At 36.1% G+C, this 52070-nt stretch overlaps 1 protein-coding gene across 1 annotated transcript; it reads left to right on the top strand.

Annotated features, from left to right (window-relative positions):
* Positions 1 to 21553: 21553 nt before the first annotated feature.
* On the top strand, positions 21554 to 46146 carry LOC126979315 (inactive ubiquitin carboxyl-terminal hydrolase MINDY-4B). The gene is made up of 12 exons (XM_050828561.1): positions 21554 to 21557; positions 25731 to 25819; positions 26852 to 26948; positions 30630 to 30762; positions 32142 to 32319; positions 35775 to 35840; positions 38786 to 38856; positions 39588 to 39735; positions 40710 to 40853; positions 43063 to 43142; positions 45470 to 45604; positions 46006 to 46146. The coding sequence occupies exons 1-12, from the start codon at positions 21554 to 21556 to the stop codon at positions 46067 to 46069; spliced, it is 1209 nt and encodes a 402-aa protein (XP_050684518.1). The 3' UTR covers positions 46070 to 46146.
* The last annotated feature ends 5924 nt before the right edge of the window (positions 46147 to 52070 follow it).

Genomic DNA, 52070 nt, shown 5'->3' with positions numbered 1-52070 from the left:
CCCATTGTAATTTGGTCCAGATCTCACAATGGCATCCACGAGAAAACCATAGAAGTCTTAAATTTGCTATACATACGCAAAGTGGATGATAAATTTACGAATAACTCAATATCGCGCCAACTGTACCTTCAAAGGTATTTTGATGAGAGTTTGGTTGAGTTCTAATAAAGGTTAATTATGGTGATTAAGTGAACAACAAGCATTCCGAACCCCGCGCCAGCACAACTCAGTTGGTTGACTGATTTTTTTACATAGCCAATACATTGGATACGTATTAAAAGTCCATTTAGATATTTTTTGAGAAAAACAATAAAGAATACTTATTTGATAGTACTACTTGTTAGTGCAAATACACAAATAAAATTTGAAAACAAAATTGTATGAACGATGCGGAACTCGAACCCACGGCCTATTGCATTCCGTGCGAGTGCTTTCCCAACTGAACTAACCGTTCGAGTGACGTATCGTCATAAAATCATGTATGCTTTGTTCAACTCTCAGGTTGTGGCTACATCTACAGGATCTACTTTACAGTTGATAACCTGCTCAACCCCAATATTTCCATATTAGGAAATTGACTTGAGATGTCGCTCTTGCTAATCTAAACAATTTGTTATGTTTTTAAAGTGATAACCCCCACTTCTAGGATTAATACACAAATAAAATTTGAAAACAAAATTTTTGATTTCTGTGCTTTATTCAACTCTCAAATTGTGGCTTCATTTACATCTGAAAACAAAAAAAAATTATTGTCAAATTTTATTTGTGTATTAATCCCAGAAGTGAGGGTCAACAGCAATATATTAAAAGTATCGTATCGTCAAACACTCGTCCCGTAATAAATAACAAAACACAACACCTAAAACTGAGTGCATTTCACAGTGATATCAAGACAAAATGATAGTTCGGTTTTAGATTATGCAATTACCATGTCACCTTTATGGAAACCAAATTTCCAATTTCCATACGTTCCACGCCACGTTCAGCTAACAGAATTGTTTCTATATTAGTTGTGTTCGCACATGAAAGCCTTTTTGACGGGTGCATTGTAGCCTAAATTTATTTATGCTATTTTATTGCGCTTTAGATTTTACCAGTACTATCACATTCAAAATTATATAAGTATTGTAAACGCCTTATTTTTTATTTTGAAATTTTATGGAGCAATAAATCTTTTTTAACTATTTTTTTGTAAATCAGAGTCAGTGAAAAAAATAACAAAAATTATTAGTGATTAATGATTTAAAAGTGGTCCACCAGTGGGAGGCTCTTTTGCACAGGATGCCGGCTAGATTATGTAAACCACAAAGGCACCTTTATCTGCCGGGAAGTAGCAATGTGTAAACGTTACTGTATTTCAGTCTGAAGGCCACCGTAGCTGGTGAAATAACTGGGCAAATGAGACTTAACATCGTATGTCTCAAGGTAACGAGCGCAATTGTAGCGCCGCTCAGAACTTTTAGGCTTTTCAAGATTCCTGAGAGGCACTGCATTGTATTTGGCAGGGCGTATCAATTACCATTAGCTGAACGTCCTGTTCGTCTCGTCCCGTATTTTTATAAAAGAAAAAGAAAACATTAAAAAAACACAAGATACAAAAGTAGTTTATGAGCATTGCATAATAAATTGGTTTGAAAAAGTACCAGTTTAGATGATTTAAATCTGTTGATTTATGTGATGCTTTTATTCATGTTATCAAAGTATTTAATTAGAAGCCAATAGTAATTATGGAATCATACGCAACTAATTATCATTCTATAATTAAAGTTCACTCATCATTCATCAAATTCATTTTCATTATTGAAATAATAAGTCCAGTTTTCTCTTGCATTGCAAATGGTAATATGACTGCAAAATATTGTTATTAAGTTTTCCGATACATCGATATATTGACATATTTAACGCACTATCGATAAGGCAAATATTTTCTTAGGTTTCTATCGTCTAATATGAAAAGAAGCCCTTAAAAGATGATTGGTTAAATTGAATAAACGTGGGTGATAATATTATTATGACTCGGTGGGACCGATGTAAAGAGCTCAGAGGCCAGTATATAAAAAAATGGCTCTGTCGTAAATCCTATTAATCCACAGCTGAATATCTAAGTGATTGGACAGACCGGGAATAGGTTATGATTATTTTATAGCGATAGAAATAGAATTTTTTCGCTAAATTTAATTTGTAGTTTCGTTTGTTACAAGTAGCCACGCTGTATATATTATATCACTTGTAGTAAGATGGACCATTTAACAAACTTTCTTGTCTATAACAAAACTCCTATATCCCGCGATGATGTAAAGTTTGATTCAAGAAAGAAAAAAAAAGAAAACGGCGAATTAGACAAGAGATATCTACTTCTATCTCCAAATTTGAAAAACATGAGCGACGGTAAGTGGATTTTCTTTATTTTTTTATTTATATTTATATTACACGAGTTTTATTTATTTAATTCATGAACTATTTCATTTCTTTCAGTAAACTACAAAATTTTACTGGTATGTTTACTTAAGATTAAAAAAAACACAATTTATACGTTAAACAATTTTTTATCAACATCTCTAATTTAATTAGTGTATTGATTATTTTATGATGGGCTTTTAAGTTCAATTGACATCAATAAAAATTTAATAACTTAAGTATTGTCGGTCGTAAGTCATTAATAAATTAATTTAAATTAAAAAAGTCTCAAATATATTATCACATATTTTCTTTAAGGATTTTGTAATCGATTTATATATAATTGATTTATAGTAGGGCTATATGATTTAAGACTGTTACTATTATGATGGCTTAGTGATTTTTTTTCAATAATAAATTCTAAGTTCAGTTTAAATACTTTTACCTTTTTACCAACATAAAATTCTCCATGTAATTTCACTGTGAAATTATTATATTTGTATGTGTTCAATGTATGCAGATGAGACCACGGGAAGAAAGTTACACTATACTAAATTCTATTTGGAGATTACATTGAAATAACTTTACAGGCATAATAATGTAGTTAAGCCGGGCCTTATCATTTAATAGCTACGGGCTTTAAGCCAAATGAAAATCGTGACAGTAATTGTCGTGGCACTCTTACAGTATATTCTGTATGTAAAACGGGAGAAAATAATGGACAATGGCCTTAAATGGCTTCTTAAATGTGGCTCTAGGAAGTTTAAGCTGTATTTACCTTCACAACATATTCATGTTAAGATGTCTTCTATAACGAGTGCGAGGCAGCAGTGGGAGGCTCCTTTGTACAGGATGCCGGCTAGATTATGGGTACCACAACGGCGCCTATTTCTGCCGTGAAGCAGTAATGTATATCAGTGTTTTGGTCTGAAGGGCGCCGCAGCTAGTGAAATTACTGGAAAAATGAGACTTAACATCTAACGTCTCAAGGTGACGAGCGCAATTGTAGTGTTGCTCAGACTTTTTCGATTTTTCAAGAATCCTGAGTGGCATTGTAATTGGCAGGTTGTATCAATTACCATCAGCTGAACGTGCTTATTATATTTGACTTATTATCATAAAAAAACGAGTTTTTATGATACTTTCAATGTCAAAGTCTTCTTGTCCATCTGACAATCTCTCACGGCTTATTTTCCTTAAGAAATGTAATATGCTTGCATCATTTATACGTCTAGATAGACTATGAAAATGTTGAAAAAAATTGAATGTGACAGTTAACCTCTATTTTTAGCAATGCACGCACACTAACACAAAGAGACACACAAATCGCGAGTGTAACCCGTAGCTTGTCACGCACACAAAAATAATAATCCTGGCCTGCTTTCATCGGTTTGACACATAAATTATTTATGGTAAGTAGTTATGTATGCTTTAGTTAGAATGATAATTTGAGTGTTATAGAAGAAAAGAGATAAAATTAGGTGAATATTACGTGGGATGAACTCGTAGCCAAAATTTTCATTAAATATATTTTTATTTTGGGCTTAAACTTAGTCGTCTGGTTGGTATTTATAATATACCTTCTTATTTCTACTACTTTAGTGTGCGTGACAAGCTACGTCGTATACTCGCGATTTGTATGTCTATATCTATATAAATAGAGGTTAACTATCAACCTCAATTTTTTTCGACATTTTCACAGCTATACAATAATGACTTATAAATTATCACATTCACAAAATATTTAGTTTGCTGCAAGTATTAATACTTAAAGCTGGGGACCGAGCCAATGGCCTTGAGAAATCGAGCGGATCAAGGTTACTTCTCTCGCACAAGATCGCCATAGTTTTAATTCAGAATTAGAAGCATTTATAATTAATTACAAATATACCACAATTTTCGTAACAAAAGTGACAAAACCATGTCTTGTTAAATAGTTTTGGTGTTTTATTGAATAATTAGCATGGCTCCAATTAACTGTAAAAGTTAGGGGTATTATGGTGTTTTAAACTATCTATAAAAAAATTAATGCAAAACAAATTTAACTTTCTTCTTATATATTATTATTATTATTATTTGAAGAGGGTGGCTATTTCCTGGTCCTAAAAGGTTCCTAGTAACACCGCGTCCAGAATTGGACTATTGTGTTCGCCACTCATACTAAAGCTCATCGTCAAGCCCTACCGCCTTTACGAACCGCAGTAGTTCCTTGACGCGAGTGTTGCAAACACTATCTGGTGGTACGAAGTAGTTGCCAAAGATTGTGTTACGCTTATGCATTAGTGGGCCGCAGTCGCAGAGTAGATGAATAGGTGTTTCATCATCCTCAAGGCAGAACCTGCAAGCCTTGTCGCTTCTGATGCCGACCACACTGAGGTGCTTGTTTAGGCGACAGTGCCCGGTTAGCATCCTAGTGAGTATGCATAGATTTTTCCTGTTCAATGATAGGGCTTCATTCGCATAGCTGCTGTTGAATGCCCTTATCAGTGCTTTAGAGTGGTTTAAACCTGAAGAGTTGTTCCAGCGTTTAAGTGCTTCTTGTTTACATTGGTTACTCAGGGTGTGTCGGATGGCGCTCTTTGGCAGTCCACAAATGGGTTCCGGACCATATCGGACTGCTTTAGCCCCAGCTCTTGCGAGCTCATCGGCCATTTCATTGCCTATGATTCCGGCGTGCCCTGGGACCCATCTGAGAATCACTCTGTTTTTCATGCCTAATGAATTCAGGCATTCGACGCAATTATTGACTAACTTAGACGACGTCAAGTCAGCGTCTAAAGCCAACAATGCTGCCTGACTATCAGAGTGAATGTATATGTTATGATTGAAGTAGCCTTTTTGGATATTGGTATCCGCGCATTCCAGGATGGCGTACACCTCTGCTTGAAATATGGAGGTAAAGCTTCCCAGGTTTGTGCTGGATTTAAACCTGGGGCGTTCTCCATAGACCCCACAGCCGACTTCATTTTCCATTTTGGACCCATCGGTGAACCACATGAGGCTCCCGTCCTTCCACGTGACTTTGTTGTTCATCCAGCCGTCCCTGGAAGGTAGTTCCACGATATAGTGTTTAACAGAGATTAATTGTGGAATCATCTGATCAGGTAACATGCCTAATATGTGGTCTCGCAGAACTGAGTCCTCTAAGGTCCTAAGCGTTTGCGACATCCAGTTACATGAACCCCCCTGGGCGATTGCCCTCAGCATGCTTGCCTTCGCCTCTTGCTGTATGAACAGTGGAAGAGGCGGTAGGTTCAGCATTGCTTCAATGGCCGCACCAGGAGAAGACGTCATGGCTCCGGTTACCAACATACAGGCAAGTCTCTGCAGGCTATTTAGTCTGTCTGCAGTTGTTTTCTGGTTGGCTTTGTTCCACCACACAATGGAGGCGTATGTGATTGTTGGTCTCACAATTGCTTTGAATAGCCATAGGAGGATCTTGGGGCGCATTCCCCAATGTCTCCCTACCAGACGTCGACATACACCCAAGGTTGTTTTAGCCTTTTTCACGGCTTTGTCGATGTGAGAATTCCATGTGAGTTTCTGGTCGAATGTGACTCCCAGATACTTAACCTCAGCTGAGAATTCCAAAGTAGAGCCGTTCAAGGTGGGAGACTTCAGTTTGTTAAGTCTCCGTTTCCTCGTGAATGGCACAATAACAGTCTTTCCTGCGTTGACTGACAGTTTGTTGGCTGTACACCACTGTGAGATGGTGTTTAGCGCCTTTTGCAGTATAGAGCTTAGTAAGCTTTGGCAGAAACCTCTGACGATAATAACTAGGTCGTCTGCGTACCCTAGTGCATCAATTCTGAGTTCTGCCAGCTTACTAAGTAGTTCGTCTACTGCTAGTGTCCATAGAAGTGGCGAAAGAACGCCACCTTGTGGGCAACCTCGCGTAGTGTATAGCTCCAGTGATGTCCCATGGAGGGAGATTAGAGCTTTGCGATTTGAGAGCATTGACCTTACCCATTTGACAGTGGTGGAGTCTACATTTTTGTTAATTAGTCCCTTCACTAGCGTGTCTGTCGGGGTATTGTCAAAGGCGCCCTCAATGTCTAGAAACGCACAAAGTGCAATCTGTTTGTCTTGTAACGCCTTCTCGACTCTATCCACAAGTTGTAGAAGGGCCGTTTCTGTAGACCTGCCTCTACAGTAGGCGTGTTGAGAACTATGAATGGGCTTTAGGCTTAGAGCATGCTCTCTTATGTGTCTGTCCAAGACTTTCTCAATAACCTTCAGGAGAAAGGAGGTTAGGCTAATGGGTCTGAAGGAGCTTGGCAGGGAGTAGTCCTTTCTGCCTGCCTTAGGTATAAATAGTACTTTAGCCCTAGTCCATTGCTCTGGAAGATAGCCCCAGGCAAAGCTTACCCGGTATATCTTGACTAGTAGCGGTACTAGGATATCCAGGCCTTTTTGAAGAAGCGCTGGAAAAATGTTGTCTAGACCGCTTGACTTGTAGGGTTTCAGAGTCTTGATGGCGCACCTTATATCCCGGGGTCTGATTATCTTTGCCGCTCTACGCCAGTCCTCGTCAAGAGGCCGTTGTGTAGGCGTTGCTACAGTTGGTTGATAGGTAGCCCCCGGAAAGTGGTGGGCCATCAGTACTCTTACGTTTTCTACGTCGTCGGCTGTAAAAGATCCATCTGGTCTCTTAAGCAGGCCGATTTGGCTAGGTTTGTCCTTGGCGAGCAGTTTGTGTACTCGGGATCCTTGGGGAATTTTAGTTAAATCCTCGCAGAACCTCTTCCAAGATGCTTCCTTCCTAACTTCTCTGTTATAATCTGTTAGGGCTTCTTTGTAAGGTATTTAAGGTATTCCCATTCTTGGGTTTTTTTAGCCCTGTTAAACAGCCTTCTGGATTTCTGCCTTAGTTTGTTCAAGTTTGAATTCCACCAAGGCACTTTCCTGTTTGAGTGTTGTAAGGAGAGAGGGCAGCTAGCCTCGTAGGCGTCAGTGATACCATCCGTGGTTACTTTCACTGCCAACTCTAGCTCATCCAGGGTTCTGATGCGCTTAGGGATATTCTCCAAATTACTCCTGAGTTTCTCTTTATAGACAGTCCAGTTTGTTTTCTTTGGATCCCTAAACGTATATAGTTGTTTTTCGAGGCAAGTCAAGATGTCGTATGCTATGTGACGGTGATCCGATAGCGAAATTTCATCACTGACTCGCCAGTTTGATATTCGCCTGGCAATGTTGTCGGTAGCGAAAGTAATATCTAGAACTTCCTGCCTGTTTGAGGTAACGAAGGTTGGCTTATTACCTCTGTTTAGTACCTGTAGGCCGTTAGTGTCTAAGAAATTAAGAAGTTGCTCACCTCTGTGGTTGACGTCGCTGCTTCCCCAAGTTGTGTGGTGCGCATTGACGTCGGCCCCGACAATCAGTTCGGCGTTGTTGCGTCGTGCATACTCGACCACTCTCGCCAATTCTGTTGTCGGGTTTCTTTCTTCATATGGAAGGTACGCCGAGCAAACGATCACTTTGGTGCCTTCCCAACCTTCGAAACAGAAATACGCCGCAAAAAGGTCGTCGGTGCAGACCTCTGTAACAGGTAAGAAATTAGTGTTCTTGTTGAAGACTATGCAAGCTCTGGGTTTTGATCCGCTGGTATTGTAGATTAACTTACCAGCGGTGTTCAGTCCCAGTATTTTGCCGGTATTGACCCACGGCTCTTGTAGTAGGGCAAAGAGGATTTCACCACTCGCAAGGCATTTCTCCATTACTGCAGTAGCAGCTTTGGCGTGGTGGAGGTTTGCCTGGAGTATCCTCGCCCTATTTCTGCGGAGCGTCATTGGATCCCACCGGAGGTGGAAGGCTTAGGTCGGTCTGTCTTCTGGTATGGGTGTTTCCGCCCGCGGCCAGAATTAGCCCGACTCTGATCCTTCCCTCCCCTGAGGGGACCTGAGACGTTCCTCGACATCGGCCCTTTGCCCCGGAACGTAGTTGTGGGGGCAGCCGGCCGTAGCGGGGTCTTTGAGATCCCGGATGTTCCCGGTCGCACAGGCCCGCTGGTCTGGGTGGGTTGCTGTCCACTCGCTGCTGCGGAACCCTCAGAGACGCCCTTGATCTTAAAACTCTTTCAGAGTCTCCGCGGAGGGATCGTCCAAGGAAAAAGTGACCACTTGGCCTCCCTTGTCCTTCTCGCGTGGAGCACCTTCCAGTGTTCTGTGTTCAGTCCCGCATTTTGCGCTCGGATCAGCTTCAGTGCCTCTTCGACTGTGTCAGCCTCAGTATTCGGCAGAAAAGTCGTGGCTATGGAGGGTTTGGGCAGTTGTTCCTCCGACATGCATGAGAGCTCTGCCTCCGGCCACGGCTTCAGATCCTTGACTTTGTCCACAAGCCACTCTCGGCTGAAATCATTTTCGCAAGTCACTAGAATCCAGCCAGGCTTGTGGGCAAAGCCCAAAAATGTCGGCCCGGTACCTTGTTCAGCCCCGGTGATCAAAGCAAGAAGTGCGCGGCGCACTTTCCGCATTTCGTCCTCGCTCATAGTATGGGTATGTCGAATGCCCACACGTGAGGACCCGGTTACCTCCTTGAAGCTAGGTCTTCCCGAGGTTGACTGAGTGTCATCTAGCCTGGGTAACTTCTTCGGCTGGGTTTTCGGAGAAATCTCCTCTGACCTGCCACGTTTTTCAGCTTTCGCTTCAGGTGGTGGAGGGTTGTGACCTGCTTTCTGTAGGTCATTCCAAGGCATTTTGGCTAACGCCTTGGCTTCCTCTACAGGCATATCCGTTTGGAGAAGCTTTCTGAATCTTTTCCGGGCTGCACCGGACAGCTTCTTTGGCTTCGTCTTTATATTTCTCAGTTTCGAGTCTGTTTCCGTAGGCGTTGTGGTTTCCTTAACGGTTGCCAGCTCGCCTGGGATTAGTCTTTCGGCCTGAGGTAAGTTTTCGGTTCCCTTGGGGGCGTCTAGCCGCTCACCCTCGGGTTCCGAGATAGATAGGTTTGCACCTATGGTCGACAAAATAGAACTTAAAATGTTATTTTCCTCCACTTTGTTCCCACGAGAAGCTAGGGAAATAAAGGTCACGAACCAGCAGAGCCCCGCTTACTGGCCGAAGGGCATAAAATAACACTCCGAGGTGCCCAGGTATCGGAGGTACACCGTTAAAGTCTGAGCTCTCCCCCAGACACGCAGCCCTCGTCACGGTACGTCTCACAACTTGGCTTGGATTCCCTCCTCCTTTATCCGGGCTTGGGACCGGCACCATACCAACCCTTTGATATAGGGAAGGATATGGAGGCGGAGTTTCCTTCTTCTTATATATATAGATAAATATAATTATTTATAAAATACTAGTGGACCTGTACACATGTCTTAAATTTGAATAATCGGTCCAGACGTTCGAGAGTCGAGAGTTCACCAACATACACATGAGCAGGAGAATTATATTATATGGACGGATATTATATGGATTGAGAATTTAAACCAATCTCAAATTCACTGGAACACGCAAAAAAAAATCATCAAAATCGGTCCAGCCGTTTAGGAGGTACTTCAATTGTGAATCTAAACAATTCTCGAATCCACCTGAAGACACACAGAAAGTTTCATTAAAATCAGTTCAGCTGTTTAGGAGGAGTTCACTTACAACAGACGAACAAAAGAAATATGTATATTAAATTCAAAAACACTTTATTCATGTAGGTCACAAAAATGACACTTATGAATGTCAAAAAAAATATATAAATATTGTTTCTTATTGAATTTACCGCTACTTCGTAAAGGGTTGAGCTAATGAGAAGAAGTAGCAAGAAACTCATTGCCACTCTTTTAAGTCAAGATTTACATTTTAGTTGTTTTACAAATCATTTCAATTACAATATATGTAAAGTGACGCAACAAAAATACTCAAAAGTCAAAAACTGAAAGGCTTACATGAGTAAGTCAAAAAAAGAAAAAAAAGTAAATTATTACTTATAAACACAAGAGTTATTGAGTAGAGTAGATGCATCAATCCACACATACCGTAAGTAAATAGAGGCATTATGTGAGCATTTCATAAAATAAAATATATAATAACTTTAACTTTAAAGGAAATAATAATAATAAAAAAACACATCAAGCAGACCTCCCGGTAACAAGATCATCCAGCCCTCACGAGTAGCACCCGTTCACGAGCATGACGCATGGACCAGCCATCGCCTCCCTCGACCATATTTTAGGGAAGGGAACAACCCGCCGCACGTCGCCGCCACAAGCAGAGGCATTTAAGCGAGCATGACGATACCTGCCACGAGAAATCTACCGATTATGATAAGCTTTATATAAAACGTCAAGAGATGGTTTCAATTTTGCGCTATTTTGGCGATTTCTTGTGATAACGGCCTTAACAATAGGTATTTCATAACATCAGTAAACACGCAAAGAATTAGTGCTGATTTTTTGTCGCAAACTATTGACACCCGCATAATATTGACGTCTGGCATTCCACAAACGTGGGTTTTTGCAAGAAATTTCATGCCTCGCACAGCCACTTTGTGGTTTCAATTTCTGGCTGCTGTTTTCCCTAACCGATACAGCTTAAAGATATTCAAGAAAGGACCATACTGCCTTAAAGGCCGGCAACGCATCTCTTAACCCTGTCATTGCGGATGTCCATGTATTTATCTACCATGCACCTTAACACTGTAAATCTTAATATATATATTTCTTGTGTGCGTGTGTATGTCACTGAACTCCTCTTAGACGGCTGGACCGATTTTGATGAAACTTTCTGTGTGTCCTCAGGTGGATTCGAGGATGGTTTAGATTCACAATTGAACTACCTCCTAAACGGCTGGACCGATTTTGATGATATTTTTGTGTGTTCCAGTGAATTTGAGATTGGTGTGTGTCTTCAGGTGGATTCGAGAATGGTTTAGATTCACAATTAAACTACATCCTAAACGGCTGGACCGATTTTGATGATTTTTTTGTTTGTTTCAGTGAATTTGAGATTGGTTTAGATTCTCAATTCCGTCCATATTATATAATTCTCCTGCTCATGTGTATGTTAGTGAACTCCTCCTAACGGCTGGACCGATTTTTCAAATTTAAGACGTGTGTACAGGACAACGTCTGTCGGGTCCACTAGTCCATATATACATCTTAATATATATAAATTACGTGACACGTTGTTTGTCCGCGATGGACTCCTAAACTAATGAACGGATTTAAATGGGGATTACTTCATGGAGTGCAGTTTAGTCCAACTTGAGAGATAAGTTTTTATTTCGATTTGGGACCCATAATTATTTTTATTTCCATTATTTGTGTTATACGTACATATTTTCCGTGAGAGAATTTATTGACGCACGGTTTGACAGTTCTGCTGTGAAACAATTTCATTATAACAACAAGGAGCTACGAGGATGTTACGAAATCATTCTTGGTGTTATGAAATATTGTTGACAAATCCATAAAAAACAGTATTTTATTTATTATTTACAGAACAACGTCTGTCGGATCAGCAAGTAATATATATAAAAAACGTGACACGTTGTATGTCCGCGATGGACCCCACTAATGAACGGATTTTAATGGGGATTACTTCATAGAGTGCAGTTTGGTCCGACTTGAGATATCTGCCAAGATAGTTTTTATTTCGATTTGGGACAATTTCATTTATAACAACAGGGTGTATATTTTTTTCGAAATAATTCTTGATGATTTGAAATATTATTGGCAAATTCCTATAAAACTTTTTTTTTATTTTTTATTCTCTACAGAACAACGTTTGTCGAGTCAGCTAGTATGTATATATATAAGAGGTTTCCATGTATATAACGACTCATCACAATATCTCTGGAACCATAAGCTGCAGAGACTTGACATTTGGTAGGAATATTCATTTCACCAAGTACAGGTTATCTAACAAAATTCCATCCACAAGAGTTTTTTTTTTAGTATTTACAGGACAAAGTCAGTCAGCTAGTATTAATTATAATTTTGCGGATGTGTGGCTTAAACAAAGACGGAATAATAATCGGCGGTTGACAGATTTCAGCAGAAACTAATCGTTCTCACGAGTCGAATGTAATACAAACCAGCGAACTAATGTCACTCCTTTCTTACTGTGGTGCTTAACAATTGCATCGTGGAACGGAGGACTGCCATTTTTATAGTCGTTATTTGACCAAACCCCCTTGGACGCTAATGAGACTAAACCTTCACAATCCACTAATGCTAAGTCAATAGAAAACTTGTTCGAATAATCGAGTGCAATAGAATTGTTGCAGCTCGAATTCTCGGGGACCCAGTGCTATGTGAACGGCTTGATAACATGGCATTGGGTACAGACGTCGCTTTATTTTGTGTCTTCTACCGCATTTAGCACGGGGAGTGTTCCAAAGAGCTGTTTCACCTGTTTTCTGCCGCCGAATTCCACGAGAATGTAGGCGATCACTTAACACCAGGTGACCCGTACGCTGGTTAGTACTCCTTTACCATAAAAAAAATTGTGCTCACTTACTCACAAGTAATTTCACTGCAGCAGAATAATATTTCTAGCTATTGGCTTCAGTATTAACTGTCATTAATATAGGTCTTTATTGAATAGATACTAATAAAATTGTAAAACAGACCACGCAACAATTTACTATCAGACATCTTAATCACACTTAATATTGCCATAACATTTAACTTCACAATAAAAGCTAGAATTGCGTGTATAATTTATCTTTATGGGCTTAGTGAGGGCGTGATGTTATTGCTGAAAACGTTTGTAAATTTAGCGCCTAATTCTAAATAGTTGATCAATTAAATTAGGGAATTTTAATATTTTTTTAATTTTATCGGTGCTACCAGTACAATAAATAGTGTTAGAAAACTTTATAACATCAAATAATATACAATCCTGGGATCTATATAATATACTAGCTGACACAGCAAACGTATTGCCATATAAAGTAATAAAAAAAAATTTGGGGTGTAAAAAATAGATTGCCATCTTGCAACTCTATTGTGTATCTATAGATGGAATAGAATAAATATTAAAATCTCGATACAAAGATAGGTGTTGATCGTAGACGGGTGAAAGTTTGAAGTTGTATGTATAAAAGTATTCCAATGTTTATTTTAACTTACTTAAAGGCTTAAATTAAGCGCTTTTGAATCGTCAATATAAACATTTCTTTTAAATTGCCACATGTTCGATGAACATACAATAAACTCAACGGTCACTCTTTTCCATCAAATAGAGTATTTTACAATGGCTGTTATATTATACAAAAACGAATAAGTTTGTAAGGTGCTGCTACCAATATATGAATGGTATTTAAATTATATTAATTATTTCATAAAAAGTAATGAAGAATAAACTTTATAAATATAAATTATCGTATATATTGGATGCATCAACCTTTAGAGCTTGAATTTGTTGTTTGTGTAAGGATGCTTCGTGAACATGGTGATCGCCTTTATATAATTAGTAATTACATCAAAAAAATACAATAAAACATATTATACTTTTAACAAGTTATTCAATCTCGACACTATTTGTAATGTTTAAAGTTACTTTTACTTATCCGATCGTTCATTGTAGCCAGAAGGGGCTAAATAGAGAAATTTCGATTAAAACCTATTACCAAGTAGAAATATTTCTTCTATTAATTCTCAGAAAACTTAAAGGTTTTTCCGATAGAAATCGTGAATATATTACAATAAAACTCAAACCAAAATTAACATTAAAACTAAAATAAAATCAATAGAAATATTGCTTGAATTAATTCTCAGCAGACTAAAAGCTTTTCCCGATAGAATTCTTGAATATATTACAATAAAACCATAGGTTTGAATGAAGATATTTCGAGGCGACGACACGTCACCTAAGCCCTGACCACAGCTGGCAAGCCTCCAGACTAGACCAATATGTTCCGTTTACGCCTTTGTAATATTCGTAGAAATAACAAAGCCATATAAGCCTTCCGGACATATCGTGTTTACATGATTTGGTTTCTAGAAAATTTTCGGCTGGTGTTGCTTGAATTAAGTCTAGTCTAGACTTAGTTCTCGAAATTAACAAATTTTACTTTACAAATCAATGACAATTCTACAAAGAAAATATTAATAAAAGCATTTGAATTGAACTGTCTTCATTCCTTCCGACCTGCGTGGGTCGGTTCTTTGTATTTTTTGACATTTGGAATTTTGAATGACCTATGAGTCGTCTTATACCAATTATTACTCACAAACAATTTGGTGATTTGCTTCACTTCTAAAATATTAGGCAATGTATAATCGAGTAACATATTTTAAATTGATTGTAATATAATATGTATGAAATTGCCGTTTTATTGTTATAGGTACTTCGAATTGACATAGAACCTTCATGGTTTGAGATTTTTGAGTGAAACTTTTTTCCACATGGTACCTATGTAGTTTTTCTTTTCAAAATGTGCAACATTATCGAGTTTCAATTGTTTTTTTTTATTCAGTTTAGGCAAGAAAGATGGAAAAAAATTCGAGTGATATTTGAATAAGAGTTCCGACGCGGAACTAACGCTGCAGAAACAGCTAACAATACCAAGGTTGCGTTTGGAGAGGAGACAGCTAATGAACGCACTGTGCGATTCTGGTTTAAACGCTTTTGATGGAAACTTTGATTTGAAGAACGAACCACGTGGAAGACCCACACATGTTAATAGCAATGAATTGATGATGAACAAAAGAGGTGGTGGAAGCCGATCTGAGCCAAACTACCCGCGAATTAGCGGCAAGGTTTTACGTTACCTGACCAACGATATTGACTCATTTGGGTCAAATCAATAAAGTAAAATATCCTAGGATGCCGCAATCGCTCGTCGTACTACTTCGCTGCGACGTATATTTGAGCGAAGCGAGGTAAACTAAGTCTGTGTACAAAAACAAAACAAAATTAATCCAAACAAAAACAGTAAAAAGAATCTTTTGGAATTTAGCGCCATATTTAAACATGAGGAATTAGCGCCTTATTTGGTCACATGAGAAATTTGTGCTGATTTGCAAATTCAATAATTAGTTATTGAATTTGCAAATCAGCACATTTGACTGCCAGGTTCTTAGGACCTGGCAGTCGAATCAGTCTCGATTGAAAGCAGTGTAATAGTTTAAAGTTCATATTATAATATTGTAAAAAAAAATTCCTAGTTATGTTAAAAAATTACCAACAAGAAAACTATAAAACTACAAATTGCCTAGACAATTTATAGACTTACTAGCTGACCCGGCAAACGTTGTTTTGCCATATAAAATATAATTCACGCGATAGTTTTATAAATAATAGCCTATGTGTTATTCTGGTGTATAGGCTATATTATTGTGAAGTTTCATCAAAATCTATTCAGTTAATTTTGCCTTAAAGAAGTTCAAACATACATCCAGACATACAAACTTTCACATTTATAATATTAGTAGGATTTCATAAATGTCATTCATCTTATACCATACCTCGGTATTTTTTTTTATAGAAAGGAGGATAAGCGAGCGAACAGGGCATATATGGCAGAGATATTAAGTCATCATCGCCACCCACATTCTCTTGCAACACCAGAGGAATCACAGGAACGTTGCCGCCCTTTAAGAAAGTTTAGTTTTTTTTAAAGGTACCTATGTCATATCGTCATGAAAACACTGCGAAAGGAAACTCATTTCAGATTAACGGTTCCGTAAGAAAGTTCCTTGAAAACCGTCATGTGGAGGAACACCACCCATCTGGATGGTGGGGATGATATCCTAATTTGTAGGGTGTGGCGCAAAGGTAGAGTTTAGCGGCAGGAAACAGGTGAAACAGCTCAGACAGACACATAATGAAGTGACGTCTCTACGCAACGCCAAGTGATCTTGCCGTTCAAAGAGCACTGGGTCGCCGATAATTTGAGCAGCTCTACATTACACGCATTTAAATCGTTCGAGCTGATGCTAGAGAGCGCCAAACCAGAGATGATAGCAATACTCCATATGTGGCCGGATCTGCGCTTCTTAAAGCGCTAGAATATGGGCAAGCTTGATGTATTGCCGTGCTCTATTTATAACGCCCTGCTTTTTCGAAGCTAATTTGGCTTTGCCATCCAAATGACCACGGAATTGGCAATCGATAGAGATTTTGAGACCCAGAAATCTGATACTTTGCGAGGCTTTAAGGAAAGTGTTGTCGAAGAGCGGTGATACGACAAATTAGGGTTTTTTAAGTTGTAAACGCGCCAACTTGAGTCTTCTGGGGGTTAAATCTAACAAGGATCATTTTCCCCTATTCCGCAACCATTTCAAGATAGGTAATAATAGAAGACAAACTTCTCGTAGCACTGGTCGATGTTTTACCGAGAGAGACCTGCATGGCCCGCGTATACGGCATCACTGATGCTGTCATCTGCATGTAAATGCAAAATCATCAGAATCATTGATATGCAGAAGAAACAGGTAGGAGATAGCACACAGCCTTAGGGCACTCCAGCGTTCACGGGCTTCGAGTTCTTGAAATAACCACGACAACAACCTGTATGTTGCACCCTGTAAAGTGCTGGCGGTCCACTTGCAGAAACACTCGGGAAGCCCAAATGATGGAAGTTTTAAGTTTCATGAAATGCCTTCGCTATATCCATGCTAATTGCCAGGCCTTCTCCCTTGCATTCAATAGCCACCGCCCATCTTTGTGTTGGGTAAACCAGAAGGTCGGACGTCGACCAACCTAAGGGAGATCCTTAAATCACTCAAAGATATATAATATAATAATATTGAGACACACACAAATTATCGACGACCTATATAGCCGAGTGGTTAGCGATCCTACCTACAAAGCTAGAGGTCCCGGGTTCGAATCCCGTTAGGTGCAAGCATTTATATGATGAATATGGATGTTTGTTTCCGAGTCATGGATGTTTAAATGTATTTATGTATGTTTATATGAATTTATGTATGTTTAAATAAGTATATTGTATTAAATATATCATTGTCTTGTAACCCATAACACAGGCTATATTTGCTTAACTTGGGGCAAGAAAATTTGTGTAAAAAGTGTGTCAATACTATCTTGCCCCAATTATTATATTATTATCTTGCCCCAAATTGAGCATAGCCTGTGCTATTGGTTGCAATACAACGATATATTTAATGCGATATACTTGAAAATACATGACTTGGAAATAAACATATGTATTCATCATATAAACGTTTGCACCTACCGGTAAACAATTACTTCATTATTAGGTCTGATTTTTTGCAATGGTACTAATCTAGGAGCATATTAGTACCACCCTTTTCAATATTTTTTTAAGTTTGTAGTAACATATTATGTAATGATTATATCGCCCGTTTTGAAATCGTTTAGAAAATACTATAAATTTTTACAAAGAAAATATTATAAACCTTCGATATAATGTATGTACTCGCGCTAAATAATATTTGACTAGATTAATAGCTCGTTTTGAAATGTAGAATAAAATTAACAATAAAAAATAATGGTTTTTACGTTAGATCTACGTTACACATGTGGACGGTGTATATAAATAAAATATTATCCTATGAATGATGGCTCCGTTTGTTTTATTTTGGATAATACTAAAACGTATAAATCACAACATAAAAAGCATTATAAATCACTCAGCAAAATAACGACTTTTTGAAAATCGAACACGCCGCCATTTTGAAATATGGCCGCGGTTTATATTGCAACCACTCACGAATGCTTGGCGTCTGTATTCTATAAAATATTAGCTGATACTTATTTTTTAAATAAAGATGGTGATTTCTTATGAGTTTCTTTTTTTAATAAATACTTTGTGTTCCTTTTGATACTCTTCACATAGATCTTTTTACTTTAGTCTTAAATATTATGAGAATGAATATTGAATACGGGTATTTCTTTCGAGTAATTTTTAATATATTCGTTATAAAAATAGTTATTTTTAAACGTAATAGGCTTGAGGCGATGTTATTTTATACTACAATTATTTTACTGTCAAGTTTTTCCACATCTATCTTCGCTTCCATTATCTAGTAATTAATGACCGACTCTCGCGTCGCTTCGGATATAAAAATTAAGCTAAGCCTTAATTATGCACCAGCATCTACCGGCGACTTCGTTTATGTTTTATTTTTATGTACCTATGGTACATTTCTAACCGAATTTCTTAGAGTTTCGTTTTGGAAGTGAAATCTTATGTAGCGTCGTTGAGCACTTTTCTTCGGATAAAATTTTAGACTCACGTCAGGACGTCAGGCCTGATCTAAAATTCGTAAGACAGAAGTTGAAATTATGCATAAAAGATTTATACTTCTAACTTATTACAGTTCGTATCATACGGTCATTGGACCAGTGGTTGAATCATTGTGATTGCAAAGCCAAAACACCGGGAGATTAAGGTATCGAATCTCAGCCGTGAAATATCTTTACAGTTTTTTTTTTTATTATGAATGAAAGTTGATTTATCTGAGAGATAAACTTTTTAATGTGAAATAATTGTAATAGTTATGAAGTGTTAATTTATTTATGAAATATAAATTGTCATTTTTGTGTACGATAGCGCAATAAATGTATATTTTATGTAACCACATAAATGCTAGTACTTTAATACTGCTAAAAACAGCAATTCCTTTTTCCTGCTCCAATTTTTCCTGCACCCCTGACAGGAATTTCTATTTTTTTAAATACAATTTACATTTTCATTGATTTTTTAAAATTGCGTTAAGTAAAACTCTGCCTATGCGTCTATAAGCCAGAGTTTTATACAATAGATTTTGAAGATTACTCCTTCGAAATAAAGTGTTAATTTGAATGAATGTTTAAATGTTATCTGTAAATGTTAATGTGTTAACGTAAACGTAATATAAACAACGTCACTCAGGCATTTTTTGACGACATTTTAATATATAATTAGGAGTCTAGTTATTAATTGTATGGCAATGATTACAAATACTTTTCTCGATGATATCAATCACATAACATCTGAGGGGCAAAGCCATGTTGGCTTCGAAAAAGCTGGGTGTCATAAATAGAGCACGGCAATATTTCAAGCTGGCCCAGATTCTAGCACTCTACGAGAATGCCGATCTCCTGTTCTCTCTTTTCGCCTGAAGTACAGTTCAGACAGAAAACTGTTAGGTGAGCTCTGTTTTCGTTGGACGTCAGGAAGTCGGGCCGGATGCCATTTCTCCAATCGTGCTTAGAACGTGAGCCCCTGAGTTGACGCCGGTGCTAACGCGTTTTTTCCGGCACTCGTATTCAAAAGGCGTAGTCCCTGACTCATGGAAGTCAGCCCTTGTCCATCCGATACAAAAAAAAGGAGACGGTTCGGATCCGGCAAACTACAGGCCTATTGCTATTACCTCCCTGCTCTCCAAAATCATGGAGAGCATAATTAGCCGTCAGCTCTTGGTATACCTAGAGGGTCACCAGTTGATCAACGACCCACAGTACGGCTTTCGCTATGGTCGGTTGGCAGGTAATAATCTGGTATACCTAATACATAGATGGGCGGCGGCTATTGAAATCAAAGGGGAAGGCCTAGCAGTTAGCCTGGATATAGCGAAGGCTTTTGATCGTGTATGGCACAAGGCACTCCTCTCAAAACTTTCATCATTTGGGCTTCCCGAGAGCTTGTGCAAGTGGACCTCCAGCTTCCTCACTGGGCGCAGCATACAGGTCGTTGTCGACAGATATTGCTCGAAATCGAAGCCCGTGAATGCTGGAGTGCCCCAAGTCTGTGTGCTATTTCCCACGCTGTTTCTTCTGCATATCAATGATATGTTGGACACCTCCAACATACATTGCTATGCAGACGACAGCACTGGTGGTGCCGTATACACGGGCCATGCAGGTATCTCTCGAGAAATCGTCAACCAGTGCCGGGAGAGACTTGTGTCGAGTCCTCTCTCGAGAAGGTCGCGGAATGAGATAAGTTGAACCTTGTCCAATTTAACCCCCAGAACTCAATTTTGCGCGTTTACCACAAAAAAAAAAACATTTTTCGTATCACCGCTCTTCGACAATACTTCCCTTAAAGCCTCGCCTAGTATCGGAATACTGGGTCTCGAAATCTCGAGCGATCGGCAAATCCAAATTGGCTTCAAAGAAACTGGGCGTCATTAATAGAGCACGGAAATTCTTCAAGCCGGCCCACATCCGGGTCATCTCTGGTCTGGTGCACCCCAGTATCAGCTCGATCCATTTGATCGCGTGCAACGTAGCGCAGCTCGAATTGTCGGGGACAGTGCTCTGTGAACGGCTGGATCACTTGGCGTTGCGTAGAGATGTCGCTTCATTGTGTGTCTTCTATCGCTTTTATCACGGGGAGTGTTCCGAAGAGCTGTTTAACCTCATTCCTGCCGCCGAAATCCACCTTCGCACGACACGCCATTAGTTAGGATATCATCCCCACCATCTGGATGTGTGGCGGTCCTCCACGGTGCGGTTTTCAAGGAGCTTTCTTCCACGGACTACAAAGCTGTGGAATGAACTACCTTGTGCGGCGTTTCCGGGACGATACGACATAGGTACCTTCAAAAAAGCGCGTACACCTTCCTTAAAGGCCGGCAACGCTCCTGTGATTCCTGTGGTATTGCAAGAGATTGTGGGCAGCGGTGATCACTTGACAACAGGTGACCCGTACGGTCGTTTGTCCTCCTTTTCCATAAAAAAAAATACGCCACAAATTAGGATATCATCACCACCATCTGGATGAGGGGCGGTCCTTCTCAATGCGGTTATCAACGAGCCTTTTTTCCAGGTACTACAAAGCTGTGGAATGAGCTTTCATGTGCGGTATTTCCGGGAGGATACGACATGGGAATCTTCAAAAAAAGCGCGTACACCTTCCCAACAGGCCAGTAATGCTCCTGGGACTCCTCTGGTGTTGCAGGAGAATGTGGACGGCCGTGATCACTGAAAACGAACAAAAATTAAAGAAAAATCTAGTAGTAAATTTACACTATCGAAAGTATAATTACCTCCAAATATCCAGTGCATGTTAATTCAGATTCCCTCACATAACGCATCTAACCTTGTACCACCACAGTCATTAACAGCCAACCTTGAGGTAGATTGCATCAAGTTTGCATACACGTTACAGCCTGAAACCTGCAAATAACCATTTGATATTCACCACCTACGTCGGATTGACGTTTTCATTAGAATCAACGGTTCCTATTTAAAAGTACAATTAATTTCTCTGGGTTGATCGACGCTTAATCAACACTATGATGGGTATGTATTGCGTTTCAAAGAACTGCTACGTTATTAAGGTTAAGGTTATAGTTTTGCAACCCACTTTGAGTACATTTTAAGAGCACCTGACAAGACCTTATTGGAAATGCTTTTTCTGATTACTAATCTTGTAAGACTTACTTCATAGTCGTTGATTTTAAAATAAGTTATTAGCTAGAGAAAATCTAAAAATATTGTGTGTTTTAGGATATTTTAATATAACACTTTTAAATAACTAAAACGCGTGTAATAGTAACTGTGTTTTTTCATTAGGTTCTTGTGTAAAAGTTAGATTTTTATTTTTATTTTAGCTACGTTTCAAGACCTTTCCAGATGTCGTTTATAGGGGGACCCAGGGGAAAAATGCAAAAATAATTACACGCGTTTAAATCCATTCAAAGCGTTTTATTTAAATGTGTTGTAACACTCGCATAAATCAAAAAATACTATGTTTTAGGATAAACAAAGCACAGATTCTTAATCGTAGTGTATATATTTGTTTTTAATTCTTAATGTCAAATATTTTTATTGGTGTAGTTGATTGCTTTTCATTAACATTAACAAGAATTTCGGTAGATTTAACAATAAAAAGCCTTATCCCCTTGCGTATCGAGTAACGGCCGTTCCCAATATACTATCTACAGAGAGAGATAAATTACTACCTTCCACTGTCAGTAATTAGCTGTCAATAATCTGAAACTGTCCCGTGACGCGTGAATTGTAATTTCCATACAAGCTTCTATCGCTTGTAAGCTATACGTCTTCCCATTGACAGACAGTGTGTACGGATAAGGTGAGTTACCGTTGATAAGATTATTGGGACAGAAAAGTCAACGATAGCTACGATTTTTTATCTCAAGTAGGCCACAACCGGAGATAGACTGAATATTGGGAACGGCCGTATGTCAATGGACTTAATTTAGGCATACATCATGAAATACCAAGTAAGTCGATCGACTTAATAACAAAATCCACACGCCTCATTCGATTTCTGGTTTTAGGAAGTGCTATTTTCCTTTGAACTTATAATATAATGAAGGCGAATAATGTAGGTTTAGTTTTGAACAGATAGATTTGAAAACCCTATGCAAAGGTTTACAAAAAAGTTCACGGGAACGTTACTGTTCTTGCCGTACGCCATATTGAGTGGTACACGTCTATCTCCTACAGCAAGAGTTACCAACTGATAAATAACAGGAACAGAGTCTTATTAAAACTATAAATTATAAACAGTAATAATTGTACATCAAACTGCACTTGCTCGCCAAATTTTATGAATCTAGATCAATGAGGATTAATTTATGAGAACTAATTAATTTACATAATTATTATATTTTAATAATAATTATAATAATTTAATTTACAAATATTTGCATTTCGCAGGAAAACAAATACTAATTAATTTATTTTCCTGCGAAATGCAAATATTTCCTTTAATGGCACTACGGCATAACAGCTTCAAATATTGACTTCAATATTTTAACAGACGTTCTTGAGATGGGTTTTTCAGCACGTACAAACAGACAATGAAATGATCTTATGTTATGGTTATTACTTAAAGTTATTCCTTTAGAACGGTTCTAACTCCATCATGTACGAAATTGTTTTAATTTTCAAATTCATATGTGTGCTTTTTCGACCGTCTTTTAAACAGTAAACCTATACACACTTGCAAAAACTCAGTTTTTGTGCGTGGAATTTGATAAACTGGGTCAGAATGGTCGACTTAAAAATACCTTAGAGCTGTTTGCACGCCAAATAGGCGCACTTAATGCGTGGAGTTGAGTAAAATAAACTTTAATTTCAAAAAGGGTGTTGCAGCCTCCTTTTAAAGAAAGAAAAAACAGTCAACGATTAGTTTATACATGGGTCACACAAAAATTATGCCCTTCTAGCTAATCGAAACTATTTGAATCTCGAATGTTATATTTTTTGAAGCGCTGCACCTTCTTAGTAATAAAAAAAGAATTGGCGGGAAATCATTTGTCAATTGTTTTTTGTCACACATCGAAGCTTTACGTACGCAACGAAAATGGAATTAAGTCGAAAATATTTTAGAGCGATGATTTTTTATTACTTTAAAAATTCTCTCTCTCCGCAAGACTGTGCCGCTCGTCTTCAAATTGCTTTTTGAGAGAAGCACCTTGCTTGACCACCGTGAAAGACGACCAAAAAACCGCGTTCTCCCACATAATGACAACGCTTCAACACAGCCCACAAAACTTAGTAACTTTTAGCTTCCGAAAAATTTCAACTCATCACCAATCCTGCACATAACCCCGACCTAGCACACTGTAATTTCTATATTTTCCCCAAAATCAATGATTGATGAGAGGTTATACTTTTACCAATTTCGAATCAGCACGTAGAAAACATGCCTTCAGATCTGTGGTCCTCCTGTTTTAAAAAATGGTTAGATCGCATGAAAAAAAAAATTAAAAAGCAATAAAAATAAAAATTTGATTATAACATGTTGTTTTTTTAAGTTACGCAAAACTTTTAGTGTGACCTACGTACATTGTAGATATCATCAATCAAAATCAATAATAGTTACAGCCCATTTCCAACTTTCCAAAGAAAAACCTTCGCCTATGTTACTAACATATAACCTCAAAATACATTTCAATCACTGTGATTGAAAAGGAAGTAAATCTGGAAAGTTCTATTTAAAATGACGTGTCTGAAGACAATTTCCACGGAAGCTAATGTTGGAAATGCAACGCGGCATCAATTACTCATGCAGTTCACACATCCCCTCGCATACGAACAGAATTGAATCGTTCTATTTAAAATCAATTTCGCACGATACTTTCAATAAGGAGTATTCAGTGTGAGTTTAACAGTTTGTGAACTAAGATGTTTAGAAATCGTGTGTTTTAGGAATTCACTAATTTAAATATTTTTATTTACCAGACAACGCTCTCGACAGATTTAAGAAGGCATTTTGTATTTTGATTGTGTGTTGGAGACCAAATTTTTATTTTTACTCAAATAATACTCAATTTTGATTTGAGTTTTATTATCTGTATATGCAATATGAAGTACTTTAATTATGTATTCGAGACCAATATATAATATTTTATTTACACTCAAATTGAATTACAGTCAATTTATTAAATTGTAAAATTAATACAGAAGTTGAAATTAAAATAAACTGATTAACATATAAACCCATCTTTTATAAGAAATAAAAAAATATTCCGACCACAGAAATAATTTAAGAATCTATTTTAAGAAGTTAAATATGTCTATGAATTACCAAAATTTATAACCATGTATGGGTGTTTATTATTTTAACAAGTATGAAAACATAAGGGATTTCATTAAAAGTACTTCTGTCTGTCCACAATATATAATATTTCTTAGTAATTAATTAAAATCATGAGTGTCATTAAACTTTTTGTTTTCATTTAGTATTCAATGGTAGCAAACAATGCTGAGAAAACATGTTCTCGGTACTTATCAAGAAGAGTTTTATGGTTTGATATTTTGATTTGTACATAATTTAATACTTGTTAATTTGCATGAGCTTCAAAAACTTGAATTTAATTTTTACCAAGCATTTTAGAAACAATCAAATCTAATGGAATATCAGTCTTATTTGTATCCGATATAATAAACGTTACAGATAAATTCTAATTAAATTATCAATGTTTAAAAATAAATTAGATATCACATATAATACTCGTTGAAAATCTATTTCGTGTAGTTAATAAAGTTAGTTTATTGTTTTTCTTTGTTTTTATTTTGCTTCGTCCACGCTTTGCTATTTGATTCAGTAATAATATTTTATTAATTTGATATTTTTAAAATAATAATTATTAAATAATATAAAAAACATTTTAAGTTAAAAATAAGTGAAATCGCTATTCCTTACATAAACACTTAAGCTTCACGAGGATGGTTTATTTTGTTCTCTAGTGTTTCTTGTATATTTGGAACAATAAATAAAAAAAAATACCAAAAACAACCGACTTCAAAAACACTACTCCCAAACAATAGATATAAATATGCACTAAAAAGTATAAAAATAATTGCGAGATCTATACAATCTAATCAATTAATCTAACAAAAAAAACAAACCGACAAATTGAGAACCTTCTCCATTTTTGAAGTCGGTTAAAAAGTTAACTTTTATCATGAATTAAAAACTAAATTTGAATTTATCCACAGAACGTGTAATATACGCAAGAAGTCGAATGCAAGCGGGTGCAAAGCCAGCTGTTGTAGGCGGAAAGCCTATTACTGAAGAGTTAGCTATGGTAAGTCCGTCGTCATTATGAGAAGAAGAGCAAACTGGACAGATCGCTTTGGCTACGCGTATGCTGAGACGGAGACTACGCAGGTCTACGCAGTGCAGGGTGGAGCATATATTGTAACATAATATACATGTACATACAGACACGTACGGCGCAGACATTTTACCAGTGGGAGGCTCCATTGTACAGAAAGCCGGCTAGATGAGTGGGTACCACAACAGCACCTATTTCTGCCGCGAAGCAGTCATGTGTAAGCATTATTGTGTTTCGGTCTGAAGGGCGCCGTAGCTAATGAAATAACTGGGCAAATGAGACTTATCATCTTATGTCCCAAGGTGACGAGCGCAATTGTAGTGGCGCTAAGGATTTTTGGGTATTTCAAGAATCCTGAGTGGCTCTGCATTGTAATGGGCAGGGCGTATCAATTACCATGAGCTGAACGTCCCGCTCGTCTCAACCCTTATTTTAGTGGAGCATTTGTAATTTCCGACTTAAATTGATGAATGTAGTCTAGGTCGTTTTCGTCAGATCATTCACCATTGGGTGATCTAAGACCTAGGTTGATCTCATTCAAGTCACAAAGTGCAGTTATGCTTAGAATTCTGTCGTTCTATTTATTAATCCTGTGTTATTGAATAAGTCTTATTACTTACATGTATATCACAAAGACTATCAGACATGTTCCAAGTAAATCCATCGAACAGCATTATATTATTTCAAATATTGCTTAGTAGATAATGTTAATTATTTATAACCATGATGGTGCCTTCGGTTAGGCACTACGCGTTTAACCATTGATCAGGCCGGTCCCAGTAACCATTTTAACCATTATAACCAATCAATAGTAGAGATCCGTATACTCACCATTAGGACCATTAATATAGTTATTTAACAAGTGGTATAGTTAAGTTTAATACCTTAAATAAGTAAATAAATAAAAACCACAAAATATATCTACCGCTGGTGCACTCCTTTCAAGCCATTAAAAATTATAAGTAATCATTTGCAAACGTGGTAAATTATTATATTTTACAGGAACTTCGGATCACAGCATTTGGGACATCGTCGTGTCCACCTCGCGGGGAATGGATTCTATCACCACTTGCGATGCGACCGGCTGACCAACTCCTAGGTATATGTATATTCCTGGTGATTTTTTTTATTATTTTTAATTCTTTACTTTTACCAGCTAAATCTCTACTGCCTATAAACAAATTATATACTGTTCCGGACAAAGTTTCATCATCATCAGCTGGAATACTGCTCGACAAAGGCCTCCCCCAAGGATCTCCGCAACGGTCGATCGTACGATTCAATATATTGCGGCGATCTTGACCAGATCGTCAGTCCATCTTGTACTACCTGTCGGTCTACTAACACTGCGTCTACCAGTACGTGGTCGCCATGGGAGGACTTTACTACTCCACTGGCCATCTGTTGGTCGATCTACGTGCCCTACCCACTGCCAATTCAGTTTCGCAAACATCAGGGCTATATTAGTGACTTTGGTTCTCCTACGGATCTCCTCATTTCTGATTCGACCTCACAAACTTGGGAAACTCCGAGCATAGCCCTCTTCGTTGCCCTCAGAGCGACCATGAGCTGTCTCATCAAGCCATACTACAAACAAAGGACTTACTAACTTGACTTAGCCGAGTAGTAGGCATTATAATTTAATGTCTGTTCCTGGTGTTAACATTATGGTTATGACAGTTTCTAGCAAATTTACTTCTGTGCCTATGAACATACATTACATTATCAAGAATTTATTGAGAAGCATGAGTCAAGATGTTAATTTCTTTGAATTTTGCTCTCAATGATGCTCTCTAGGACCTAGGTTATAAATAGCGCGAGTATTCTTCTTCTGCAGCACAAATATTGTATTTATATTGGCAGCGTTGCCACATAGCAATATACCACAGGACATAATACTATGGAAATAACTAAAGTAAACTAGTCGCGCCATAACTATGTCAATTAATTGTCTAATCTTTTTAACCGCGTATGCTGCAGAACTAAGTCTGTTCGCCAATCCTTCAATATGGGGGCCCCATTGTAATTTGGAATCTAGAGTTATGCCAAGAAATATAGAAGATTCCACCGGTTCTATAACCGTTTAACAAAATACTTGCATCTACATTTTTGTCATTTGGTACGGTAAATTTAATATATTTAGTTTTCTTGCTATTTAACAATAGGTTATTAGCGCTAAGCCAGTACACGATGTCAGCTAGAATATCGTTCACTTCGTCATACATAGCTTGGTTTCCTTTCACTTTGAAAACCAATGAAGTGTTTTCCGCAAACAATACCTTATGTTTTTCTCTATAAGATTAGGAAGATCATTTATATACAAAGAAACAGGAGTGGTCCGAGAATAGACCCATGTGGTACCCCCATACTCAGAGAAGTCCCAGGAGATCTCCTGCCAATAAAAAGGCATAAAAGGCATTTATTATCTCAAAATTGATTCCTTTACAATTCTTTTAGATGTCATTTCTAATAACTACTAGATACTACTACCGCTTCGGAAACATATGGCGCTCGAAGAGAGAAGAAGCGGCGCAAGAAACTCTCCCAGCATTCTTTCTTTTTGCGCTCTTTTCAATAATAATATACAATATTGTACAGTCATTTCTATCGCTATAAAAAATCGCAATCTAGTCCCAGGCTGTCCGATCATTTAGATGTTCAGCAGTGGAGTAATAGGATTTACGACTGAGCCATTTTTTTATAAAACTTTAAATTTATTTATGGATAATGCCTGAATAGTGGCTAGGACTTTATTATAGAAGTGTATACATTTACCCTTAAAGCTATTATGTACCTTATGAAGCCTACTAGAATTAGTTACAAGCAATCCCTTATTTCTAGTGTTATAATAATGAAAATCACTATTAAGAGCAAAAAGGTGACTATTTTTGTGAACGTTCATTAAATTTTCATAAATGTACTGACAATGAACAGTCATAGTATTTATTTCTTTAAATTTTTCTTTGAGAGACTGTCTATTACCAAGCTGATATATAGCACGAACAGCTCTCTTTTGCAGAGCAAACACTATAACAATGTCAGCAGCATGACCCCATAGTAAAATACCGTCATGATGCTGTGAAAATAACTGAAGTACACTAATCTAGCAGTCGCAACATTCGTGTACTCTCTAATCTTTCTAACTGCATATGCCGCAGAGCTGAGTCTATCTAATAGATGGGCAATATGTGGACCCCACTGAAGCTTTTTATCTAACGTGATACCCAAGAAGACCGTAGTATCCACAAGTTCCAATCTCTGGTCATTTATAAGTACGCTGGTTTGTACCTCCGCTGTGTTTGGTGTAATGAACCGTAAACACTCTGTTTTTTTACTGTTTAAGTGCAGATTATTCGTTTCAAACCAACGCACTATCTTTGAGAGTGCATTGTTTACCTCTTCATCAATATCTACACGTCGCTTCACTTTAAAAATAAGTGAAGCATCATAAGAAACAAGCAAGGACCGAGAATAAAACCCTGTGGAACACCTATTCTCACAGGTTTACCCGAAGACCGTTTGCCATTTACATTGACTATCTGAACTCTTTCGCTTAAATATGATTTTAACAGATTTAGGGCTCTATTTGTCACTCCATAATGCTTTAGTTTTAGGAGTAAAGTTTCATGGTAGACGCAGTCAAATGCTTTGGACAAAACACAAAAAATGCCCAAAGCATCATGTCACTCTTCCCAGGCGTCAAAGATGTGCTCAATAAGTCTAGTACCTGTATTAATTGTTGATAAGCCCCTAGTGAAACCAAATTGATTTTTGTTCATTAATTTACAAAAATGGATTATTAGCTGGTGAAGCAAAAGTTTTTCAAAAATTTTACTAAAAACAGGCAGCACTGAAATAGGTCTGAAATTAGCAAGGTCAAAAGAACTGCCCGATTTAAACAAAGGTATAACTTTACTGTATTTTATGAGGTCAGGGAACAAACCCTCATCTATGCATACAATAGTAGCTATGGTCACAGCGTGTTCAGAATTCTATTACAATCCGCTGGTCGTGCAATTTACAATATGGGTCCCAAAGAATCACTCCGTGAAAAATTAAAAGAGATAAGTATAATAATAATAAGACCGTCACTTGTCAATATTTTTATGGAAATATGTTATATGTGCACAGGAATATTAACTTGTTTAGAAAAATAGCTATAGTCTTAAGTTTAATAGTAGGAATAAAGATAAACTCGCTGTTACAACTACCAGGCTCCATAAAGTTGAAAACTTATTTAAAGGGCAATGTATGCACTTTTATAATAAACTCCCAAGGGATATGCTTATATATATGCCAGTAAACAAATTTAAAAATTCAATTAGACGAAATCTTTATAAGGAAGCTTAATATAAAATAACGGATTACTTAGATGATAAAGATTCTTGGCAATTAATTTGCTCTAACTCTGTTTTAATAAAACAAAACATAGCAATTTTTTAGAGTAATTTATTATTTTTACTTACTACATTATGTAGCTCTTATTATTATAAGAAACCAAAAATTGGCGATTCAAAATGATCAAATATGATTTCAATGAATAAAGATATTTTGACTTTGACTTTGAAATAAAAATTTACACTTATCATGGATCAAAGTCTAATAAGGCATTCGTTCATTACCATCACTAGATCATCAGACATGTTAGACGATTTTTCAAAAACAGTTATGATCCCTTAATGGACTAAATTGTTAAGAACTACTTTTAACTTTCTGTATTCAATCTAAACATTATCATAAATTATAATCCGTAATTTTATGTTACAAATTTTTTAATTAGGATTCGGCTTGTCAGCATCTCGTAATGGAACCAGATCCCTGCTATCAGGCCTCCAAGCTCACATCATCAAATGGCTCCTGTTCGATTCCCGGCCTGTCACGAAGGATAATAAGTCGAGTGAACCACCCGACAGGTAATCATATCGTTTAATATAAGCTGCATATTTTAGAATATTTAGAATATTGACAAACTTTTTACACAAATTATTTTGCCCCAAATTAGGCATATATAGCCTGTGTTATGGGTTGCAAGACAACGATATATTTAATACAAAATACTTACTTAAACATACATAAATACATTGAAACATCCATGACTCAGAAACAAACATCACCGCTCTTCGACAACACTTCCCTTAAAGCCTCGCCTAGTATCGGAATACTGGGTCTTGAAATCTCGAGCGATTGCCAATTCCGTGGCCATCTGGAGGGCAAAGCCAAATTGGCTTCGAAGAAGCTGGGCGTCATCAATAGAGCACGGCAATACTTCAAGCCGGCCCACATTCTAGCGCTGTACAAAGCGCAGGTCCGGCCACACATGGAGTATTGTTGTCATCTCTGGTCTGGCGCACCCCAGTATCAGCTCGATCCATTTGACCGCGTGCAACGCAGAGCAGCTCGAATTATCGGGGACCCAGTGCTCTGTGAACGGCTGGATCACTTGGCGTTGCGGAGAGACGTCGCTTCATTGTGTGTCTTCTACCGCATTTATCATGGGGAGTGTTCCGAAGAGCTGTTTAACCTGATTCCTGAACCACTCGGCTATCGGCGGTCGTCCATTATAGTTTACATTAAATACTTTTCAAAGATCATTATTTCTAAGATATAATGGTTATCTATAGGTACAGCATTGAACAATAATCGCGCCATAAAATGAATACAAGGGTAGAAGTACCTAAGCGTTAATATTAAATATGCGCACAGCTTCACAATATTATGTTCGTTCAAATATGTGCGACAGGAACGATGGCTGGTCCATGTGCTACTTGTGGTGCCTGGTCGACAGTATAGTAATGCATTAGTTATGCATAAATCATTGTATTTGTTTGATGCGACTACTAAGTATGACAGTAATCACGACCATCATGTTCACGAAGCATCCTTGCACAAACAATGAATTCAAGCAATAGGTTGATGCATCGAATATACGATAATTTCTATATATACGATTTATTCTTAAATATGAAATATTTGATAATTTGATAAGTGGCAAGCGTTTTAGAAACACATTTTTTTAAGCAGGCATAACATGTCTGCTTGGCACTTATTGCCACCAGGCCAGTTAAGGTTGACGCAACCAATATAAAATAATCTGTTATTTTTAAGTGATACATAAATTAATACACGTCATCACAGAAGTGAGAGATATCATTTAAAAATAATTAACTGCTTAAGTCGTATTTAGGAAAACTCTATGAATCCTTTAAATAAAAGGGGAACACACTATTTATGCACTGAACTCTCAATGACACTACAGTCTTATAAATTTGCATCGAATAAAGTGGTATTTCAGCTACTTGCGTCCTTCAGAAGAGCGGCAAGAGGAAGCTCTCTGGAGATCTTGCAGTGATATCATCTGGAGATGTGGCGGGCAAGGTCAAACAGAGCCGAAAGCAATCGTGGCCTTGCCAACTGATAAAATATATGTTCAGCATGGGTCCAATTATTATCAAGACGGCGTTACAGAAAAGGTATGCTTATTTTTTTAAGTTATTCGTTTTATGTTAACCCATACTTTATCTTTCCACGTAAAATTACTACGACAGAGCTTATTTATAGCATAAAATTAAAATCCAAATCAAAATCACCTTATTTATATTATAGGCTCTGTTGCACAGGATTCCGGCAAGCTTATGGGTATTTCTGCCATGAAGCAGTAATGTGTAAACATTACTGTGTTTTGGTCTGATGGGTGCCGTAGCTAGTCAAATTACCGGACAAATGAGACTTAACATCTTATGTCTCAAGGTGACGAGTGCCACTCAGAATTTTCGGGTTTTCTTGAAGAATTTTTCTTGAGATTTCTTGAAGCTTTTCAAGAATCCTGAGCGGCACTGCATTGTAGTGGGCAAGGCGTATCAATAACCATCGGCTGAACGTCCTGCTAGTCTTGTCCCTTACTGGCATAAAAAAAGGTCAAGGAAGTGACACTTAAGAATGTCAAAAGTTTTGTTTTCTTTTTACCACTTCGGAAAAGGTGGAGCTTTAATCAGAAGAAGTGACAGGAAACTAATTGTCATCACTGCTTACAAATCATTTATCATTGTTTATCACTCATCATTTCTATTACAATAATTAAAGTAATAATATGTAAAGTGATCCAATACTCAAACGTCAAATAATTAATGACTTACACGAGTAGCTTCTTAAGCTTAGATCATTATCTAGATAGACTATGACAGCTGTGAAAACAACAAAAACGTCGAAAAAAATTGAGCTTAGAATGAACCTCTATTTTGAGCAATTCACGCAAACTTTCACAAACTTAACACAAATTTTCATACAAATCGCCACTGCAAGACGTATCTTGTCACGTACACTCAACTTATATTCCTGGCCTATTTTTATCGGTTGTCTAACAGCAAGAGACTCTATCTCGACGTATAAATTAAATAAGTTCTTAAATTTATCCTTAACATCATACTAACTAAGAATCTATTATTTCTATGGTTTCAAACCCAAAGAGAAACCAACGGAAACCCTATTACTAAGACTCTGTCGTCTGTCTGTATGTCAGCGGCTTAATAAAGCCGAAAATCAGACAAAGTATGTATTAACATTGTCGCTACAACAAAATTATGTAAAAAAATTGGCAATATATTTGGCGACATAACAGATATCATTCTTAAATTAATTGAATGTCTCTTGTGTTTTATGTGAGCTTGTGTTGTGCTATGTGGCTTTGTAGTTAAGTATGTATATTGTAGTAAATGCGTGAAAGTAAAAAAAAGAAACAGTTAATGCGTTAAAAATGCTTAGAGTAGTTGACCGTAAACCTCGTTAAATCTCCCTTCCAAAAAGAATATTTCTACAGCGTGGTAATGCTTTATATAAAACGGCCAATAAAGATAAGGAAGATAAATTCATGATGTTCCTCGTACAAAGTATGAAGGTTTAAACTTTTCCTTTTATAATTTTGGAATTATTAAGCGAACGTTCTCGAGTTCATGTTGCTCGTATAACTTTTTGTTTAGCAACAAGAATTTGTGCAAACTAATTTTTAATTCAACCACAATATTTTCTCATAATGCATTTATCTTTGAAATTTTTAATTAACCATACTTGTTTAACTACTCTCGCCTCTTGTGGATTGAGTATAATATTATACTCAAATGAAATATTTAAAGGAGCTGCTATATATTGCAGACATTTTCTGCTATATTTTTATCTTATTAAATGAACACGAGTTCACCAAACTAACCCAATAGTAATTTTTTCGTAGCTCTACATAAATCTATTTATTTTTGAAACTAGATATTAAATTATACTGTTTAATAATGTCAAATTATCGCTAAGTTTGGGTTGCATCATAATATTAGCTATAAAGTTAAGGTTTAAGTAAAATTTAACGTTAACAGTAACGCTGACTTTAACATAGACTGCGGGATATGTTGCACCATCGTATATTTTGAAATAGTTAAAGTTGTAAAAAGTGAAATATCAAGTCAATATTGAATATTTGAGACTTGACAGATTAAATCAGCAAAGATTGGACGATTACGGTAAACAGTTAAAGTTATGACATCATCTAAAATTTGTTGAATGGTGCAAAACATTTTGCTTAGCCGGTACTTTAACATGTTTGTAATTAGTATTGACACGAGAGTGAGTCAGTGATTGGAAATAATACTCCGCTTATAGGAACGAGCCTTTATTTGGGGTTCACTTTTTCTGAACTTGCACTTCGCCGGTCTGCCGCTGTTCCTCTTGTGGGTGGCGCGGGCGGTACCTTCAACGCGTCACACCTCACCGAACACTAAGTCTTTTCTATCTTCTTCTTGTAACACTTCCACTTTTCACTACTTCTTCTTTTCTTCTTCTTCTTCTTTACACTTTCGAGTCAGAACTAGAACTGCCGTAGGCCACGCTTAGTACGGCTTATATACCCCCGGATCCGTTCTATTTTCAAAATGATTCTCCCATTCCATCTTTAAATTTAAATTGTACTAGAAAATTCTTTTAACTATTTTTATCCTGCTTACACATTTTCCATCCCTTTTTTTCTGTTCGATTTGATCCTGAACTTACTAGAAATTTCCTTTAAACTTTACAAAACCCAAAAAAATCCATACACTGGTAGGTGTATCGAACCCGGGTCTATAGCGTCTAAGTTAACACTTTTCCGCTGAGCTACAAGTATTGCTGACGGAGCTGTTGAAATTGAAGTTTGACAACTCTCGTCATATACTTCGAAGGGTTGCTACGCAACAGTATTTTCTTTGATTAACGCGAGTGTTACACATTTAAATAAAACACTTTTAAAAGATTGTAACGCGTGTAATTGTAACTGTATTTTTACATTAGATTTTTGCGTAAAAGTTACATTGCGCATATTAAACACAGACGTCACTCTAAGTCAGCTGTATGTGAACACATAACAGACCGTTCTAATCACTACAAGTGGTTTGACAAACCAAAAGTTTTGGTAAAAGAGAATAGATTTCTAGACGTGAAGCCATAGAAATTAAAAAACATCCAAATTTTAATAGAGAAGACGGTCAAAAACTAACACCTGGGATCCAATAATCTCTAAATTGAAACCCATAACTACACATTACCAAAAAAGAAGAAGACACTGTCAGAAAATTTTGCCGAGGCAATAAACGGCGCTGAACTGAAAACGAGATCTGGAAAGGTCTTGAAACGTCGGGTTAACTTAAATAAAAATGTAACTTTTACACAAAAATGTATTTAAAAACACAGTTACAATTACACGCGTTTTAATCAATTAAAAGTGTTTTATTTAAATGTTTATTATTGCCAAAGTTAATTGGTGTAAAGCCTCAGCCTGTTTTTTGAAACAACAGACTTTCCAATCGAAATTTTAATCTACTATGATATAATTCAGTCCTAACAATATGAGCTAAAACATTCTTGTAGCATTTTTTTTTATAAATTTTACTAATTACTAATATTATTTTCATAGCTGCATTTGTTCGAGTTCAGCAATTTGGAGGATTTACAAATATTTATCAAACGATATCTATATTTGGTAAGATAATATTTTGATATTGTACAAATAGCGTTTAAAATACATTTATATTTATTTTTTATTTTTAAGTGATCTCGTTTACTTCTGTGGATAAAAATACAAATTTAATTTATACCATTATTTATCGATTACACGATGCGAGATACGAACGCGTGATTCTAGGGATACGACTCAGCGCTCTTTCTAAATAAGCCAACTGTCCGCGGATGAATAAAATTAATTTATATAGACAGTTTCTTTTTTAAATTGGTAAAGCCTATAGTATGATAATATTATCAGCCGCTGGCAAATCATTGACATTATTCCCACACTTATCTATTTACTGACAGACTTAAGGTGATAGTGCAATTTCTGCTCCAACTTTGTGAGTCCTCACATAGTGGTTACTTACTAATAGCAATATATGTTTTTTTTTTTATGGAATAGGAGGACAAACGAGCGTACGGGTCACCTGTTGTTAAGTGATCAACACCGCCTACAATCTCTTGTATCAATCAATGTAATTGATCAATGTAGGTAATAAATAAAAGTGGGCAGAAAAAGTTATGTTCACTTCACAAAATAAAGCTTTTGCAAATATTATTATTCTAAGAAGTAAATTTTAAAGTTCGTGAAGTTTTAGATTTATTTTATACGTTATTAGTATTTAGCCGACAATCAACGTCAAAAAAATTTTTTTTTTAATTACTAATTTAATTTAAATTTGTTCTTAATAATTTTTCTGCTTATTTGTGTAGAAGTAGTTGTAATATATTTTTTAGATTTATATAATTCGTTATTACCTTATAGCCGACAAACAATAGTCATAAAATTATGTTTCATGCATGTCTGATTGCCTGTAAGTAGAATCGCAATTATCATTTTTTTAAGTATGTTGTAATTATAGTGGAATGTATGTTGTAGTTTCTGTGGGTAATCTATATATATATATATATATATATATATAAATGAATTGCTGTTCGTTAGACTCGCTAAAACTCGAGAACGGCTGGACTGATTTGGCTAATTTTGGTCTTGAATTATTTGTGGAAGTCCAGGGAAGGTTTTAAATGTAAATAAATATGAAAGTAATCGGAATTAAATAAAAATAACAATTTTGTTTTTCCTTTGATGTGTCCCCCGTCGTCCAATATTTGTTTTGTATGGACATATATTTTTCTATGAGAGAATTTATTGACGCACGGTTTGACAGTTCTGCTGTGCAACAATTTCATCACAACAACAGGGAGCATATTTTACGAAATAATTCTTCATGTTATGATATATTATTGACTAATTAAAATTATTGAAAAATAAAAGAAAAACATTGTTTTATTTATTATATACAGAACAACGTCTGTCGGGTCAAGTAGTCCTAAATAAATAAATTGTACAATCTGGTCTTGCCAAACATAAAAGTAGTATTTATATCCGACACCAACCCAAATTTACTGAGTCCAGCGTTAATATAACTTGCATCAAGCAACAACGTACATACACACTGGTCGTACTTCTAACGAGATTGACTCGTAAACTTTACCACCTTTGCTTACTTAGCTGATTTGTCCTTATACTTGGCAATCCTTCATAACTTATTTAATATATCCTTGCGAGATTACATGTGATCTAAAACTTTGTAATATAAGTAAACATGCTATTACCTTTACTACTAAAATAAATACATATTACAAATTATATTTAAGACTATAATTAATATAAGAGAAAAGTATGTTTTTAGTTTAATACTGCGAAAAAAACATACACATCGCAAATTTTGCATATGTCCACTATTTATACTGTATCTGTATATATAAAGAAGAAGTGAATCTCTTTGAACTTCAATGATCCTTTTAAAAATCATCGAGAATTTATGCACTAAAGTTTCTACATAACGCAGACACAATTTTAATTATTAACTCACATTTAATGCCAATATTATTGCAATACAGGGCTAATTTTTATCGTCCGTATTACGAAACATGTCTACTCGGAAGATCTTCTGAATCACGGAACAGAATAAAAGTTGTTTTTCTGTTCTGTGCTCTGAATACTGAAAATACTGAAGTAAATATAAATAAATTATAAGCTGTTTCACCTGATTCCTGCCGCCGAATTCCACCTTCGCACGACACGCCAAAAGTTAAGATATCATCCCCACCATCTGGATGTACGGCGGTCCTCAACAGTGTGGTTTTCAAGGAGCTTTCTTCCATGTACTACTAAGCTGTGGAATGAACTTCCTAATGCGGTGTTACCGGGACTTAACGACATGGGTACCTTCAAAAAATGCTCCTGTTATTCCTCTGGTGCGGCCTGAGAATGTGGGGGGGAGGAAGAATTATGATCTCGACGAAGGTCGGTCCTGCGCTTACCTCGTCCAACGTATTCTGGCTATCTTAACCAGATCATCGATCTTATGGGGGACCATCACTACGTGTTCCGGTACGTGGTCTCCATTAGAGGACTCTACTGCCCCACCGACTATGTGCCTTTCGAGCTTGGTGCCCTGCCAACTGTTTTCCATTAATAAACTCTAAATGTTTTATTACTAAAAAGTTAAACATGTGGTGAACACTTGTTATAAAAAAGTTCAATTACAAATCTGTATCTCTCTGTTGTTTAGTGTATAACAATCTTTAGACATTGCACATATTTAAACACGAATCGAAGCATGTCTAAAGTATGTCTAACGGATAGATCAATATTCATGGAAGACGTAGAATAAATGGTGACAGATAGATGACAGCTGTCAAAAATTGCGTTCCTTTCCTGTAATAATTGTTCCTGTACACTTCGGTTAAACTCAAGCTAAGTACTGTTTTGTAATAAAAAAAGATAAACTACATTTTATACGTCGTTATTGTTAGGTCGCGTATGTTATTATAGTTAGGTCACTGTTTAACAAAACACGTGTCTAGGCCATGTTTAAATTATTTTTTTGTAATAACTTACCATAATTGTTTTAGTTTCAAATAGAAGATGGAGCAGGTGCCTTGCTACTGTTGTACGCCGCGATACTGTCAAGGGGCTGCGAGAAGTAAGTAAAAAACGAAAAAGTACGCGAAAACTTTTAATTGTTGTATTATAATTTATGGCTACATTCCGTCGACTGTAATCCTTGAGATAATCCGACAAATTTACAACTTCCTAAAAATCATTTATGCTAAATGGGAAAAGCTAACATTTAAGAGCTTTTCTCCTAATTTTTCCATTTTAAATTACAATTACCATTTGTTAATTGGCTGTTATTTTTGGGATTCCTTAAATGTGCTAATGGAGAAAAATACATCAGATTTCAATTTTCTTAAGTCGTTTTTCTGTACTCATTTATAGCCTCATAATTTAGGTACTCAATTATGCTCAGTCACTATAATATAATTCAAAAAACAATCTCTTATAATGCTTTAATTTATCTTCACTCGTAAGAATTGGGGGTGGTTTTATATTATTTTAAAACCAAGTCTTCCTACATTTTTATAATGAAAAAAATATTATTGCATGAAATTGCGTAATTTTTTGCAATTTATTTATGGTATAACTAGCCCAATTCACGTTGTTCTGTTCATAAAAAACATCAACTCTTATAATTTCTTAGCTGACCTCCAGTCGGCGCGGCGAAAGGAATATTCCTACCAAATTTCAAGTCTCTATGCCTAATGGTTCCAGAGATATTCCGATGAATGCTATGTACAGATATACATTATAATATCAAGGCAAAAAACACAAATTGTGTTTAAGGTTCCCAGATAACGTAATAGTTGGTTTCAGTATAAGAAAAGACCTCGACGGAAAACTGAGTTACTTAGTATCAACACAAGTGGAAGGCTCTCTGAACGTGACAACCCTACTGCTGACCGGTCGAGCCACTCCCTATCTACATAATGGAGTCCAGTACGTCGGGGATGAAGATCATTACGTGCGTTCACTCTTACTAAGCAATGATATTTAGTGCGATTTTTCACTTTAAGATTTTACAAGTTGCTGCTATCACCACCACAGTGGCAGGCTCCTTTGCGCATGATTGCTGACTAGATTATGGATACCACAACGGCGCCTATTTCTGCCGTGATGCAGTAATGTGTAACCATTATTGTGTTTCGGTCTGAAGAGCGCCGTAGCTAGTTAAATTATTGGGCAAATGAGACTTAACATCTTATGTCCGAAGGAGAAGAGCGCAATTGTGGAACCGCTCAGAATTTTTGGGTTTTTCAAGAATCCATAGCGGCACGGTAAACGGCAGGCCGTATCAATTACCATCAGCTGAACGTCCTGCTTATCCCGTCCCTTATTTGTCATAAAAAATATATAATATCATCGTTTGTAACTCTTGTTGTTAGGCTTATTTTTGTGTCAATATTCCAAAATAAAAAAAATAAAAAACCGATCTTAAAGTGATCACCACCGCCCACGTGCATTTGCAACACCAGCGGAATCACAGATGCGTCGACTTTCTTTTAGAAAGGTGTATGTGCTGTTTTTTAAGGTACTCGTATCGTCCTGGGCACAAGAAAGCTCATTCCATAGTTTCGTTGTAAGTAATGTAAGAGAATTCTTGTACATTTGTTTAAGTATAAGGAATAAATAAATATTTGTCCAAGCGGTTTCACAATTTAGACATGTGTGGAGTGAAAAAGGGGGATGAAAGTTCTATAGTTGGTAGCTTACAAAAATGTATTATCTACAGTAGTTTGTAGTGTATTATTTGCAAAGTGAGTATATTAAAAATTTAAAATCTTGCCCAACAATACTATTGTATGCGCACGAAGTCGCATGTAAAAGCTAGTATTGAGTAAGTTACACCAATCAATTATAATTTAGAAGCAAATAATTATTAAGATGTCAAAATTGTAAGTATCGTCATAATATATAAATGTATTTTTTTCTGTTTAGGCAATGCCTCAATTTGGAATTCTTTCACGAAGTTCAGTTGGTCTCCTCGTGTGGTACAATGGTGACGAGTCAAGTAATATAGGCCATAATGTATCCAACCAGTACCCAGGGTCCAGATTGAAGACGCCCGCATTACCAATATGGGTATGAAACGGTTTATTTAGAAAATTCATCATGTTTATCACAAAGGAACGGGAATTTTTGGCTGTCTGTATGTTTCAGTTAAAACCGAATGTCAGACTGTTTTGACGGATTTAACACTAATAGAATATATTAGTATGATTATAAAATTAATAAAACTACTTAAAATTAAACAAAACCTTCACTCACATAACGGCGAACACTAACGACTCAGGCAGTTACAGAATGTGTGCGCGTATCGAAGCGTACGAACACTACCGAACTGTATCATTCGACGAGTGTGAAGTATCGATTGTATTCAACTCAAAATTTGTTAATATAAATTGTTTTCCGATTGTATTCGACTCAAAATTAGCTATTATAAATTGTTTTTCAAAAATTGTTTTATTGATTCTACGACTAATTATAATGCACTATGAATCAGTACAATAAAATAAAAGAGTGGAAATAAGTTTCTTGCTATTTCTTCTCATTAGCACAACCCTTTACAAAGTAGCGGTAGATTCAATGAGAAAATTATTCTTTTGACATTCATAAGTGTCATTTCCGTGACCTACATGAATAAAGTGACTTTGATTTTTTAAATTTTTTCTAATTATAATGCACTGTCAATTAGTACAATAAAAGAAAAAAGGAAAATTTTCAGAATCGATACTGTTCGTTGCCGGCAGTCGAGATAACTGATGTCGTGATAAGGTATCTAATGACTTGGGTCTCCACCATTGAAGTACTATAAACAAGCGCCTATTAAAAGGTGGTCAAAAATCTCCGAGAAGCGTTGTGTAAACGTATTAGCTTTTAACATTCACAGATAACATATTCATATATATATATATTTATATTCATCCAAATTAACACCTTATTTAGTGGTAGTAATGTTCAAAGTCTCATAAGATGCGCGAAATGTGAGAAAGAGACGTCTGTCTCTTAGTTTTCGATGTATTTTAGATAAAGAAAAATAATGAAGAACCTCAAGAAAGTTACACAATTTTGGTAATTTAAAAGCGCATTTACATTACATACGATACTCCATCCATTTAATGGTTGGATATGCTGTTATTTGGTCAGTTTTTCACTCAACGCTTTTTAATTGCATGGCGTTGTGTTCAAAGCACGGACGAAATATGACTGAATGAAAACTCTGCCTTGTAGACGCAAAGGCAGAGTTTTCTTTCAGACAATACTTGAGCGTAATTGTGAGACTAGTTGCTTATTGTACGTCAATGGTTTCCACACAAATAAATTACCACTTATAACGCATCCGGTTTAATATTACCTGAACAGCGATAAATTCTCTGCTGCCATATCTATTATTTGTCAAAATTGTAAGTTTATTTTTAGTGCAATAAATATTTTTTATTCCCTCATGTCATTATTATTATCTCGAATAGGTCACCCAATCGGGGACGTATGGTATCTGTATTAGTAAGACTCAATTGTCCTGTAATAATACATATATATCAGCGAGATGTTCCTCTGAAATGTGTCTCTGTGTACATTAATACATTGCATCTATAACAACAGATAATAAAAGGCGAAAGAAATTTTAATTATTTATTTTATAAAAGTATTTGAAACATATATCGTGTTACTGTGCGATGTAACAGAGGCTTTCGTGAGCGATACAATCCGGTTTTGTTTGTAAGCAAACTTCATTGAATTTACATTAAGCTTTTTTTATGACAGTAAGGGACGAGACGAGCAGGACTTTCAGCTGAAGATAATTTATACGTTCTGCCCATTACAGCGCATTGCCCTTCAGGATTCTTGAAAAACCAATAATTCTGAGCGGCACTACAATTGCGCTCGTCACCTTGAGACATAAGATGTTAAGTCTCATTTTACCAGTAATTTCACTAGCTGCAGCGCCCTTTAAACCGAAATACAATAATGCTTACATATTACTGTTTCACGGCAGAAATAGGCGCCGTTGTGGTACCCATAATCTAGCCGGCATCCTGTGCAAAGGAGCCTCCCACTGGTAAATTGAGCTTCAATTTACTTCTTCGATGCTGTTAGTCGTTTATTAAGCAAACATCCATGCATTAGCAATATTATTTAGAATTTGAAGAAAGATATAATTGAATCAAACCAAAACAGTACTCGTGAATTTAGCTAATGCACAGAATTAGGGCAATCACCAAGCAAAGCCAGGATTATAACTTTCAGAGCGTTTGCTGGAGTGATAACTAAAATTTATTGAAACTTGCAGGTTACAAACTGCTCTGGTCACTACGGGATACTTTTCAACACGAACCGGGAATTGCTGAGAAATTATCACGCCGAGAGAAGGTAGTATACATCAATTATATTCATCATTTACTTAAGGTAACTACTTCATAATATTTCAAATTAATTCTCAAAAAATATATTGCAATGTAGGTATTCTTTCAATATTCATAATAAAACATTAATTAATTAATGTTTGTACAGTTTGATGTAAGAAACGAACTTGTTTCTCTCTTCTTTCTCCTTTAAAATATTTTTATGACTTATTTAATTATTACTAAACTTCCCCAAGTAAACAGAAACGTGTAAGTACTATGCTCCATTACCTTGTAGAGAATATATAAATATTTTATAAAGCTTAAACTGTAAATCATTTAAAAGAGTGTTAATGTGTTTCTTGCAACTTCTTCTGTGATACTATTTCTATTCTGTGATGATAGTACATAGTAAAATGTTAAATTTGTCATTCAAAACTGTCGCTTTGGGTACTAAACTAAATCTATGGTTAAATAAATGAACGTATGATAAACAACTAGGCTCACAATCACGATCAAAAATTGTCTTAAGAAAAACACTGCCTACGCGTCTATAAGCAGAGTTTTCATTCAGTTGTATTCGACCGCGCTTTGTATACAACGCCACGCAATGACAAAGTGTACTAAGAAGGAAAGTACATGGATACAATATCAGAATTATATCTGATAGTATGGCGGTTTTGACTGCGCTGGGGAGCAACACCTATAACTCAGTACTGATAAACGAATGTCACCAATCCTTAGAACGAGTTCCTTCTACCAACTGGAGAACTCTGCAATGGATCGATGGACACAACGGTTCGTTGGGAAATGATGCAGCGGATGAACTTGCAAGGCAAGGCTTAGAAACCCAAGTGGCTGGCCCATTGCCTCTTGTGCCGCTGCCCTTCATCATTTGAATGATTCATGGATAAGCTCTCTCACCAACAACCTACACAACCCCCGATGGATAAATGTCTCAGGCTGTAGACAGTCAGAAGAAACGATTCCTGCACTATCGCCCAAACCAACCAAACCAACCAAAGGGGAAAAACCATAGTGAATACAAGGTCGCAGGTGAAAATCTGTGAATACGTCAAGAAAGTTATGAACTTCTGAAAGGACCTAGACTGGTTGGCATGACTGGCCAATACTGCACTCAAAATGGACCCAACTGAGTGGCTTAATTGCGGAAACAGGAGCTCTACCAGTACCAATACCACAGTAGACATTTCAGTGAAACACTGTCCAAATAACAGCTTATCAAATTTGAATATTTTTATTCAGATTAGGATGTGACATCACTTATTGAAAGTTAAAAACTGCTACCCATTTCAAAACGAATTACTCAGACCTGAGAAGATTGGGCGCAACAAACTCACCTGGCATTTTTTTTCATCGAAAAAATATGTTTACAAAGTAATATTGTACAATTAATCTTATTATTTAATAGCCTGGGGGCGGTCGATCCATTCCCAATCTGTGGTATCATTAAGAAAGTCATTTATGTTATTGTAACCTTTACCACATATAGGGTTTTTTACAATTCTTTTGAATAACGTAATACTTTTATTTTGAACATTTTCTGGGATCTTGTTGCAAAAGCATATACATCGCCCCAAAAAAGACTTAATAACTCGACCTAGCCGAGAAGGAGGCATTATAAGTTTATGTCTGTTCCTGGTGTTATGACAGTTTCCAAGTATGAGTGTCGTATTTCAGGTTAGTGCCCCTTTAATTTAACATAATTATGTAGCTAACTTGACGTTTAAACATTTTGCTAAATAATTACATTTCCATTGCTAAAATGTTATTGCCTCATGTTTGCGTCCGTCTCGCGCGTTTTGTATCTACGCCAATGATAGTGTATGATTTGATATAAATTATACTTACATCTTTCGAATTGGCTTTCAATTTTACATTTTTTTCTTACTTATTTTTGTTTTATTTTGAATAACGGTAACACACAAGCAATAGTAACTTTGAGAAAAACTGACAAGATGAGCAAAAAGTCCACCAGTAGGTACTGCTCAGAATTCTTGAAAAACCCCAAGATTCCGTTAGTACAAGATCCCACTGCTCAATTCTAAAGGTATATGTTTTTTGATAAAACTAATTTTAAATGATGGTGAGAGAGTATCATAAAATCAGATACCTGCAGTATCGAGCAGTGAGATTTTGGGCTATGGTCAGCAATGCAATAAAAGCATTCGAAACTATGAGTCCCTTGATTTCACTAGCTACGTCGTTCTTTAAACCGAAACAGAATAATGTTTGCATATTACTGCGGATTTATTTCTCAACAGAAAAAGGCGTCTTAATGAGATAATTAGAAATTTCTCCACTTAAGGTAAATGTTTGCTTAAATTTATTCAGGTTCGACATACAATATTATACGTGTGGCGGTTGCCATGTAATCCTGAACGTGGATACTCGAGCTCATGAGGACCTGGGACACTTGAGAAATGATGATATCAGTGCAACGCCTTTGGAGAAGCTTATTCATACCAAGTAAGAATATCAATACCAACCATACACTTATGATAATTCGAGTTACCACACCAGTAGGAGGCTCCTTTGCACAGCATGCGGACTAGATTATGGGTACCACAACGGCGTCTATATCTGCCATGAAGCCGTAATGTGTAAGCATTACTGATATTATGTCTCAAGGTGACGAGCGCAATTGTGGTGCCGCTCCGAATGTTTGGATTTTTCAAGAATCCTGGCCGACATTTCATTGTAATGGGCAGGGCATATCATTTATCATTTATCAGCTGAACGTCCTGCTCGTCTCATCCCTTATTGTCATAAAAAAATATATAGTATACATAACAATATAGTATTACAAAATATTTCGTATTAATGAAATGCATTTTATGATAGTATCGGAATTCTAATTTCATTTTCAGATGGCAAGATGCAAAAATAACCTGGACTGGAGCCGCACCCTATTCAGGAGATTCACCAATTTAATCAAGTTAATCCAATTACGATTGGTCGGATGGTTCAGCTGCTAAAAGCTTCATTAGCTTTTTTGTAATTGGAATGGCGTAAAATCGAACAGTTCTCAGTGAAACCATTACTAATGGATCGTTTTGAGAGAAGTTATGTCGAATTAAAACTGTAGATGTAGCTGTTTATGGCAAATAGCCAATAATATATGTGCAATAAATTAGTATAGGTAATAGGAGAAATACACAAGTACATTCAAAATTGATCTAAGCATTGTAAAACCGAAATATCACAAGCTTTCTTAGATATATAAAACTAATTTTAAACACATAATACAATTTGCGTAGTAAGAATTGAAAAACAATAGCCTGTTGTCTTTTTTATTGTACCTACTTTCGTTTACATCCTACTGTTCAGTTTATTTTCTTTGTAAAAATAATCACCACCCACGAAGTTTTCCGCCATCTAAGTTATATCCGCTATATACGTCATAACTGTGACGCAAATTCGGCCTCACATGAAGTACTCTCTCACCTCTAAGCGGGGGCTCTGTACTACCACCTTCTTCCATTTGACTTAGTTTAGTTAAGTTGGAGTTTAGTTGAAAGAAGTTCAAGTTACTTATACAAACTTGAATACTCTGCCAGTGAAAGTACCATGAAAATAAGTCTAGGAATTGCTAGGATAGTATAAAAAAGAATTAAAAAAACCTTAAATGATTTTTCTGGTATGACTTTAATATATACCTTTATAGGAATTTAATACCAAATGTTATTTTTAAATTTAATACAGAAATTAAAATCTTATTTACATTTATAAATATTGTTATAATATATCAACTACAACGACGAGTACATCTATCTTGAACAAACAATCCAGTTAGGCAGGTCCAATTTCACGAAAGAAGTCACTCGTCGAATCCAAATAGGATGGACAACGTTCGGGAAGCTACGAGAAGATTTTACTTCCTCCTAAACACCAGTGTTTGTAGACGAAGGTTTTAAGCCAGTGTGTGTTGCCAGTGATGACTTATGGCCCATTACTCATGGTCAGTCAGAGGGCTATGCTCCGAATTTAGAATCTAAGTCACCGACAAAGATCAGATGATTGACAAAGAAGTGGAAGTTGACAGGACAAATAGTTCAACAGATAGATGGCTATTAGGGCAGTTAAGTCCTTAAATGGCGACCATTTACCGGAAGCCGCGGTGTTGATAGATGGACTGACAATCTTGTCAAGTTCAGAATATATCGGATAAGAGCAGTGCAGAATAGATCGCCACCTTTTATTTACCAATTAGCTGACCCGACAGACGTTGTTCTGTTCATAATAAAAAAAAACTCTTGCAGATGGAATTTTGGGAAATATTTAGCTCTAATGGTTCCAGAGACATCGTGATAAGTGACTATATACGTGGAAATCTCTTATATATTTAAAGATAATTTGTAATCTTCACTAATCACCAATAACACAATAGTAAATTCAAATTCAAATAGTTTATTTCTCAAAATAGGATAACCGCATCACTTTTGAAGTCAAGAAAATATACAAATAATAGAATAATACAGTCCTACTGCTTATAAATTAAATGTTAGTATGCAGACCTTAAAATTATTTACATTGCTTCAATCCCATGTACTTTTATCTGTTATATAATCTTTAATTGTATAATAAGCTTTTTTTAAAAGTTTCTGTTTAACAAATATTTTAAACTTTTTTAATTGTAGTTTGCAAATTTCTTCAGGGATTTTATCATAAAAACGGACACATTGTCCTCTGAATGATTTGTCTATTTTCGTTAGCCTTGTGAGAATCAGAGCAAGATTATGTTTATTTCTAGTGTTGCAGTTATGAATGTCACCGTTTTTTTTAAAACGATCTATATTTTTATGCGCAAATATTAGGTTTTCAAATATGTATTGACATGGTACTGTTAATATGTTGATCTCCTTAAATTTATCTCTCAACGAATGTCTACTGGACAGATTGTAGATTGCTCGAACAGCTCTTTTCTGCAGCACAAAAATCGTTTGAATATCACTAACGAGTAGCACCCAGGCTGTTCGCTTTATCGCTCAGTCACTGAATGGATTAATAAAGAATGTGTGGCCCTTTATATACCGCTAAGGATCATTCTAGAATGAAGTCTTATAGTGTATTAGGTAGTAAATACAAATGCATATTTTTGTAAACAATTCAAGTACCTATCGAATTCTCTCGATCTGAGATAAAATAGGCCTGATAAGTAATATTTCTTAGATTAAGGATTGGTCTCCGCTGCGCATAACTAGATACCGTACTACCTAAGAACAATAGCTTTTTTACTACAGCAATTTTATATTACAGTGTGTATTGACTATTTGTAAAGATGCCTGTGTGCATGGCATCTAGACACTCAATAGCATCATTCAAAATTTGTAACTTATAAACGCTTCGTGTAATTTTACATTGAAATTAATAAAATTGAAAATAATTACTGACGATATGTGATCCCTGTGTCTTTCTTATTTCTTGTAGTATTATTTTACAATGTCTTACTACGCAACCCGGCATTTTATTTTAAATTATTAGCAAAGTTTAACATAACAGGTGGCATGTCAACGTCACATATTGTTCGAGACTGCCACTGAGTACGCCCTCTTAGCCGTAGGATTAGTTGCCGCACTATGCGATTACGCCTGTGGTATCTAGTTGGATCGCAGCGGAGACCAATCCTAAATCTAAGTAATATTGATATTATAAGTATCATAAAATTGATAAATAATTGAATAGTGGCATGTGGATTATATTATTATCGTGTGTTTACAAATTTTTACAAACATGAATACGATTCCGTTGATTTATTGTTCCCAAGGCAATCTTTAATGTATCATAAATCATATTGTGTCAAAACACCAGCGCTTTGCTTTGTTGTCATGGTTAATAAATTATTGTTGAATATATTATAGTACCTACGCAGTATTTTGTAAGTGTAATACTAGGAAGAAAGTTAAAATTGAAATAAGATTAAAAAACTTTTTTCAGTGTCGATGAAATATAAATTCTAAGAATATTTATATGTCTAGATAGAGCCGCTAGCTACTAGACAACCGATGACAACAGGCCAGCTTCATAACTTTAGTTTGCGTGACAAGCTACGTCTTACAATCGCGTGCATTGCTCAAAATAGAGTTTAATTGTCATTCGCAATAATTTTATTCGACGTTTTCACAGCTGTCACAGTCAATACAGACCTAAGTAATAATTATAATCCACACATAGACCTATTTTAGTAACTAGACATCGGTTTGGCGTGGCCAACATGAGACAGATAATATCCTATATTATATATAAAGGTACATAATATAATACAAGTGTTCTTTCGCTATCACTTTTACATCGTAAAACACAACATTATCACTGATGTTGATTAAAAACTGGATATTTTACACGTTTCACAACAATAATAGCTTATTTTTATAGATGCAAATAAAATTAAACAAAATATCTGTGCAGCGCTGTCAATTTTGTTTAGCACACCAGGTGTGCTGACCTTGAAAAAACCGGCACGCATGGCGAAACAAAAAATCTAATCACTCTATCTCATTTCTTTACATAAGACTCGCATAAGTTTTTCTTTTTCTCGTGTGAGCGAGACGGAAGCTATCAATTAGTCTATTTACTATACTTGTTCTATGAATCCACACTTTTCGTATTGATGTGGCAACTGGGCCGAAACTACGTCATGTTTCATGTTTTCGGGTATGAAAATTCATTATTTACGTCGTCTTCATTATATTTTTACAGGGATTTCGATTTAATAAGTCGAAAACACTTAATATCTTGTTGTGTTCAATTTGTAAAAACACATTTTGCAATTTATTTGCTAAAATTAACGTAGCACATGGGAAGACTGGGCTCTCGGTTACGTCTCATGCATACAAGCTGTACCCTCGTAGAAATCGATAGCCTTCCCACTTATAAAACTATGCACTACTATTCGCAAAGCATACTTTATGTTATATGGTAAATATGGTAGATACAGTTGGAAACTCAATAAGAGTTGCAGATGAAGTCAGTTTAAATAAATTTATTTGTCAAAATGGAACGGGACCTTGAATTCTCAAAAAGTATTTGCTGTAGCCATATTACCACAAAAATGAAATATAAAATGTTAATGTATTTATGTTTTACTTTCAACAGTCGAAATTTGTTAATCTGCAGTAAGTGTCTCATATTTAATTTAAACTTAACATCAAATTAACAATGTAGGAACTGTGGCTTTGTGAATAAGTTAGTAATAACATACTTACAGTTCGCTGCTCAAATGAGCCTAATACTTACGCTGACTAGTTTTGCTTCTGCAGCGCTTACAAAGCTTACAATTGTGAAAATGCTATGAACAGTCAGTGGGATAAGTTATAAGTTAATTAACTATTAGTTTTGCACACTACAGTTTGTCAGTAGCGGTCGCACCGACATCTATTATATCTACAGGTACAATTTTAGTCTAAGATCACGATATAAAACGACTTTCACCGAGCTGGTTACTGGATGAAACATATTTTTATGAAATTTAATCTATATCTATAAACATAAAAATTAATTGCTGTTCTTTAGTCTCACTAAAACTCGAGCAGGGCTGGACCGTTTTGGCTAATTTTGGTCTTGAATTATTTGTGGAAGTCCAAAGAAGGTTTAAAAGGTGAATAAATATGAAAATGCTCGAATTAAATAAAAATAAAAATTTTGTTTATCCTTTGATGTGTCCCCCGTCGTTCAGAAAATAAAATTGAAAGAATAGTTTAAAATGAATAACTAATTAGAATTTTTATATCTTTCCAACTTTCTCAGCAGGTAAAATATAAACTTAATTTTAGCTCAAATAAAATTTGAAATCAAAATTTTTATGAACGTTAAATCTTAAGTTTGTCATAAGAAATAAATATTTTATAAGTACTAGGTGCTTCGTCATGCGTGTACGCGGACGAAGTCGCGGGTATTTGCTAGTATGTCAATAAATATATTGCATATGGGTTGCCCAGCAAATTTCAGTCGAGGATACGATTAATTATTAATTTCACCGGTTTGTTTAATGGACAATTTCTATACCAATCGTAAGTTTGCAGTCCATAGTATATGCAAGAAATAGGATGCCTATTATTTTCCTGTCACAAGTCACGGGTTGCCAGGTATGAACAGGTTAATCGATACCAGAAACTTGCACCGGTTATGCGCAGCAACAATATATTTATTGACATATTAAATTTTATAAAAAACTAGTGGACCTGACAGACGTAGTCCGGTACACACGTCTTAAATTTTAAAAATTGGTCCAGCCGTTAGGAGGAGTTCACTAACATACACATGAGCAGGAGAATTATAATATTATATGGACTGAATTGAGAATCTAAACCAATCTCAAATTCACTGGAAATAATAAGCCGTTTAGGAGGTAGTTCAATTGTGAATCTAAACCATTCTCGAATCCACCTGAAAACACACAGAAAGTTTCATAAAAATCGTTCAAGCCGTTTAGGAGGAGTTCAGTTACAACAGACGCACAAAAGAAATATATTATATACTAGCTGACCCAGCAAACGTTGTATTGCCGATATTAAAATCGCGATACAAAAGTAACTGTTGATCGTAGATGGGTGAAAATTTGAAGTTGTATGTATTTTTAATGCGGACTTAAAATCAAAAAAATTAAAAAAAATGTCAAACAACTTAAAAAAAAATTTACATTTAGGGGGATGAAAAATAGATGTTGTCCGATTCTCAGACCTACCCAATATGCACCTAAAATTTCATGAGAATCGGTCAAGTCGTATCGAAGGAGTTTAACTACAAACACCGCGACATGAAAATTTTATATATTAGATATGTTTCATCCAGTAACCGGCTCGGTGAATGTCGTTCTATATCGGGATCCTACACTATTTTAATATGCAGACAAATAAAAACCTATGTATTTAATATTTTCCTTTTAACCTATACTACTCATACCAGCAAAAAGTTTTCTCAGCCCAAGTACTCGAAG

The sequence above is a fragment of the Leptidea sinapis genome, chromosome 3 (genome assembly GCF_905404315.1).
Source record: "Leptidea sinapis chromosome 3, ilLepSina1.1, whole genome shotgun sequence".
Lineage (NCBI taxonomy): Eukaryota > Metazoa > Arthropoda > Insecta > Lepidoptera > Pieridae > Leptidea > Leptidea sinapis.
This window is presented reverse-complemented; position numbering and strand designations above follow the sequence as displayed.

Bases quoted from the DNA above. Each gene is read 5' to 3' on its own strand.
- LOC126979315 (XM_050828561.1), top strand. The intron at 30,763-32,141 runs GTAATCATATCG...GTGGTATTTCAG, and splicing joins TCGAGTGAACCACCCGACAG to CTACTTGCGTCCTTCAGAAG. The intron at 32,320-35,774 runs GTATGCTTATTT...TTATTTTCATAG, and splicing joins AAGACGGCGTTACAGAAAAG to CTGCATTTGTTCGAGTTCAG.